The sequence below is a fragment of the Bubalus bubalis genome, chromosome 20, assembly GCF_019923935.1.
Source record: "Bubalus bubalis isolate 160015118507 breed Murrah chromosome 20, NDDB_SH_1, whole genome shotgun sequence".
Lineage (NCBI taxonomy): Eukaryota > Metazoa > Chordata > Mammalia > Artiodactyla > Bovidae > Bubalus > Bubalus bubalis.
In genome coordinates, this window is record NC_059176.1 from 467,406 (window position 1) to 538,826 (window position 71,421).

The 71,421-nt window shown below is 51.9% G+C and overlaps 1 long non-coding RNA gene across 1 annotated transcript; it reads right to left on the reverse strand.

The window, feature by feature from the left end:
• Positions 1-15,340: 15,340 nt before the first annotated feature.
• On the reverse strand, positions 15,341-32,443 carry LOC123465208. The gene is made up of 3 exons (XR_006640353.1): positions 28,937-32,443; positions 27,012-27,203; positions 15,341-20,972 (listed from the first exon to the last, which is right to left on the reverse strand). It is a non-coding gene; the product is annotated as an uncharacterized LOC123465208 (long non-coding RNA).
• Positions 32,444-71,421: the final 38,978 nt, after the last annotated feature.

A 71,421-nucleotide genomic window follows, 5' to 3' on the forward strand; every position in this document is an offset into this window, starting at 1 on the left:
CCTTCTTTCAGTGAAACTGCAAAAACAGGTGGAATTCTGCAGTGTCGAGTGTTATAGGTGCTAGCACAGAGAGCCCCAATACTGCGTATACAGACATCTTCGTTATTCAGATTCCGCATTTGCAAGTTCACCTACTTTTCGCTATTATTAGCATCATAAAACATATACCATCGTTTCACAGTCATTAATGGACATTTACAATGTGGACTGCCTTTAAATCATCCAACACACGCATGTTTCTACTTGAGGGCAGTCAAGCCCATTCCCTCATGTTTCATCCAATCATGCAAATCAGTCTCCTTCATGTTCAGTTTACTGAAATATTGTCACATTTTGGGCTCCTTAGTTGACAGTTTCCCTCTTAAAATGACCCCATGTGTAGTCAGTCCTCATACACAGGCTAGTGTCTCTAAGCACCCATTGCTGCAAGCTAACTTTAAATAGAAAATATCTCTCTCAGAAAAGTTCATTCAGGCAAGATGGTACTTCTGGGCATGTGAGCTTGACATTGATGTCTCAAATATAAATATTATCTTTTAATATGGGATTCAGATATCAGTTTTTGTTATTTGAGGTAGCCTTGGAAACTTGGTTCAGTTCCAAATACAGATGGTAAAAATGAAGATTTATTGACAAGAAGGAGATGGACTGGATGGAAAATGACCATGAGGAGATCAAGTTCAGGGGGTCCTGGCTAGACTGTCTCCCAAGGATTCTTGGTCAATAGACATCAGGGAGATCAGAATCACCTGGGAGACAGCAGGTTTAATGAAATGACTCCAACATTGAGAGTGATCAGAGGTCAAGGGTAAGCGTGCTCACTAATCTGACTTAGGTGTCTTGATAAAACTAGGAAAGGATAGACACAGAAACCCACAGGTCAAGACTTAATTGAGAAACAAATTTCAGGAAGCCAGAGTAAAATGTGGTCAGAGGGTCCTTGTCATCTTGGGAGTCAACGTTCTTATCTTCATTGACCTGGTTCTCTGAAAGTCAGCTTTAATCCAAAGGAAGATGATCTGTCTGGTCCTTCCCCATCCTGCTGGCATCTCTGAGCTGTGAGCATCCCCCGGGTCTGAGGAAGGTGGAGTGATGTAGTGACCTCTGTGAAGAGGTCTCATGCTTACTCCTTCCCAGGTGTCCTGTCCCAGGTGCTGGGGCGGGAGTCGAACCAGGACTATTGGAGGCCCTCTCCTCACCTGGTCTGTCTGTGGATTCTGCATCACACAGAATGCTGACTGCTGGGACTGGAGCCCTCAGTATTAAGAGTCAGAGCTGCAGTGATGGGGTGCTTTGGTCGTGGGAACAGCGCAGCATAGAGCATGTCTCTCCAGAAACCACTCTCCATCCAGAGACATGTCCATCTAGCTCCACGAGGACCTAGGACACAACCCTGTGTTGCTGTCCCAGGAGGTCCAGGGAGAAGTCAGACCCAACCCACGTAACACTGCCTTCAGGGCTGCTCCAAGCACCAGGGGACACCCGCGTTCATCAGGAAACAAGAGGACACTTTTCAAGGCAGGAGAGAAAATGTCATGATGGGGTTTTCTCTCAGAAGCTGGAGTCTCTCCACTGGAACATTCCCTCCCCTGCAAGCTCCTTCCACTTTCACCCCAGAGAGCTTTCCTGTTTCTAAACCTGGGACATGATTTCATGGAGTCAGGCTGGTCTGTCCTTCCACATCTGTCTTAGGACAGGCTGCACAGAAATATTTCCTCAGGGGACATATTAGGTCACTACGTTCTGTGACTTGCTGTCAACTTTTTAATCATTAATTCTTGTATTTAACTTCGAGTCTGCTTTCACCTTCCGATGGATTTCCAAATCCTCTCAGGCTGAAATTCTCCCCAGCTCTGTTAGATTCTGTGTCATTCATTTGAATGGTGAGTAGTATTTGAAGTTGGTAATTGATGTCATAGACAACTGGAGTGACTTTTTCCCCCAGAGGACACTTGAAAATGTCTGGACACCAGATAGGCTGTATCCTAAGGGGTGTGTTGTAGGTGGCTAGTTATGCATTTGGTAGACAGATAAATGATAGATGAAATAGAAATGAAGATAAAAGGAAACAACACAATCAATTGTATCCTAACAATATGGTAAATAATCATAAAAATTTAGTCTACACATTCAGCCAGTAGTAAAAGCTCAGAAGTGCCAAGGTAATACATGCATGTATATGAAGATATTTGTAAGAACATAAATATTCAAATAATCGGTAAATACTTTTCTAGCCCACTCCTCAGTCATGCGGTGATTCTCTCTTTTCTCTTTATAAAATCATCACATACATTACCAGTTATCTGCAATTTCCATTCCTTCCAAGTAGGGGATGAGTGACCTTAAATTTACATCATCCCCAGCATTTGATCGCTTTAGTATTTTGTACTTTAGCTCCTCTAAAGGTGTGTAACAGTATCTCATCCTCCTGTTACTTCATGTTTCCTAAGTGGTCAAACATGAGATGACGAGAGTGAACATCGACATTCTAGGAATTGGCGAACTAAGATGGACTGGAATGGGTGGATTTAATTCAGATGGCCATTATATCTACTACTGCAGGCAAGAATCCCTTAGAAGAAATGAAGAAGCCATCATAGTCAACAAAAGAGTCCATAATGCAGTACTTGGATGCAGTGTCAAAAACGACAGAATGATTTCTGTCATTTCCAAGGCAAACCATTCAATATCATGGTAATCCTAGTGTATGCCCCGACCAGAAATGCTGAAGAAGCTAAAGTTCAACGGTTGTATGAAGACCTAGAGGACCTTCTAGAATTCAAACCCAAAACAGATGTCCTTTTCATTACAGGGGACTGGAATGCAAAAGTCGGAAGTCAAGAAACACCTGGAGAAATAGGCAAATTTGGCCTTGGAGTACAAAATGAAGAAGGGCAAAGGCTAATAGAGTTCTGCCAAGAGAATGCACTAGTCATAGCAAACACCCTCTTCCAACAACACAAGAGAAGACTCTACACATGGACATCACCTGATGGCCAACACCGAAATCAGATTGATTATATTCTTTGCAGCTAAAGATGGAGAAGCTCTATAGAGTCAGCAAAAACAAAACCAGGAGCTGACTGTGGCTCTGATCATGAACTCCTTATTGCCTAATTCAGACTTAAATTGAGGAAACTAGGGGAAAACACTAGACCATTCAGGCATGACCTAAATCAAATCCCTTACGATTATACAGTGGAAGTGAGAAATAGGTTTAAGGGGCTGGATCTGATAGATAGAGTGCCTGATGAGCTTTGGAATGAAGTTCGTGACATTGTACAGGAGACAGGCAGCAACACCATCCTCAAGAAAAATAAATGCAAAAAAGCAAATGGCTGCCTGAGGAGGCCTTACAGATAACTGTTAAAAGAAGAGACCGGAAAAGCAAAGGAGAAAAGGAAAGATATACCCATTTGAATGCAGACTTTCAAAGAATAGCAAGGAGAGATAAAGCCTTCCTCATCGATCAAGGCAAAGAATTAGAGGAAAACATCAGAATGGGAAAGACTAGAGATCTGTTCAAGAAAATTAGAGATACCAAGGTAACATTTCATGCAAAGATGGGCTCAAAAAAGGACAGAAATGGTATGGACCTAACAGAAGCAGAAGGTATTAAGAAGACGTGGCAAGAATACACAGAAGAATTGTACAAAAAAAATCTTCACGACCCAGATAATCATGATGGTGTGATCACTCACCCAGAGGCAGACATTCTCGAATGTGAAGTCAGTGGGCCTTAGGAGGCATCACTATGAACAAAGCCAGTGGAGGTGATGGAATTCCAGTTGAGCTAATTCAAATCCTAAAAGATGATGCTGTGAAAGTTTGCACTCAATATGACAGCAAATTTGGAAAATTCAGCAGGGCCTACATGACTGGAAAAGTCAATTTTCATTCCAATCCCTAAGAAAGGCAATGCCAAAGAATGCTCAAACAACCACACAAATGCATTCATCTCAGGCGCTAGCAAAGCAACGCTCAAAATTCTCCAAGTAGGCTTGAACAATATGTGAACTCAGAAATTTCAGATCTTCAAGTTGGCTTTAGAAAAGGCAGAGGAACCAGAGATCAAATTGCCAACATCTGCTGGATCATCAAAAGCAAGAGAGTTCCAGAAAAATGTCTATTTCTGCTTTATTGACTATGCCAAAGCCTTTAACTGTGGAAAATTCTTAAAGAGATGGCAATACCAGACCCCCTGACCTGCCTCTTGAGAAATCTGTATGCAGGTCAAAAAGCAACAGTTAGAACTGGACATGGAACAGACTGGTTCCAAATAGGAAAAGGAGTACGTCAAGGCTGTATATTGTCACCCTGCTTATGTAACTTATATACAGAGGACATCATGAGAAATGCTGGGCTGGATGAAGCACAAGCTGGAATCAAATTGCCGGGAGGAATATCGATAACCTCAGATATGCAGATGACACCACCCTTATGCAGAAAGTGAAGAAGAACTAAAAAGCCTCTTGATGAAAGTGAAAGAGGAGAGTGAAAAAGTTGGCTCAATACTCAACATTCAGAAAACTAAGGTCATGGCATCCAGTCCCATCACTTCATGGCAAATAGATGGGGAAACAGTGGAAGAAGTGAGAGACTTTATTTTGGCGAGCTCCAAAATTACTGCAGATGGTGACTGCATCCGTTAAATAAAAAGACACTTACTCCTTGGAAGAAAAGTTATGACCAATCTACACAGCATATAAAAAAGCAGAGAGATTACTTTGTCAACAAAGGTTCGTCTAGTAAAGGCTATGATGTTTCCAGTAGTCATGTCTGGTTGTGAGAGTTGGATTGCAAAGAAATCTGAGCCCCGAAGAAATGATGCTTTTGAACTGTGGTGCTGGAGAAGACTCTTGAGAGTCTCTTGAACTGCAAGCGTATCCACGCAGTCCATCCTAAAGGTAATCGATCCTGAATATTCATTGGAAGGACTGAAGTTCAAGCTGAAACTCCAATACTTTGGCCACCTGATGCTAAGAGCTGACTCATTTGAAGAGACGCTCAGGCTGGGAAAGATGGCAGGCGAGAGGAGAAGTGAACAACAGAGGATGAGACAGTTGGATGGCATCACTGACTCCATGCACTTGAGTTTGGTAAACTCCAGGAGTTGGTGATGTGACGTTGGTGATGACAGGGAGGCCTGGCATGCTGTGGTCCATGGGGTCGCAAAGAGTCAGACACGACTGAGTGAACAGATAGTCACATGATAAAATAATATCTATATGAAAATACAGGGCCATCCTATATTGTGTCTTCAGTCCTCTTCCTAGACGCAGTGATTTCAATGTAGCTCATAAACCACGCGTTCCCCTAACCAATTCAAATACTTAGTGAGCTGAAGGGAAGAGACCTCACAGGGACCCAGAAAGACCCCAGGGATGGTGATCACACTCCATCCCCACTTACAAGGACAGGGCTGGTCCACGTGAAAACTCCTCCTCATGCTCCAGGATACAATCCACCCCTGGGTTGAGGGAGCTCACATCCCTCCTCCCACAAGGCTGAGGTGTCAGGGAAGGCAAGGTTGTGGTGTAGAAGATGGGGGTGTGGGGTCTTCTCCTCTGCCTGGTGACAGCTCCCCAAGGTGAGGGTCTCAGGTGCAGACATGGGTCTGTAGGATGGTTGTGACTGCAGGTCGCTGACAGGGACTGATTCTCCTTCCCAGGTGTCCAGTCCCAGATGAGCTGCAGCAGTCGGGCCCAGAACTGGTGAGCCCTCACTGACCCTCTCCTCATGTGCACTGTCTCTGCTTACTCCATCAAGTGGTTATTGTGGGAACTGGATTCCCCAGGCCCCAGGGAAGGGGCTAGAGCAGATGGCATGCATAAACTATGATGGTCACACTTACTACAGCCCCTCCATCAAGAGCCACACCTCCATCTACAGAGACATCCAAGAATCAGTTCTCCCTGCAGCTGAGCTCTGTGACCACTGAAGACACAGCCGTGTGTCGCTGGGCAAGAGACACAGTGAGGGGAAGGCAGTGTGAGCCCAGACACCAGCCACACTCTGGGGGCTCCATGAGCACCAGCGGGTGCTGGGCACACACAATTGTGTGTTGCAGGAGCAGGTGCAGATTATGATTGACAGCTGGTCTCCTGTCAGGAGGCTTCTTCTCCTTGTAGCAGTTTTCTGGGGAACTTCTCTGCATTCATGACTCTTAGGTACCTCCTCAGTCTCTGAAGCAGAATGGTGGTTGGGATAGCAGACGATACTCTCACTGCACGAAAGGCACAGTCTCTTAGGGTTGCTCCCTCTTGTCACTTAGGCCCGTGTTCTGGACATTTGGTGTAAGCTTACTACGTCCACAGGAGAGGCTCTGTGTGACTCAGCAGTGCTGCTCAGCATGGCATGGCCAGTGAATGAGCTAGCCAGTGGTCAGCAGTGTAAGTGCAGCTGGACTCAGACAACAGAGGTGTATAAACCCAGAGCCAGGGAATAACCGCCCCCCCTTGGTGGTGATAACTGAACTGACACCTCACTCACAGCATCAGCCATAGTTCTCTCCATGGAGACCCAGCGGGACCTCCACGCCACCTGAGATAGAAGCTGAGTCTACTGACACTACGCACAGATGCAGGAAGATGAAAAGATTGTGTCATCTATATTCCTGCATCTATGTTTGTGGTGTCCTCAGACTCACCTTCTACATCATCCTGGGGTGGGGGTCCCCCTGGATTTCCATGGAGAAAACTATGAATAATGCTCTGAGTGTGGTGTCAGCTCTTTGAGCACCACCGAGGGGCATTCCTCCCTTCACTAATTCACAGGCTTTAGTAGCTTCAGTAGCTTCTGTGCTTTGAGTGGTTTTACGGCAGATAGAGGACACATACTAAAGGGAAGCTTGTACTTTAAAAACAATTACTACTTGATATCCTCAGCTCTCTTGTCAAGCTATGAGCCACCAGAAGTTTATATGAGGACAAGTCTTTCAAGGAGAGAGCACAATACATCTAAGGAATATACAGAATATTCCCTGATGAATAAAGAAGCCATTGTGAGCACCATCTTCGTGTTCAGCCATCCCTCCTGACTGTCTCATGGAACAAACACTACCTTTAGTTGATGGAATTGACTGATTTTAAATCACTTTTGTCCTAATATATGCATGCTGGTCACTCCAGTCATGTCAGACTCTTTACCACCCAATGGACTGTAGCCCATTAGGCTCCTCAGTCCATCAAATTTTCCAAGTAAGAATACTTGAGCAAGTTGCCATGTCCTCCTCCAGAGTATCTTCCTGACCCAGGGATCAATCCTGTGTCTCTTACATCTGCTTATTGGTAGGTGGGTTCTTTATCACTACCACCATCTTTCGATAATTATGTGAGTCTCGTTCAGCAGAAATCACACAAAGAGAAGTGAACAGAGTAAACAGTGAGAAAGTCAAAGTTGCTCAGTTGTATCCAACTCTTTGCGACCCCACAGACTATACAGTCCATGGAATTCTCCAAGGAAGAATACCGGAGTGAGTAGCATTTCCCTTCTCCAGGGCATCTTCCCACCCAGGGATCAAACCCAGGTCTCCCAAACTGCAGGCAGATTCTTCACCAGCTGAGCCACAAGGGAAGCCCAAGTATACTGGAGTGGGTAGCCTATCCCTTCTCCAGCAGATCTTCCAGTCCCAGGAATCGAACCCTATATTGCAGGATGATTCTTTACCACTGAGCTATCAGTTCAGTTGCTTGGTAATGACTGATTTTTCACAACCCCATGGACTGCAGCATGCCAGACTTCCCTGTCCATCTCCAACTCCCAGAACTTGCTCAAGCTTATGTCCATCCAGTCGGTGATGCCATCCAACCATCTCATCCTGTCTTCCCCTTTTCCTCCTGTCTTCAATCTTTCCGAGCATCAGGGTCTTTTCAAATGAGTCAGTTCTTCAAATCAAGTGGCCAAAGTATTGGGGCTTCAGGTTCAGCATCAGTCCTTCCAATGAATATTCAGCACTGATTTCCTTTAGGATAGACTGGTTGGATCTCCTTGCAGTAAAGGACTCTCAACAGTCTTCTGCAACACAGCAGTTGAAAAACATCAATACTTCAGTGCTCAGCTTTCTTTATGGCCCAATTCTCGTATCCATACATGAGTACTGAAAAATCCATAGCTTTACTAGACGGAATTTGGCCAGCAAAGTAAAGTCTCTGCTTTTTAATGCATTGTCTAGGATGGTCAAAGCTTTTCTTCCAAGGAGCATGCTATCAGGCAAGCTTGAACTGATCTATCGGGGAAGCCCAAACAATGAGAAAAATCACAAGCCAATGAAACAAGGAGCCCAGATGTGGGTGGTCCAAGGTTTGGTGAAGTCAGAAGTTCATGTACCTGGAGAGAATGAACAACCTTCCACATGGCACACCCACATGTCAGCCCCTCCCCCAGGAGACCCCCTCATGTACGGACGTGATGACTGCATTCCCTGGTCACACGGGGACATGGAAAGGGGCTGGGAGAAGAGAGACAGCTCCTCTGAAATTACCTCAGGAACCCGGAATCACCGAGAGGCGCTTTGTCCTGCCTGCTGACTAGAACTGGGCCACCAGGACGTGACAATCTCCGCACCATGGTGCTTTCTGAATTCCAGCCTCTTGGAAGAGCTTTGGAATCTGAGCCTAAAATAAATGCCCTGCTGAGTCCTTCATCCCTTTCTCTCTATGTTGGTCAAGTCTGTCCAGGCTCCTCTGACTCTTAGTGACATTGGATTTCTCCTTCGACTCCCAGGTCAAGGACAACCTCAGCTGGTACCTGCTGGTTCCTGCATCAAGAGGTACTGTGTGAGGAAACCGTGATTTCCACCATTAAAGCAAGGAAATTCTCAACACCAAAAGTTTCCCTGGACCTAACAAAGTCCTAACATTAAAGGGCAATCCCCCAGCACAATACAAGAGAGGTGGGCAATCCACAGTCCAGGGGAGATCTGTCCAGGAATGCAAAGCTTCAGGAGGAGCACCTTCAGGGTAATTACTACCAATTCCTGCAGGACCAGCAATAACCACTGTAAGGATGAGAGATCCTGGAGGCCACAGCCCATGGTTTGTGGGATATAACTCCACAAACATCCAGGTCTTCAAGGTGAGTGTGCATATTTATCCCTTCAGGACACCTGACGGACAAAGGGAAGGCCAATGCTGAGAAATGTTAACACCTATCCAGAAGGTTCATCAGGCAGACCCTCCATAAAAGAGCTCTTCCCCCAGCTTCTCCTAGGAGGTGAACAGAAAGTCTTATCCACTGCAGACCTACAGAGGGGGCATATCTCAAGGCTAAGAGAAGGGACTGGACCAGGGCACTGCAGCCCAGGAAGGAGTAGAACGAGGATGGGCCAATACTAAAAACCCTGGCGACGCTCAGAGCCCAGACCCAGATCCCCTGAGTCATGGGTGTTCAACCTCAACAATGCAGGTAACCCCTACCCACATGTGACCCCCAGGGACCTGGCAGAGCTACGATATGCAGCCTCCTTGAGGAGGGGAGCTAGTGTGCAGACACCACAGCCAGACAACCATCAGGAGCCAGGGCGCTGAGGCTCTGGTACCCATGGCTGGAGACCAGGATTGGAGCACCTCACTACTGGCCTCAGACCCACTCTCTCCTGCCTGATCGACATGGCTCGTATCCCTCTCCTCTCTTGGGTATCTGACATGCTCAGGAATATTTATGAAGGTTCCATCAGAGACTCAGAACAGGGGGAAGCAGGCTTGTCACAGGGTCCTGCTGGAGGACACGTGGCTGACTCCGCAGTGGGTCTATCTCCCCACTGACACCAGGTCCTGAGGTCCTCAGGCAGGTGGTCAGGAGGGATGGAGAGAAGCAGGATGGAGTCTGAGGATGGATGCACCCCGAGACCATTCTGCTGAAGCAATGTCCTGCCAGGGGACACGCACATGGCTGGCCTAGCTTCTCTGCAGGGTGCTGTTGTGGCAACCCTCTCCAGTGTTCCTGCCCGGAGAATCCCATGGACGGAGGAGTCTGGTGGGCTACAGTCTGTGGTGTCTCAAAGGGTCAGACACGACTGAGGTGACTGAGCATGCTCACCGCCCCATTCCCTGGGTGAGCACTCCCTCAGGGCAGCCTCACCTGAGTCAGCTGACAAGGGCTGTGCCTCGTCCTCCTCCAGCATCTCAGGTGTCTCCTCCCACAGGTGTGGGCACTAGGAGCCCCTCAAGTGTTTGTGCTGTGAATTCTCAGGGGCGATTGCGCTGTTTCCAACAAGGGGGCTCGTCTAGACCTTCTTGTGGGGCCCCTGCAGGGTCCAGGTGCTGTAAGAACAGGTGAGCCCAGAGTGAACGGTAGGTGCAGTGGGCATCGAGCCCCGTGCTTCTGCATGCAGCTATCCTGTGACATGATGTTAGCCCACGGGGGTTCCAGGAGGCCAAGGGACCCCAAGTCCTCGAGAGCCTCTGGACTCACTGTGAGTGTCAACTGCATCAGTGCCCCTGCAGCCCCAGGGTGGCGACGTCCAGGTGTTCTCACAAACTCCTTCCTTGGGGTCTCTCTACAGAGTGCGTGCGTTTATTGAGGCTATTTCTAGAGATGATTAAAAGAACATGCTGTCTCTAGAAGAATACTCTGAAGATGGAACACAGCCACTTAATACCAGACTAGAAACACTGCTAGGACTGCCCTGTGAGCCCAGGCAGGGGGTGCCCAGGACCCCAGTGCAGGGCTGCTGCCCAGGAGCATGTGGGGAGGGGCCAGGAGTCTCAGAGAGGGAGTCTTCTATTTTCACTGAAAACAATAACTAGCAGAACAAGGACTGGTGACATTGAATATTGGGGCCTGTTGGGAATACACAGCTCGGTGAGGCCATGAGAAGTACATGTGTATATGTCTGTGAGTGTGTGTGTGAGTGTGTATGTGAGCATGCAAGTCTGGATGTGTTGCATGTTTGTGTGTGAGTGTGTGCATGAGTATGTATATGTATTAGTATATGTATGTGTGCATCTTTGAATGTGAATGTGTGCATGTGTGTGCCTGTGTTTGTGTGTATGTGTGTGTGTCAGTGTGTGAGTGAGCATGTCTCTGTTTGATTGTGTGTGTGTTTGTGTGTTTGACAGATGTGTGTGTGTGTGAGACAGGTGTGTGTGTGACAAGTGTGTGTGTGACAGGTTTGTCTGTGTGTGTGACAGGTGCGTGTGTGTTTGACGGGTGGGTGTGTGAGTAACAGGTGTGTCTGTGTAACACGTGTTTGTGACAGGTATGTGTGTGTAACAGGTGTTTGTGTGTCTGTATGACTGTGTGACAGGTCTGTGTGAGACAGCTGTGTGTGTGACATGTATGTGTGAGTCACAGGTTTGTGTGTATGTGTGACAGGTGTGTATGTGTAACAGGTGTGTGTGTGTGACAGGTATGTGTGTGTCTGTATGTCTGTATGACAGGCTTGTGTGTGACAGGTGTGTGTGTGAGACAGGTGTGTGTGTGACATGTATGTGTGTGTCACAGGTTTGTGTGTGTGTGTGACAGGTGAGTGTGTGTAACAGGTGTGTGTGTGTGACAGGTGTGTGTGTGTCTGTATGTCTGTGTGACAGGTCTGTGTGTGACAGGTGTGTGTGTGAGATGGGTGTGTGTGTGACATGTATGTGTGTGTCACAGGTGTGTGTGTGTGTGACAGGTGTGTGTGTGTGTGTGTCATGTGTCTGTGTGTGTGAGACAGGTAGGTGTGTGTGTCTATGCAAATACCCAGTGGTGGCTGACTTTGGCGAAACACACTGATTAGAGCTGAAGATGTCTCTGTGGCACTAATGGCTGGTTCACAATGGGGACTGTGTCCTCTGGGGCGGGTCCTGCAGTGGAAGAGCTCTCTGTGCACAGGGGTCAGGGACCTGGCAGGACACATGCCCTCAAACAAGCATGAGGACACGGACACACACCCACTGAGCATGATCATGCATCAGAAGACTACTCCTTCCTAATATCGCCCGTGTATTGAGTGTAAAGTTTTCAGCCTCAGAACATGCAGGTGACCTGAGGTGTCCTAGGTTAAATACGGATATTCTGAGCCCTGAGAACATCACCCAGAGCAACACCGGCTCTGCACAGCAGTCCTGGGAGCACAGCCCTCACCAGGGACTGGAGCTGGACAGTCCTCCTCCTGGTGGCCTTGGCTCCAGGTCAGGGTCATCCCGGTGCTGCGGTGAAGGAAGGGACAGGGTCCAGTCAAGGGGGTTCATGCACTTCTGTCCCCTGTCCACAGGTGTGCACTCCCAGGTGCAGCTGGTGCAGTGGGGGCTGAGCTGAGGAAGCCTGGGGCCTCAGTGAAGGTGTCCTGCAAGGCTTCTGGATACACCTTCACCGACCACATGCACTGGGTGTGACAGGCCCCTGAGCAAGGGCTTGAACAGATGGACAGATTGACAGCAAAGATGGTGGAGCAAAGTATGTGCAGAAGTTCCAGGGCAGAGTCACCTTGGCTGCAGACACGTCCACCTGCACAGTCTATATTGAGCTGAGCAGTCTGAGGTCTGAGGACACGGCTGTTTATTACTGTGTGAGACACACAGTGTGAAAACCCACATCCTGAGGGTGTCAGAAACCCTGAGGGGCAGGGCAGCTGTGCTGGGGCTGATGATGACAGGGATGATTGGGTTGGGGTCCTGAGAAAAGTGGGTACAAGCATGTGTTCACTCTTACAGGAGTGTGTCCACTGTCAGAATTTGTGTTCATCATCAAAGGAGTTGGGTGTTCACTCTCAGAGGACTGTGTTCCATCAGAGAAGTGTGTTCGCTTGTACAGGAGTGTGTTCCCTATCTGTGGAGTGTGTTTGCTGTTACAGGACTGTGTTCACTGTTAGAAGAATATGTTCATTTTTAGAGTGTGTTCCCTGTCAGAGGTGTGTGTTCACTGTTACAGGAATGTTTTCCATACAATAGATACTCTGTCAGAGGAGTGTGTTCCATACACTAAGCACTCTGTTGGAGGACTGTGTTGTGTACAATACACACTCAGTCAGAGGAGTGTGTTACGTACAATACACGTTGTGTCAGAAGAGTGTGTTCCGTAAAATAAGCACTGTGTCAGAGGAGTGTGTTCCGTACAGTAAACATTCTGTAAGCAAAATATCAGCACTGTGGGGGGAAGCGTCAGTGCACTGTACAGACATGAGCCCCTGTGAGGTCTCTGTGTGGACCCGAGTCTTTGCCTCAGAGCCACGGCTCCATCCCACGTGAAGTCCAGCTTCATCTCCATGCAGATGTGTTAAGTCGTCTGCAGGTGGTTGAGCCTTTTGCAGCCCCGCCCAGGAGTGAACACCCCTTTTGCTCTATGTCATGTCCAGGACCTGGTATGTTGGGATCTGGGTTCCAGCCATTCTAACCGTGCAGTGGTACCTCACGATCCTTTAAGCATGCAATCCCTGATGGCTTGTGATGTGAAAGGACTTTCCAAGTGCTCACATGTCAGCTGTCCATCTTTGGAGGCAAGTTCAGACTTCACCCATTTTTCACTGGGTTGCTTACCTTCTGTTGTTCAGTTATGAGTGTCCATGTGCATTCATAGCACAAAGTTCTTACCAAATATGCTATTTATAAGTTATCTTTCCAGCCTGTGGCTTGCCGTTAGAGTCCCTTAACAGTGAGTTCAGAAAACAAGTGTTTTTCATTGTGATGCTCTCCAATTTATCAGTTTTCCCCCATGGATCATGCTATTGGTCTTACGTCTAAAAATTGTTGGCAAATTTAAGGGCACCCAGAAGTTTTCCAAGTGCAGCCCCGCCCCTCCCTCAACAGATGGAGCTGAAGAGGTGGGAAAATCAGGAATATGGAAGAATCCTAGATCCATTGACAGCTTTGTCCTGTGTGTGTGTGTATGGGTGTTCAGTTGAGTCTGACTCGTTCAGACCCCATGGACTGCAGCCCACCAGGCTTCTGTGTCCGTGGGACTTTTCCAGGCAAGAGTACTGGAGGAGGTTGCCATTTCCTCCCTCAGAGGATCTTCCCCACCCAGGGATTGAACCCGTGTTTCCCACGTCTCTTGTGTCTCCTACATTAGCAAGCAGATTCTTTACCACTGCACAACCTGGAAAGCCCTGTCCTAACTATAGTTTTCCCCTTTCCAGAACAGCCTATAAATGAAGTCACACAATATGTAGGCCTTTAAGACTGCTTTCTTTCACTTCTCCATATGCATTTAAGGTTCATTCACACCACCCATGGACAGTCAAGAAAGGAAATTAAGAAAGTATTCCATTTAAAATTGCATCTAAAAGAATTAAATGCCTAGCAATAAATTTAACCAAGGAGAGGAGAGACATGTGCACTGAAAACCACAAAACCTAAGACAAAACATAAAACACGGAAAGAAATGAGACTCCATGCGTGTTCAGTTGTAGCTGACTCTTTGAGATGCCCTGGACTGTAGCCCTCCAGGCTTCTCTATCCATGGGATTTTTCAGGCAAGAACACTGGAGTGGGTTGCCATTTCCTCAGGCGGGGCATCTTCCTGACCCAGGGACCCTATTTCTCCTGACAGTCTTGACTGCAGCCGAGGCCCCATGGAGCCTCCCCTCCTGCGTCTCCTGCACTGACGGGCGGGGTCTTTGCCGTGCACGTCACCTGGTGCGCACACATCTGAGCTCACAGATGGAACAGCTTCTCCACATTGTAGGACAGCAAGGCTTCCCCGAGTCACTAACATGACCAGTGAGGAGCAGAAAGCTACTGAGTAAGAGGGCAGGGTTTCCCTTAGGGCTGATGGGAGCCCTCAGGACCCGGAGTGAGGAGGTGGCTGCTCAACTGTTTGGTGTCAAATGGCTAGTTTCATGACAAGTGACGTTTCCATCCACTAAAAAGAAAAGATTCCTAGATGATCCTTCAGGGTTCCATAGCTCGTTCTTCTATTCTTCCCATGCACGTGTGGACCACGGGCGGCCCACTCTTCCTCTGGGGAAGGACACCGTGCTTGCCTCCAATTCCAGCAGTCATGGATGAGGCTGCTCCAGCCGTTCGTGTGCAGTCCTGTGTGGACGTGTTTTGGTTCACTCAGAGGCACTAGAAGCATGCTTGCCAATCTCAGGAGAAACGTGCTGATATTGCTCAGTTGCTAAGTCGGCTCCGTGAACTGCAGCACACAGGGCCGCTTGTCCTCCACTACCTCCTGGAGTTTGCTCAAACTCACGTCCATTGAGTTGGTAATGCTATCTAACCACCTCATTCTCTGCCGACCCCTTCTCCTTCTGGCCTCAATCTTTCTCAGGATCCTGGTCTTTTCCCATGAGTCAGCTCTTCACATCAGGTGGCTAAAGTATCGGAGCTTCAGCATCATTCCTTCCAGTGAATACCAGGGTTGATTTCCTTTAGGATTGACTGGTTTGATATCCCTGCTGTCCAAGACACTGTCAAGAGTCTTCTCCAGCAGCACAGGTTGAAAGCATCAATCCTTTGGTGCTCAGCCTTCTTTATGGAAAATGGTAACCCACTCCAGGGTTCTTCCACAACAACCTTACAAATAGTATGAAAAGGGTAAAACTGTGTTACCTTTCTTCGAAACTGCCACACTGCCTGCCGATGTGACTGGATCAACCTTCTTTCCACCAACAATGATGAGCTTTTCCATTGTCCTTCTCACTGGTCAACAGTGGGCATTGCAAGACTGGTGGGTTTTAGCCATTCTAACAGTATGGCTAAACAGTGGCCCTGCATGTGAGGAGAGCTCTTAGGGAGGGTCTGGATTTTCTCTGGTCCTGATGCTCTCAGACATCTCCCCTCCATACCTGTGGGGATGGACCCTCACTCTCCTGAAAATCCACTGCACTGTGACCTTCACAGAAGGGGAGTGGTCCCACAGAGAGCACAGGTCTCGTTACAAGCACGGGGTTCCAGACCCCCGGCCCACCACAGAAGCTCTGTCTCACACACACCAGAATGGGCCGAGAGGCCCTCCCAGCCCCAAGGCCCCTCCGCGATGCTCACAGGTCAAGCTGTCACCTCAGTAGCAGCCCGGGTGGTGGGACGATGGAAGGATGATGAAGCCCCCTCTGCCTTCAGAAATGCATCTGGTGCAACATGCAAGTGTCCCTGTTCCCAGTATGCTGTCCTGTGGAAGCTGGAGGGGCCAGCTCGGGGTGAGTGTGTGAGCCGTGCCCCGATAGACCCCCATCCTCCTCCACTCCTGCTCTGGCCATGTCCAGAGAAAGGGCTGGAGGTCAGTGGGTGGCAGAACCACAAGGCCAACCCTGGCTGGCAGAGGCGGTGGCCACAGGAGTCCTGGAACAACATCCACCTCTTGGAAATGTCCCATTACACTCTCCCCTTTTCCATCAGGCAGCGGGCAGGCCGCTCTGTGGGCGCCCCCACGGCCCTGCCTCAATGGGCCAGGCCAGGATCCCCACGAGGCCACCCCAGCACCTGTGCACTCCCCACACTGCATCTACTCCCAGATGATGCCTCACACACAGCGTCTCTGCTCAGGGAGCAGGTGACCGGGGGCAAGCCCTCTGGGCCAGCACTTTGGTCCTTGTAGGTCAGGAGCACCCTCTCGATCACCCCCTCTGGGGACAGGGACCAGCTCCCTTGTACAGGATTCCCTCCAGCCCAAGAAAAGATCTACAGGACTATTCCCCTACCCGACCTCACCCCAGCACCCCCAACTTCTGAATAACAACAGCTTCTGTAAACCACGTGTGCAGGGAACATAGGAGCTGGTGATGCCCCTGGTGGCCACATGCGTGTGCTCCACGTGTTCTCCACACCAAGCCCTGATGTCCCCACCATTACTGCGGGGACCACACTGCCAGAGGGAAGGGGACCCTGTGTATGGCAACTGCAGGTCTGGCTTAGGCGCTGCCCTGCTGTGGCCCCCTCAGAAATCCCAGGGGTCCCTGGCCTTTACTGGCTCTCCTGCCACCTGTGGGCATGTGATGTTTGCCTCCTTCTAAGGTTGTGCCTGTTTCCTCCCCAGCCCACACTCAGGAGGCTGACACGACCTCAGGAGACCCATGGAGCCAACTGGGCTGCTACATACAGCCAGAATGAATACCGATCCTTTTCACACCCAACTCGAGAGCTGCCCTTATCCCTGGTGGAGCCTATTGGTCAGCAGGTGTCCTCCCACACTCTGAAGAAGACAGGGTGTAGGTACAGAAGGGTGGAAATAGTGGCCGGGTACATCACATCTAAGCCAAGTGAACTTCCTGAGACTCCTGTCTTCTGTTGTTGTCTCTGGGGCTGATGCTCCGCACGGAGGACCATCCAGATGGGGAAGATGGAGACCCTGTGGACAGTAGGAGCCAGGCTCCACGGCATCGGCAGCCTCTTTCGGATTGACAGCTCATCTCCAATTGCACGTCTCAGGGACTCGGAATACCACAGGGCTGCCAAAGCACTGTTGACCCAGTTATCACCACAGAACTTCCCAGGAGCACGCTGGCTGCCAGAGCCCGTACAATGCACACCCTGTGTTCCTGCAACCAAAAACACTATGCCCAGAAATCAGAGACGCACCTTCCTGGGACATCGTCCCTGGCACGCGCCTCCCCAGTGACAGCCGCTGCTGCGCAGGGCTGAAGGCACATGCAGTGCTCTGTCCTCTACAGTATCCAGCAGGTAAAAGCAAACACCTTCCCCACCTGCAGGAAGTACTCCCTCTGACCGTTTCTGCAAATGGTGAAGAGGACCTGAAGGAGTCTGTGACTCCCCCAGGATGACAGCAGGCACTGACACTGAATACAGAGCCAAGAGGAAGGGGGCAGGGCTCCCGAGCATCAGGGCCCAGAGACATCCCAGAGCCCACCCTCCTTCTGCTCTGCTCGCCTCATCACAGGCCGATGCGCTGAGGGCCAGGAGTCAGGGCCACGAGTAGCGGCCTTACTGGCAGAGCCAAGAGACAGAGCAGAGGGCCGATGAGAGTCCTCCTGAACCATGTGGCCTGGAGTTTGACTCCTGTTTCTCTTACAGTGCAGAGACCGGGAGGTGAGGAGGTCGAGTGCTAAAGTGCTAAGGGCCACAGGCTGCTGCAGACACTTCATGCTTCCAGCCAGATTCTGAATGGAGGGCTCAGGTTCTCATCCCCTGCAGCCATGCCCAGCGGGGCTTGGCCAAGGATTTCCTGTGAGCTGACTCTCGGGCAAGGGGGCAGGGTTCAGGAGACAGCCACTGCGTGGGCCACCTCCCTGTAGCGAGCAGCTTGCAGTCAAGGCAACAGAACACACACATGAAAGGGAAGGAGCCAGATCCGACCTGAGTCAGATTGTTCTCTCCCAAGACAAGAAGGGAAAAAGAAAACAGACCAACGAGCAAAATGCAGCAGAGGGCACCCTCTGTTGATACAGAATTCTCATATTACAGATGAAAGTGAAATCTTGCTTTTGATTCTGCCCTGTGAGTGAGTTTCTGTCCTCTGTGGATGGCTACAAAGTGGTGTAAAACTGCCTGAAATACTTCCTCGCTCCCCGTGGGTATCATGCGGCCCCTGGGTCCACAGAGGCACAGGTGAGAACCATCCCCTGCCGGGAAAGAGCCACACAGAAGGACACAAAGGTCACCCGGGGGCTCGCAGTCAGGCCTGGTTTCTGGTCTCACCAGCCAGGGTCAGCAAGAATCACAGAGAGCGTCCCAGAGGAGAGTGGGGAGCCTGCTCCTCAGGGGGCCTAAACGAAGCTTCCAATGAAAACCAAGAGGAACACGCGGTTTGCAAGTGACCTACCTGCTAATCGGAATGAGACACACCCAATTATGAACTTTTAAAACACTTTCAACACCTACAAATGTTAAGTGATGTGAGCAATGTCTGGTTCCAATCGCCAAAGTAGAAGGAAGTGGTGCTCGCAGGAGGGAAAAGAGGCCTGTGCAGGAGGGGGCCTGGCAGCTCCAGGGGGCACAGCGGGGGCCCGTGAGCCGTGTTGCAGATGTATGTGGGGCGTGCAGACCGCTGGAAGAAGGGCTGGACGTATGGAGTGGAGACAGGCCTCTGCTCCCCTCCCCTGCCCCTCCCATGCTGCACTCGTGGACACAGCCTCCCCCCTGCCCAGGTCAGCCCCACTGAACTGATGACCAGGCTTGCCCAGGGCCTCGCCCTGTGACTGTGACTCAGTCTCTGCAGATGACCCGCCCAGGGCTGGACGCTGGCAGCCCCGGCACCCTTTGTTCTCTGTCAGTGTCTCCTCTGACGGCAGTGGCCTCAGCACGTGGCTCAGACCTGGCTTCTCTGCGGGGCCTCGCCTTCTCTGTCCTCGCTGGCAGACATCCCTGAGCAGCGCCCCCATGCCGGCAGAGGGCTGGGTCTCCCTGAGGGCAGCCCTCTGGCTGCTCGGGCTCTGTGCAGTGCTGGCCCCTGTCCAGTGCTCTCCAGACCGTCCCTCATGGCACTACATCTCCACGGAGGTGGTCATTCCCAGGAAGGAGCTGCACCAAGGCAAGGGCGCCCAGGTGTTGGGCTGGCTCTCCTACAGCCTGCATTTTGGGGGACAGAGGCACGTAATCCACAGGCGGCGCAAGAGGCTCCTTTGGCCTGGATACCTGATGATGACTCCGGATGACCAAGGAGTCCTGCAGACAGACCACCCCTTTGTCCCTGAAGACTGCTACTATTTTGGCTACATGGAGGAGATCCCTTTCTCCACGGTCACCATGAACACATGCTATGCGGGTCTCCAGGGTTATATGACGTTGGATGACCTCACCTACGAAATCAGCCCCCCAAGCATTCTCGAAAGTTTGAGCACACTCTTTCTCAGATGGTGGCAGATGCCAGCGCAATGGAACCGATGCACAGACCGGGGTATGAGGAGGAAAGGGACCCTCTGCTCTCTCCAGCAAACATCACTGCAGCCCCCAGGATGTCTAGTAAGCTGTATATGTTTCATGAAGCACTTATGAAAGCACTTATGTCAGTCTACTAATGCATTTTACAGAACCATAAACAATGTGTCAAAAACTGTTCAGTACATGGTGGATGTGGGCAATATCATTGATGCAGTGTATCGTGGTCTTGAGACGAGGTTTTATATTAGCGTCATGCATGTTTACGATGTTAGGGACCCAGTCAGCACTGCGTCTCTCAGACCACAGAGTGCATACTTCCAGTTCTATTCAAGAACCTTATATCCTGCTTTTAAACCACATACAGCTGTAGTCTTTAGCACAGCTGAACCGCCTGACGGTGTCTATGTTCCAGGCCTGTATAGTTTCTGCCTTTCAGGTAGTTTGGTGCCAATTGCTACATCGGGGAAAAATACCCTAACGGTGGCTCTCTATGTGTGCTTTCTAATTGGCAGAAGTATTGGTCTGTATTATGACTACCCAGACTGTGTTTGCCAGAGAAGGACCACCTGCATTATGAATGGCTACCAGTCTCTGACAGATGCTTTCAGTAACTGCTCCTATGGGCATTTACAACATATAGTTGGCCGTGATATAAGCTCTTGTATGTTCCACCTTGAGCCGGTATATTACAATAGATCGATGACACACGAACGTTGTGGAAACAAAGAAGTGGAAAATGAGGAGCAATGCGACTGCGGCTCCTTCAAGGACTGCTACAGCAACCCATGCTGTGACAACCTCTGTTCTTTCACTGAGGCAAGTATTTGTGACGCAGACACATGCTGCACAAACTGCACATTCTCCAAGCCCGGGACGCTCTGCAGACCCATCCGGAGTATGTGTGACCTTCCTGAGTACTGCCGTGGGATAAGCAAGACCTGCCCTAGAGATGTTTTTATGCAAGATGGAACGCCATGTGGTGAAGAAGGGTACTGCTTTAAAGGAAGCTGCACTGACCGCAGTGTGCACTGCAGAGAAATCTTTGGTCGAGGGGCTTTGAATGCTCCGGATCAATGCTATAGTTTAAACAGAAAAGCTTACCGATTTGGATTCTGTAGAAGAACATCTTGGTCTGTCCGCTTTATAGCTTGTTCACAGCGGGATCAGCTTTGTGGAAGGCTGCAGTGCACCAATGTCAGTTTCCTGCCTCCGCTGCAGGAACACGTTGGATTTCATCAAACGCATACGTTAGAAGCCTTGTGTTTTGGGCTGGACCTACACCGTGGGCAAGGAGCAGTTGATTATGGCCAAGTGAAAAACGGTGCCCTCTGTGCTCCTGGAACGAACTGTTTAAACACCTTCTGCAACGGTTCTGTTAGTCAAATGGAGTATACGTGTTTCCCTCAGAAATGCAACTCCAGAGGAGTTTGCAACAGTGAAGACAACTGCCATTGCCACCTGGGCTGGGCACCTCCTCTTTGCCAAAACACGGGTGACAGAGGGAGTGCAGACAGCAGACCCCCTACAAGACTGTTTCGATCGGTACCATATGACGAAACAATTTTAGTCTATGCGAGACTGGTGTTCGGTCGCCTGTATGCCCTTATAGCTGCTGTCCTCTTTGGTGTGGCCACAAATGTAAAAACTATCCATACCAGCAAAATTAAGGAAGAGACAGTGCATCCTGTGTAAACCAGCCTCCTGACCCCTGCACAACTGCAGGGGAGGTAGGAGGAACTTCTGAGAAGGAATCAGTGATAGACAGCAAAGCTGAAGTCTGCAGCAGACAGGGGTGGGGGCAGGTATCAGGAGGGTCAGCATTCTCACACCAGGTCTCTTCGATAGGCTGCTGACCAGCACTCTGAAATAAATCTTAAAAACCATACACAGGTGTCCTCTAATATTTTGTATCCTAAGAGCCCAAACTGAGACTGGTCAGGAGAGACCTGAGTCAGCAACTGGGTCTTGACCCAAAGTTGCTGGTCCCGGTGTTAACAACCCCTTTAGGGGCAACTTTATTGGGGGTTTCTCCAAATCAGTGCTCTTGAACACTGAGGTTTTTTCCTCATCTCCTAGGTACCTTCTCTTTTGCCAAACCCAAACTGGATTCAGGGTAGTCAAGGACTACTCCCAGTCGAGGACTACTCACACAGGGCTGGGGGCTAATGGGGTGGTCTGCCACATGTGGCAGCCCCACTGTCCTCTGGCAGCTGGGCAGGGTGGGAGCCTTCCATGTCCAGCCTCAGGACAGAGCAGAGACCCAGACAGCCATTTCTCACCCTTGGGTGACCTCTGGCTTTTTCTGAGGTGAACATCATGCGCGTGTGTGCAAGAGTGAGTGTGCTCAAGTGCTGGGTGTGTCTGACCCCCGTGAGGACGCTCCCTAGGAGGCCAGCCTAGTGCCCACGGCATCCATACTCTGCAGACCCAGCACTAGAATCTAGGTGGGCTCTCCTCTTTTTCCACAATTCTTAGGTAAAGGCTTTAAAGTCCTCAAACTCAAACTGGGTTCTAAAACTCAGAGATGGAAGGTTCTGGAAACACTCTCCAGGCCCCACAATGGCTCCAGTACGTGGGAGCCCAGGGACCACTGGGTCTGCTTGGGAGACGCACTGCCAGCACTCTTGTTTAAGACCTTCCCAACCTACCAGGGTCCTCCTCCCTCCCACCGACCCCTGCCTGCAGAGTTCAGTGCAGGCGGAAGAGGTGCCCCCTACCCTGTCCAAGGGCAGGACTGTTCCCCCTTCTCCTGGTCAGGGCTAGCAGAGAGCCTGGGTTTAGGTGCTTTCAACACTGGGGCACCCGGTAATGACCTTGACAAAGCCTCCTTTGGCCCACCTGCTCCCTCCCGTACCTGAGGAAGCAAGTGGACCAGAGACAGCACCCCATGGTGAAAGGCCTCTCTTCCCCCAAGCCCTTGAGAGACAAGGTTCTTCTCCTTCCAGTGGTTCTTCCCCCATGTCGGAGAAGAAGCTGGGGAAAGCGGGCTGCTGTGGGTTAGCCATTGCAAAGGCCCACTGAGCACAGTCAGTGGCTCCAGGTCCATCCAGGGCTTTGGGAGGAGGGAGAGGACGCAGAGGCAGTCTCGCCATGTTTCTTGACCTGAAGCAGCCCAGGGGGAAAACACGCATTTGGTATTAGTCCATTCTGAAACTGAAAGCAGAAATAGAATCTAAAATAGAAGATACCTTCCCCTGTCTCTGGGGAAGAACCAAGGAAACCTGGACCAAGCAGCAGGTATCAAAGAGTGGGGCTGATGACGGTGACTGGTGAGTGAGCTCCAGGAACCCTGGACGGGCTGGGAGGAGTTCGTCGGCGGAAGGTTGGGCCCACCCGGGAGGAGATGCTCCCTAGGCCTCCCACCACCCCCCAGAGCCACACGTTCCTGACCAGCCCTGCCTCAGTGCCTCCCTGTTGGAGGAGACTCTGGAGAGTCTCTTGGACAGCAAGGATATCTTAACAGTCCATCCTAAAAGAAATCAGTCCTGAATATTCATTGGAAGGACTGATGCCCAAGCTGAAGCTCCAATACTTTGACCACCTGATGTGAAGAACTGACTCCTTGGAAAAGACCCTGATGCTGGGAAAGATCAAAGGCAGGAGGATCAAGGACGACAGAGGATGAGATGGTTTTATGGCATCACCGACTTGATGGACATGAGTTTGAGCAAGCTCCAGGAGATGGTGATGGACAAGGAAGCCTGGGGTGGCAGAGTCAGACACGACTGAGCACGTGAACTGACTGAACTGAGGCCTCCCACCACTCCCCAGAGCCACGCCTTCCTGCCTCAGCACCGCCTCCTGCTCTCAGCTGTTCTTGCTCATAGACGCCAGCTGGCCCCCCTACGGGGGACAGCACTGCAGTCCCTGTGGGCCGGGGGCTGCTAGCAGCCTCAGAAGGAAAACCCACCTGCATGGAGCCCCCAGGACAGGCTGCAACACCCAGCCCAGGCCTAGCTGGGAGGCCTGGACACTGGTGAGGGCCTCAGCAAGCAGCCACAGCTGCCCAGCACAGCTGCAGCCCCACGAGGGCACATGCCGGGGGCGCTCGGCTCCAGGGACCCTGCGGCCACCTGGGGCTCCAGAGGTGACCTGGAGGGGATGAGGGAAGACGTGCCCTGTGCCTGGAGCCCCGTGCAGGTGCCCACAGGAAGCCCGGAGCAGTGGCCAGGAGCTCCTGTTGTCCTCAAAGGCGCAATATCAGCCCCAGAATGCAGGGCCTGGTGAGTCTTCTGTCCAGACCCAGCAGAGTGCATGTCATCCACTCAGCCTGAGCTCACTGCAGATCTGCCCTGGACTCCGTGCCTCTGCGTCATCCTCCCCAGAAGCCAGAGCCCTTCTCCACGCCAGAACCAACCCTGCCCACCCACCCCCAGCGCCGTCTTCTCATCACAGCCTCCGTTCTTGCATGGAGATCTGGCCCCACCAGCAGCTGGCAGGAGACGGTGTGCTGGGTCCTTTGCGGCCCATGCCAAGCCTGTGGAGTAATTAATCATCACAGTCACCACGGGTCCCCTGGGGATTCATGGTGAGGATCCAGCGAGTGACATGTGGGCACCAGGCTTGCTGCCCAGGCCACACCAAGCACTCAGTCTGCCAGGGTCTTCACAAGCTCCTGCCACTCTGTTCCTGCAGCCTGAGCCCCTCCCTCCACCTGCAGCAGCTGACACACCTGCCTCACCCGCAGCTCCGGAGACTGTGCGCCCACCCCCAGCATGGCCATGCCTGTGGAACCAAAGCCTAGCCATGGGATTCACCCCAGCGGCCCTGCCCCTCGGGCAGGGCATGACACACCCTCAAGCTGGAGGCCACCGCCCCAGCAGGCAGTGCCCACAGACAGCCCAGCCGTCCAGATGTGTTTGCAGCAGTGTTCCCTGTCTCTGCCCCACCTCAGGGGCTCTCCCTGCCCTGCACCACCTGCTCCCCCTGCAGGCTCTGCTCTGCTGGGAGCCGGCATATTGCATATTGAGTGCATATTGCATATTGAGTGCAGCACTTTCCACAGCATCATCTTTCAGGATCTGGAGTAGCTCAACTGGAATTCTATCACAGCCGGGAGCCAGCGTGAGGAGCTCCACCCATGACAAAGGTCATGAGGAAGGAGGCTCGGCATACGCAAAGGCGGGATCGAGCCTCAGGAGTCCCCCTGGAAATTCTCGAGCATCTACCCCCCAAAACCAGAGTCTGCCTACTTTCTGCTTTGTGCTTTCACCCACACCTCTGACTTTATGGGGGGCTGTCCCCCACTACCTCTCTCTGAAAAAAGAGTTAGCTTACAGCTCCAGTTAATAATTCCTGGGTGTGACAGTGTTTAACCTACAAACTCCTTTGGAAATCCTCTAGCCTGCCTGAATAGGTTTTTCCGGCCACATGTGATTGTTCAGAGCCTCCCAACTGTGAGAGGCAGGAGATGTTCTAAACTGCCTAAACACAGATTCCTTTGAGTAGTTAAAAGATTGATTAGAAATTGTATTGGTGAAGGGTTTTTCACTTGTTGGGCCAATGTTTGCTGCTAAGTCTCCATACTCCTGTGTCCTTGGCAGTGTATTGATTGATATAATGGGTGTATAGAAATGTAAAATGCAGCTTTGTCCAATGCTTTTTTGGAGGCTGGTGCCTGACTTTGGAATAATCACCTTTAGAGAAAAATAAGTTTCTTAAAATGTTAACAGGCCTCCAGGCCAGAAGATGATGTCAATCACCTGAACTTTTGCATATGATAAGTTTGAAAGCCTGGCTTCGATTAGAACCAGGAACTGCTGTCCTTGCATGACTCCACCCCTTCCCCCATTATCCTCTATGCATAACTTAAGGTATAAAAACTACTTTGGAAAATAAAGTGCGGGCCTTGTTCACTGAAACTTGGTCTCCCCATGTCACTCTCTCTCCCAAATTCTAGCTGAGTCTCCATCTGGAGCGCGGAACCCACCATGCTTGCTAATTATGCCTGGGCTTCTAAGATCCGACCGGGGAGGCCTCAGTGTCTCCTCTCCTTCGGGAGAACGGAAGGACGCCTGCGGCCTACGTAAGTGGTGCAAACTTCTTGTCTTGAAGTTTTATTGGTCTCCCGCGTAAACCAAGCTACTCAGCCTCTTTTCTCCACTGAATTTTCCTACTGAGCTATCCTCATTCTATTACTCTTTGTATCCTTAATTAACGTGTAATTAAGCAGTTGTTTCCTGACCCTCGCCTATGCCGTCTCTCCTTCGAATACCCTGGATCAGCTGGGGCTGGACCCCGGCACTGCTCCTCTGCCCTGGACACACTGCAGACTGGGAGGACCGAGCAGGTCCAGAGCACAAGGGTTAGCAGAGCATGCCAACAAAGTCAATGCCAGCAGCCAGAACGTTCCTTTTCTAGCCACAAAACTGACTGAGAAAGAAGTAGGAATCTAATTAGAATGCGAATCCTCAAGAAAGCGCTGAGGTTACCGAGTTGTAATCATCTGCACAGGCTAATCCAGGCCCTGGTGGATCTGGGGCAAGCTTTCGGACATCTGCAAAACTGGTCATGCCCGCGTGTAGGAATCCTGCCCCAATGCCCAATGGCCGTGTGTGGGGATCCTGCCCTGATGCCTTCAAAAGGAGAAGCTCGGGCTGGATGACGCGTCAGCAAACAGCCAGACGTCATCAATGAAACTATTACTCTTGTTTGTTGTGGTTTAGACACTAAGTTGTGTCCAACTCTTCACAACCCCATGACTGTATCGCCTGCCAGGTTCCACTGGCCATGGGCTTTCCCAGGCAAGAATAATGGAGTCTCTTGCCATTTCCTTCTCCAGGGGAGCTTCCTGACCCAGGATCAAACCAGCATCTCCTGCATTGGCAGAAGACTTCTTTACCAGTGAGCCACCAGGGAAGTCCAGATGAAACTCTAGGAAGCCAAATTCTGTCCAGTTCACTGCACAGACTCGAACCAGACACTCAGAACTCTGTACAGCTCACCCAGTGATCTCCCCACATGCGAAGCAAAGACTCACTCTATGAAGTCACTGCAAGCCCATGTGGACGCCAAGGGGACACCCCCCTCCCCTCCACACCTGAAGTGACCCTGAAAACTGATGAGATGGCTTTTGTATCTAAGGCAGGACAGGCCCTCCGTGTAGTGTGCACCCTCCCCGTGCTGGGCCTTCCTGGCACCTGTGGTTCTGTGGCACAGCTCAGCCTGTGCTCCTCAGATGTCAGAGGGCCTGCCCCAAGGGAAAGGGCAAGTTTCCTCTCTTCCGACACCGGCCGCCTAACTTCCTAAAGATCAGCACTCTCTCCCAGCTCTGGAGGGGTCTCGGCGAACCTCTGCCCACTTTGTACGACTTACCTGGCTGGACACCCTTGGTGACCTTTCTGTAAAATACCCTCACGTCTTTCCGATGGACGATGCTTTGTCTCAAAAATGTGCATGACTATGCCTTCGACTCCTGGTAGGCAGAGTGACTTCTGAGAATCCACTTCCCTTCTGGGGCTAGAATCCTCAGTTTGGCTTGAATATAATCTCTCTTTTTCTTCTTACCTTTGAGAAATGGAGCACTTCCTGTCATATCAGTAAACAAGGATGCCACAGTCACCCGGGATGCCAGCCCCCCAAAGGTGAATTCCTGAGCCCTGAGGGTGCCCAGGGAGGTGAACAATACCTGCCGTCCAGCAGCCCATGGGCTGCAGCCACTCCCCTCAGTGAGCCCTGAGGAAACTCAGGATGTGAAAATGCAGGACACTGGCCCAGACAGCTGAGGTGTTATGAAATGCAATGCTTTCAGGGAGCCCAGACTCTTGCATGTTCCCACACACAGAAAAGCACTAAATTCCTGAACTTGGGTTATCTGGCTTTCTTTAATTAGCAATACCCTTTTGACATTCAAACTACCTTCCCTTTGTTGCAAAACTTCTGTATCACCTGGCTCCCCCACTGCCCTCTATCCCAGACATGAGGCCCCAGCTCCCTGGCAGTCTCACAGCACGCCTAACGCACTACCAGCAACCGCCTCCCAGGCCGGCCTGTCTGTTCCCGTTCCCGGGGCTTTACTGTGCAGGGCTGTGTCTCATCCTCTGACGCTCCGGCTCACCATGGCCCTGCCCATGGATGTCCGGCTGCTTTCCAGCATGGAGCTCCCAGGCTGCCCTGCAGGAGGGCAGAGGCCCCGCTCCTCCCCATCCTGGTGGCCACTCCATAAGCACAGGTTGTGGGAGGTCCTGGCTCCTAACAGGGTGTCCCCACCCCCGAGGATGTAGATAGGCGTGGCCCCCACAACAGTGCCAGAGACCCTGGTGTCAGACTCCTCCACCAAGCTTCCGCTGCTCTGCACACCCAGGGGAGCTGTCGGCTGTCCTGGTGAAGAGGAAACGTTAAAATTTTACATCACCTCCTGCTCCTTTTGCCTCTGTAACTCAGCTTGCTCCTTGCAAAGTCTGGATCACATAGGTCACATCGTCTCAGAAAGTGGGGACTTGCAATACTGGGAACTGGAGCTTACCTCACTCAGCCTTGTCCTGCTCTTTGCAACTGCCCAGCCCCTGCAAACCTGCTTAATCATGTCTGTCCAGGTCAGGCATTCCCCTCCCCATCTTGACTGCTGTTCCCACACACGGAAAACCCCTTAGTGTAAACCAGTGTATTAGCAGCTCGTGTTGCCCACAGTAGCCTGTCTATAAAACCCCTGTCACCCCTTTGTTCAGGGCGAAGAGCTTGGAGCATTAACTCCTCTGGGCTCACCAGAATAACAAACCTGAGTTCTCCAACCCTCCGAGTGTGGTGCTTGGCTTCTCGAGTACTGGTTTCTGCCACACTGGTGACAGTTTTGGCCGGAAGTGCTAGAGGGTTAGCCTCACCAGCCCGCAGCCCCCCAAGCCCCTCAGCTGCCAGACTCCAGAGACACGGAGCCTTCAGTGAGGACAGAGTCCCGACCCAGTCCGTGCTCCCTTGTGGCTGGTGGACACAGCAGCCTCGTCACTCACGCATGGCCACACTTCCTGGTCCCTCTTAAACCAGAGTCCCAGGCACCCCGCTCCTGCTTCTCCCGTGACACAGCTGTTGCCTCTGTGCAGGGCTGCACTCAGCTCTGCCCTGATGTTACAGTGACTGAATAAACCTATTTCCACCACTTCCGCAGGAAAGGCCCTGGACAGTAACTGCATGAACAGCTAACCTGGAGAGTGAACACGGAGCCCAGGGCCATCTGCCCCTCGCAGGCTGGCCCTCAGGTCAAGCCCAGCTGGGGCTGGAAGGCGTCAGGCCAGGCCCTGACTCACCTGGACGTCCAGGCTAATTGGGCAGCAGGTGGCTCCTGGCAGGTTCCGTGAGGGTCCTTAGAAGGATGTGCACTGAGCCAGGGAAAAGGGTAGGGAAGGTTGGTCACCAGAGACTTCCCAACCAACCACGGACACAGCACGTCACAGCCAGGGAGGGCCATCTACACCCGGTGCTGGGAGGGGGAGGGCCCCCCGCAGCCATAGACGGGAGCCGGTCTCGCATCAAGGCGGCCATCCCCCAGCTCCAGGAGGCTGACACATGTGCCAGGTGTGAACCCAGCCAGCATCAGCAACTTCCAGCAGATGTGAGCTGAGGGCCAGGGGTGCTAGCCCTCACTGGTCAGGCCCGGGACAGGGAAACTCTGCAAGGGGCCCAGAGGGCAGCAAGGACACAACCAGAACCCTGGAGCTGGGCAGACTGCCCGTGGGACCCATGGGCAGATCTCAGTGGGCCCCAGGCCCAGAGAGGGCTGCCTCGTCACCCAGGAGGTTTGGGTCAGACTCACCCTGCACCCTGCTCACCCCAGGGTTCAAAGCAAAAACCCATTGGAAACACAGCGTCTCCACCTCAGAGACAGCTGGAGCCCACGAGGGCGGCCACACACACACAGCCGGGTAGGGAGGATTGTGAGGGTGTGCGTGTCACCGTGAGAATACCGTGATGATGGTTCCTGCTATACCCACAGTGACTCAGGCCCTGACACAAAGCCCGACCCGCACACAGGTGTGGAGCTGGGCAACGCGTCCCCAGGGGCACTGGGCTCCCAAGCAAGGTGCCTCCCCCACCAACTCGGGACAGTGAGCCAGAAGGGATGTGTGGGCATGGGCCCTGGGCTCAGCGCATGGCCAGGGGACAGGGAAGGGCCTGGGGCTCCAGGCCACCTAGTGAGAGTATTGAGCAAAGGTGGCCGAGGCCCACTGAGGCAGCCATACCAGGGAGCTCCTGACCCCTCCCCAGGACCAAGACTCCACAGAACGAAGACTTGCCAGCAGGGCAGGGGTCCCGGCAAAGGGCCAGCACTCCAGCCCTGCCCGCGCACACCCCCATGCAGGTGAAGGGGGCACCTCTTGATGCCCCAGGGTGCTAGGGGGAGACCAGATCCAGAGGACTGTCCACATTCCAGCAGGGACTCTGCTGGACAAGCCAGGGCTTCCAAGCCTGATCGCAATCCATCACCCAAAATCAGCATGGAGTGGGTGCCCAGGGGCTGCTGAGGGCCTCAAGAGGGTGGGTCTCAACCATGCTCCAAGGCCTGGAGCCAGGAGGGCACAGAGAGCATGAACCGACTGTGGAGGAGAGCCCTGCCCCTCAGCGAATGCCTCGTTCTGGGCCTCTGGGCCCCCGGGGTCAGGGCGGGGACAGGTGCAGGGTTGGGGGACGCAGCTCCCTGCGCCTGCTCCCAGTCCCGCTGGAGCCACGAGGATGAGCAGCTCAGCACTGCCCTCAGGACTGGGCCAGCACAACTGGGCCCAGACTCCCAGGACGGGCAGCAGCAGGAATGACTCTGCTCTGCTCCTGGGTTTCCTGGTGGGAGGTGCCCACAGGCCCCAGAGCACAACCGGCCTCAAGGTGACCGATACACAGTTTGCGAGCAATTTGGGTACAATCTGTCAACCCAGGAGGCTGTCACTTGGCCGAGCCCAGCTCGGGGCCTCAGGAGAGCCAGCCTGGTCATCGTCCACCTGGCAGGGGACGCCGCCCACGTGCTCCAGCAGGTCTCCTGTGGCACCATGCCCTCCCCAAGCCCTGAGCCCGGCACCAACCCACCCACAGCCAGCCCAGGCCGCCCAGCCCCCTGACTGTGCAGCCCTCTGAACGCCCCACATCCAGGGTCCCCACGCAGACGGCCTACAGCGCAAACAGGGCTTTTTGCCAAGGGCTCCACTGCGGTGTTACTATAGTGACCACCACAGTGAGACATGGGGCAGCAAACCCTGCCAACCGCACGGCCACCCAGCCCCACGGCCAGGCCTCACGGCCTGAGCTTCAGAGACCAGACCTTCGGCCTTCTGGGCCACTCTGGGCGGATGCGGCCCGCGGGCCCGTGTCCAGACTCTGAGATGACTGACTGACCCTGCAGCCACACGTCCTAGCCCAGCAAGCTGGCCATGACCCCCAGCGCTCAGTGCACCCCCAAACGGGGTCAGGAAGGACAGAGCCCACACTGGGCAAACCGTCAGATCAAGTTTCCCAGGGGCAGGACCCGAGACACCTCCAACCCTGCTGGGAGCTCAGGGAAGCTGACAGCAGTGGACGCTGGAGCTGGGCCTGTGCTCAACTGCATAGGAGCTCGCCAGGGAGCAGGCTGGGAGGGGTTCATGCAGAGGCAGCAGCTCCCAGCATGCTGCCAGACCCGAGGTAGGGGAGTCCAGATCCAGGCCCGGCCTGAAGGGGCTCGAGGGGCCTCTCACATGTAGCAGGGGTGTGCAGGTTCCTTGTGCAGTGTCCAGAGATCATGGCCGGGGCAGGCACTGCACCAGAGCCAAGCCAGTGACCAGCCTCTGCAGGAAGCGTCCATAGGAGCCATTACACCTAAGTCTCCCTCCCAGCCCTGCAGCATGGCCACCTGCCACCCCACAGGTCAGCCTGAGGAGCTCAAGATGGACTGGCGTCCCTACCTGCCAGGTTCCTGTGCAGGACGCTGTCCACGGCCGCAATGCTCGGGCCTCTGCTCAGCTTCTTAGTTTCCCTGGCCCACCACCACCGACCTGAAGGGACTCGGAGTGCAGGCCCAGCAGGACATCAGACCTGGGCTCAGAGAGCCACTGGGTCCAGGGTGCACTCAGCCCTGCACCTGGAGGTGGGTCGTCCATGGCCGCAGGGTTGGCTGGGCAAGGAGGCATCACAGGCCACCCTGCCATTGGGCCGTCCAGACCTGGACCAGGACTAGGTTTTCAGAATCCTCCCCACCACGGGACCTGTCCATACCTGGACCAGCTGACAGCTCCCGAGGGCTCCAACCCAGCAGACAAGACCAAGGGGGCGCTGAAAGCCAGCAGCTGGGGTTTCTGATGCCAGCTTGTCATGGTGGTATTGGGGTAGTTATTGTGGTAGTTATTATGGTACCACGGTGACACCGTCCAGGACAGAAACGCCCGTCCTGAGGTCCAGTCCAGGGAGCTTGTCCTCCAAGACCGGGGTACCGCCCTGCCCTCCTGACCATCAGACTGCATCCTGCACGCCCTCACCCTGCTGTCTCAAGGCTGCAACAGCCTGAGGAAGGGTCCTGGGCCAGGAGCTGGGCTGCAGAGACCCAGACAGGAGACCCTCAGCAGCTTCCCACCCCTGACCCTGGAGGAACTTCCTCAAGCCTATGGCAGGCTGGGGACAGACCCTAAGAACCCTCCTCTCACAGGGCCCGTCCAGACCTGGACCAGCTGACAGCTCTCGAGGACTCCACGTCCACCAGACGAGACCAAGGGGGCGCTGAAGGCCAGCAGCTGGGGTTTCTGATGCCGGCTGTGTCACAGTGATAGTTTAGTGGTTATGGTTATGGTTATAGTTATGGTTGTACCACAGTGGTACTCTCTGGGACAAAAACCCCTGCCCCTGAGGGTCCACGACCAGGGATCCTGTAGGCTGTGTTTGGGGCACCGCCCTGCCCTCCTGACCATCGGACTGCACCCTGCACGCCCTCACCCTGCTGTCTCAGGGCAGCAACAGCCTGAGGAAGGGTCCTGGGCCAGGAGCTGGGCTGCGGAGACCCAGACAGGAGACCCCCACCCCCAGCAGCTTCCCGCCCCCTGACCCCGGAGGAAGTCGTGCAGGCCGGAGGCAGGCTGGGCCTCTGCTGGGACGCCATGGTCTCAGCCACTCATAGCACCTGTCATGGGTGGGCAATGGGCCAGGATCAGACTCAAAGACCCACACTCCTGGGTCCTTTCCTGCCCGGCAGCCCAAGCTCATCACAGAGGCCCTGGGCCTGGGGCCCAATGGGGATTGGGCAGCCCTGGGTCATTGCAGAGCTGAGGGGAGTGACACCACAAGAGGAGATGTAGCCGAACCAGCCCCTGGGTACCCAACCCCGGGCCAGAGAGCAGAGTGCTGCCCGGCCCCCAGGTCCCCGACCCCGGTACGCGACCCCTGGACAGCCGAGTGCTGCCCGGCCGGCACCGCCTCAGACCTGGGGTGAGCCAGCAGTGCCCAGCGGTGCCTCGTCTCCAGGCCCTGGCGCTGGGCGAGTCATGGGTCCCGACTGTCCCCACCCTCCTCCATGTCTCCAGAGTCACCAGCCAGAACTGCCCCCAGTGTCCTGAGCTGCCCAGGGTAGGTCTCAGCCCCGGCGGACCCCACATAGACACCCAGAGGCTCAGAGCCACACTGTCCACAAGTGTCCACCAGGACCACAGTGCCCCACGCCCTGCCTGTGGCCCGGGGCTGTCTGCAATGCTGGCTCACAGGGAGCGGACCGGGAGGACCCACAGGGGGCAGGATCGAGGCAGCACTCAGGCCCCGTTTCAGGAGGGGGCCCTGGGAAGCCCACCCCAAAAGAGGCCCTCGGGCCCTCCTCCCAGCCACGGGGGAGCCCCAGGGCCATCTCCTCCTGGGGGACAGTCTCTCACGCAGGTCCTCCTCAGGAGCCCCGCAGCATGGCCCCTCCGGGTGTTCACACCTCTGCCCCAGCTCTGGGGTCTTGGCCACCCCAGGCAGCCGTGGTACCCCGGCCCACAGCAGGGCCCCCAGAAGCCCGTGGGCCCCGTGGGCTCTACGTTCTGGTGTGTCCACAGCCTGCCCCTGCCCGCCGTCACCCTGAGCCTGTCTGCAAGAGGAACTGGACCCCGCTTGGGGCAGAGGTTCAGGGCGGCACTCACCAAGCTCCTTTCCTGGGAGCAGGCTGCGTGCCAGATCTCAGGGCCAGCGCTGGTTTGACACGGCCGAGCACCCCGGCAGCCTCTTTTCTGTGTGGCAATGCCTCCCCCCGCCACCGCCCCCAGACAGGAAAGCCCTTAAGCCCCAGGCGAGCTCCATGACAGTTGCTCACTGAGTCTGACTGCAAAGCCCCTTCCTGCCCAGCTTCCTGCCCGCCCCACCCCACACACAGGCCTGGAGGTCCACAGAGAGTTCTAGCAGAGAGCCGGACTGCCCTGCCCAGAGACAGGCTGCCCTCCACTCCTTCCCTCGCTCACCATCCCGGGACCCTGCACGGGGCCTGGGCGGGGGCCGCAGTCAGCTGCAGGCCTCGCTGCAGTCCATGAGCGAAGACACAGAGCATGACAGGGAGGCCAGGTCTCCCTGCTCAGGATCGTCTGGAGTCGGTCAGGGTGACTTCCTGGAGGAGGTGGCACTTTCAACTACAGTTGGAGGGAGGAGCATCTAGGACTCGGTCACAGGACACAGGGGTGCACAGGGCACCCCAGGGCTCTGCCTGCACCAGCCGGGGGAGGGCAGGGAAACAGCTCAAGGACTGGAGGCTCAGGGCTCTGACACCCTGCGCTCAGCCAGGAAGGGCTCCAGCAGGCAGGGGCTCCTTGGCCCCAAAGCTCTCAGTGCTCCTGACCCTGCGCAGTGGGGACGGCCCGAGGTCACGCAAAGGCCCCCACACCTGCTCCAGGTCCCTAAGATCCACGCAAAGCTCTAATCCCCAGGGTCACCCAGAGTCTCACTGAAATGCAGAAAGTGGTGCAGCAGTCGGAGCAGGGGGCACCCAGGAGACCCCCTGGTCCACAATGCCGGGGACCCTAGAGGGCCCTGACAGCTCCCTCCCTGGTCACACTGCCATCCACCTGGAGCTCAACATGGACCACTGGGAATGCCCTCCCTGGACCCTGAGAGCCGCTGTTGCCCTCGCTGTCAGTCACCAGCGTGCACACCCTCAGGTCCTGGCTGGTCACAGGCCCCGGCCTCCTCTCCCTCCAGCCTGGCCCAGGCCAAGCGCTGGACACTGCCACACCCACGGCCCCACCTCCAGGAGCACACTCTGCCCACCCACTCCGCTCTCCAGTTCCGTCCCTACAGTCCCCCTGAACCCCAACCCTGCACCTTACCCTCCCCCCCCACCCCCTCACTTTTCCCTCCATGAACCCCCTGCACTGCTACTCCCCTCTCTGCCATGGCCCTGGGGTCTCCTCACCCAACTAGGTCAACCCGACACCACACCCGAGCCCCAAGCCCCCTTCTGCCCAGCACGCCCACGCAGGACCCCTCCACCCACAGCTCCTGTCCTCCGTCTCTGGACCGATCTTCCTCACGCCTGCCCAACACCCATCCTCCCCTTGTCCTTCCCAGTGCCGCCCGGGCCCATCTGCCCCCAGGGGCATCCACGTGAGCCTGGTATTCACCGTGAGATGCACCGCGGTCCAAGGGCAGGGCTTCCAGAGTGCGGCTCACTCTCTGCCCATCCTGGGACGCAGATGCAGTGTCTGGGATGAGCCGCCCCTTTGCCCACCAACTAAGGACAGCAGAGGAGAATTCAGACACATCCTTGGTCCCAGTGGTGAAGAATTGATGCTTTTGAACTGTGGTGTTGGAGAAGACTCTTGAGAGAGTCCCTTGGACTGCAAGGAGATCCAACCAGTCCATCCTAAAGGAGATCAGTCTTGAGTATTCATTGGAAGGACTGATGCTGAAGCTGAAGCTCAATACTTTGGCCACCTGATGCGAACAGCTGACGACTCATTGGAAAAGACCCTGATGCTGGGAAAGACTGAAGGCAGGAGAAGAAGGGACAATAGAGGATGTGATGGTTTAATGGCATCACTGACTCAATGGACATGAGTTTAGCAAGCTCCAGGAGATGGTGATGGACAGGGAAGCCTGGCATGCTGCAGTCCATTGGGGTCACAAAGAGTCAGACACGACTGAGTGACTGAAGAACCTGAACATGACTTCACAATAAGCAAAGCAGCACCTACACATGATCAGACCAAACATAAGAGGCGAGGAACCTGGCCCATTTCCTTATAAAAAAATTTCTGTCAGTGCCCATAAAACTGTGTTGAAGAGAAAATGTGATCCAAGAATTTTATGCCCGCCAAAAAAGCAACTAGTATGAAAATATATTTTACACAGGCAACAACTTGGGAGAGTGTCTCCTTGAGGTCCTTCACAATTGAATGAATTTTATATTTATGTGTATATATATTGCTGGGAGCCAACACGGGAGTCCCCACCCATAACAAGGTTATGTGGGAGAGTTCTGGTGGGCAAGGCGAGCCAGAACTCAAGGGGTGCCCCTCTGGGCCTGCCTGACCGTATACCCCAAAACCAGAGTCTGCCTACTTTACTGCTTTGTGCTCTCACTCTGACTTTACGGGGGGCTGTCCCCCACCACCATCTCACTCTCTCTGATAAGGAGTTAACTTACAGCTCCAGTTAATAAAGTTCCTGGGCATAATAGGAGTGTTTAAATCCAAACCTCAGATGGCTCTCTAACTTGCCTGACAAGTTTACCTGGACTCCTACAGCTATGCATACGATTGTTTACAGACTCCCAGCCGCGAGAGGCATGGGAAGCTTAAGATATTCAAATAGCTTAGAGCCTCTCGGAGAGTTAGAAGCTGTCAGAATAAAACTAGTAGAAGATTTCATTGATGAGCCAATGCTTGCTGCCAAGTTTCCACATCCCCTGTATTGTATCCTTGGAAGTGTATTAATTAATATAGTTGGTATGTAGAAAAAATAAGTAGTGGCCTTGGTGTTAGCAACTTTAGACCCTTAAGGTAATAAATTCTTTCCTTTGTTGTAAACCCACTGCACCTCTGCCCTATAGGAATGCAACTTTATCTAACACCTTCGGAGGATGGCGCCAAACTTTAAAATCATTACTCTTAGAGAAAATAAGTCTTATGGTTGACAAACCTTTGTCAGAGTCATAAAATGTTAACAGGCCTTCTAGCCAGAAGATGATGTAAATCACCTAAGCCATTTGTATATGATAAGTTTGCAGAAAAGAAATCCTGGTTTCGATAAGGATCAAAGACTGCTGACTTTGCATGATTTCACACCCCCTATTATCCTCTATGTGCAACTTATAGTATAAAAGCCCCTGTTGAAAATAAAGCTACGGGCCTTGCTCACCGAAGCTTGGTCTCCCCGTGTCATTCTTTCTTTCACATTCTGGCTGAATACCCATCTGGAGCGTGGAGGTCCTCTGCGACTACTTATTTGCCTGGGCTTCTAAGACCCCCTCAAGAAGGTGCCTAAGGTGGGGCACCTTCCGCTATTCAAGAGGGCGCCTGCAGCCTCCATGGTCACAGCTAACCTGATATCACAGGTTATATTGATTTTCCACGTAAACCAAGTTATTCAGCCTCTTTTCTCTACTGAATTTTCCTACTGAGCTATCCTCATTCTATTACTCTTTATATATTTGATTAATATTTAATTAAATCACCGATGCCATCTCCCCTCGAAGTCCCTGGATCAGCCAGGGCTGGACCTCGGCAGGTGGCGCCCGAGACAGGTGATTCCAAGGTAGGTCCCCCAGCCCCATTGTTCTCCCAGTGTTGAGTTTTCAGGACGCCTAGGACCCCACCTAGGGTGCTGCAGAGCACCGTGTAGGATAGACAGGGTGAGTAGGAGTGGAAAGTGTTGAAAATGTTAAAGAGTTAGAGAGAAAAAATGGTTTCTGAAGTTAAAAGGCTGAAGAAAAGCCTGATCTTTTGAAAGCTAAATCTTCTATTATACTTAATTTTCCAACATGGGTAACACTGAATCAAATGAAAGACAGCTCTTTATAGGAGTAATTTTATAGTTGTTAAGTAAAAGAGGAATTAAGGTTAATAAAACTAATATTCAATCCTTTTTTACATTTGTACAAGAGCACTGCCCTTGGTTTCTACAACAGGGCACTGTTAACCTAGATATCTGGGGAAACGTAGGAAAACAGCTAAGAGCTTATTGTGCTCAGCATGGCTTGGAGAAAATCCCTACTTACACCTTTCCTCTGTGGAATATGATTAGAGATGCTTTAGATCCAGCTCATGAATTTGAAAAGGTACCTGTTAAAGAGGAAATAGAAGTTGGAAAAGTACCTGTTAAACAGGAAAGAGAATCTGAAAAGGTACCTGTTATAAAGGAAAGTGAAAATGAAGAGGCTATACCTAGCTATTGGCAGCTAAACGAATGGCTAGCTGCTATGACTGCCAATGAGCATGTAGAAGATAGGGATGAGAAGAAAGCTCAGCTCTCCCCTCAGGATGAGGAAGATTTAGAGGAAACAGCAGCTCGATACCATTCTGATGAGGATTGGTCTTTTTTAGCTAAAGATGCTCCTAAAAATTTAAGAGAAACATCCCTAATCAGACCATCTTCTCCTAGGAGCTTAAAGAAAACATCCCCGATCAGACCGTATGTAAGATTTAGTCACCAAACAGTTAAAGGATCTCCAGAACAGGAGAGGAGAAATACGGGACACTCCCATCCCCCGGTGCCTCCTCCTCCATGTGGGGGTAAAGGGCCTCCGCTAGGAGTTTCCCGGAGAGGGTTTTCTCTAGTCCCAAGGATGAATTTGATCCTCGCCTTGAGGCTTGTTTTCTAGTCCCCTCTGCAGTTTAGACGGGGTAAAGAGGGTACAAAATAAAGAAAAATTTCTCTTAAAAAAATGTGTTTCTCTGCATCTAACAATAGACAAATGTTTATTGACTGTGGAATATGATTAGACATGTCCTGGACCCCCGTCATGAGGCTGCTAGATAGCCTATGGGGGAGGCTATAGCGGTGGATGGTGATGAGTCTCCACTTTCTGCACAGATCATAATTTCTGCCATTGACAAAAAAAAAAAAGGAGGGAGAAAGTCCTCTACCTCCCGAGGAAGGAGAGGGCTTACAGGACGCTGTGGCCGAGCACCCTGGCGAGCTCCCTCCCGCTCTGTGCAAACCTTTAAAAAACTTATCCACCACTTTCTGATTTAAGGCGATCGCCACTGCCTCCATTTGTGCCTCCCAGAACCCAGGAGTTCCCCCACTTTGCCCCCAAAGCCTCTCAAAGCGTTGCCTAAGCCTAAGGAAGATAGAACGTTTTTTGAACAAACGAGCTTTTAAAACAGACGCGTGTACACAACATGCAGAGTGTGCTCCTTGGAGAAAACCCCCTCAGGTGGGTCTCACCCAGGCTAGAAGAAAAGCGGAACCGGTCAGGGGATTTAGCAACAATATTAACCCCTGACGTGCCGGTTACTCCAGGCTGGCACCCTACCCGAGGACAGTGTACGATTTGTCCTGGGGCGTAACTCGCTTTCTTTCAAAGAAATTTTGGTGGTGCATGGTGTAGTAGATTCTGATTATTGGGAAAATTAAAGTTTTGATCTCTCCACCTACCAAAACTGTACAAATTAATAAAGGTCAAAGAGTAACACAGCTTTTGCTTTTACCTTATTATCAGACAAGAAAAAACTTGACTTCTCAAGCTAGGGGCCGCAGAACATTTGGATCTAGTGATCTAGCCTTTTGGGTGCAGGAAATTACAGCTCCAAAGCCTTTAAAAGATCTTTTAATTCAAGGGAATAAAATGTCAGGGCTGAGTTATGAGCAGTTATTTAGTCTCTTCAATATTTAAGAGACCACACCTTTAATCTTTTGACTGACTCCCGATATATTGTTGGGTTGTTTCCTCATATAGAGACTGCTAATATTCCAGAAAATAAAACTACTATTTTCTCCTTGTTATCTGATTTACAGAAAGAGATTAAACACAGAGATAAAAAATATTTTGTGGGACATAGAGCCCATTCTGGCTTGTCTGGCCCTTTACATGAAGGAAATGCTTTGGCAGATGCATTGACTAAAGTCATTGCTTTAAACTTACATAAAAAAGATTGATAAGGCCAAAATTCTCGCAAAATTCACCATCAAAATGCAGCTGGTTTAAGGTATAAATTTCATATCCCTAGGGAAACAGCTAGACAAATAGTTATGTCCAAATTGTAATTAATCACTTAAACGTAAACACACAGGGGCACACTACAATGATGAGACACTAGATGCCTGAATGACAGGCTACAACTCGGCCCCTGGTCAAGTGAAAAGACCTCCTTACTGGAGAGTGAAAAAGGCCAGATGTGTTGCTAACTTGTGGGAGAGGCTATGATTGTATATTTCTACAGAATGCAGATTTTCGGATTTGGATCTCAGACAAATTCATCATGTAACATTCCCCAAAGACCAGGTTCACGGCGTGCACTCGCTCGCTCCCCACTCCCCAGCCAGCTCTCGCCTCTGTGCCACCAGCCACGCCCCGCACCCTCCTCGCTGCACCCCGCGACCTAGAGCAAAGAAGTTTGTGCGGCAAGTGAGGGCCAGAGAGGAAAGCGCGCCCGCAGAGTGCCATCCAGACCAGCGCGGCCCTGCCGCCGAGATGGGAATGCCCGGAGCCCAAGCGGCGGCTAGCCCGAGTCCACGAACCCCGCCCCTCCACCCACCGTAGGTGCCACGGCCCACAGCCTGCCGCTTGCGTTCTGCTTTCTGATGCTGGAGACACTGTGCCCCCAGGCCGACGTCTACAGCTGCTCCCTGGTTCATCTTGTTTAAACCCTCAATGTAATGTTTGCTCCTTTGTGGTGGTGTTGTGAACAATGTATGCTCTCATCTTGTTTGAACCCTCAATATAATGTTTGATCCTCTGTAGTGTTACAACGTCCACCTTATCTTATGATGTAACCACTTATTGAATTATGGTCTTGCTATATTACAACAACTGCAGGATTTAATGTGAACATGACGGTTTGTGGGCTTACTTATCTTGGGAATAGCTTTGATAACTGCAATTACTTCTGTTACTGTGGCAGCAATATCATTGACTCAACAAGTACATACTGCTCAATATGTTGATACTATATCCAAAAATGTTTCTTTAACATTGGCAACACAGGAAGCTATAGAGAGGAAATTAGAAATGAGGGTAGACGCCCTGCTGCTGCTACTGCTAAGTCGCTTCAGTCGTGTCTGACTCTGTGCGACCCCGTTGACGGAAGCCCACCAGGCTCCCCCGTCCCTGGGATTCTCTAGGCAAGAACACTGGAGTGGGTTGCCATTTCCTTCTCCAATGATGAAAGTGAAAAGTGAAAGGGAAGTCGCTCAGTTGTGTCCGACTCTTAGCAACCCCCTAGACGAGGCAATAATACATATTGGGACTGAATTGCAGGCTTTAAAAGTGAAAATGGCATTGTCCTGTCATACTGACTACCGGTGGATATGTGTAACACCCCTGAAAGTAAATGAGACAGATTTTGACTGGGAAAAGAATAAAAACCGTATTTCAGGTGCCTAGAACAGCTCTGACATTGGTTTAGATTTAGGGAAACTTCATGATCAAATAGCAACCACGGAACACTCCTGATTAGATTTTACTGCCGCTGGAGTAGCAAATGACTTCTTCCGCACTTTCTCTAACTTCATTTCAGGAAAGAATATTCTGTCTACTGTTTTTAGCTATGTTGCTGTGGCTGCTTTAATTCTGCTTCTCATAATCATTCTTCCTTGTATTGTCAGAATTCTTCTACAGAGCACTCAGAAGCTCGCAACTGAACTGCATCTGGCTGTTTTAAGAAATAAAAAAGGGGGAGATGCTGGGAGCCAGCACGGGAGTACCCACCCATAACAAGGTTATGTGGGAGAGTTCTGGTGGGCAAGGCGAGCCAGAACTCAAGGGGTGCCCCTCTGGGCCTGCCTGACCGTATACCCCAAAACTAGAGTCTGCCTACTTTACTGCTTTGTGCTCTCACCTCTGACTTTACAGGGGGCTGTCCCCCACCACCATCTCACTCTCTCTGATAAGGAGTTAACTTACAGCTCCAGTTAATAAAGTTCCTGGGCATAATAGGAGTGTTTAAATCCAAACCTCAGATGGCTCTCTAACTTGCCTGACAGGTTTACCTGGACTCCTACAGCTATGCATACGATTGTTTACAGACTCCCAGCCGCGAGAGGCATGGGAAGCTTAAGATATTCAAATAGCTTAGAGCCTCTCGGAGAGTTAGAAGCTGTCAGAATAAAACTAGTAGAAGATTTCATTGATGAGCCAATGCTTGCTGCCAAGTTTCCACATCCCCTGTATTGTATCCTTGGAAGTGTATTAATTAATATAGTTGGTATGTAGAAAAAATAAGTAGTGGCCTTGGTGTTAGCAACTTTAGACCCTTAAGGTAATAAATTATTTCCTTTGTTGTAAACCCACTGCACCTCTGCCCTATAGGAATGCAACTTTATCTAACACCTTCGGAGGATGGCGCCAAACTTTAAAATCATTACTCTTAGAGAAAATAAGTCTTATGGTTGACAAACCTTTGTCAGAGTCATAAAATGTTAACAGGCCTTCTAGCCAGAAGATGATGTAAATCACCTAAGCCATTTGTATATGATAAGTTTGCAGAAAAGAAATCCTGGTTTCGATAAGGATCAAAGACTGCTGACTTTGCATGATTTCACACCCCCTATTATCCTCTATGTGCAACTTATAGTATAAAAGCCCCTGTTGAAAATAAAGCTATGGGCCTTGCTCACCGAAGCTTGGTCTCCCCGTGTCATTCTTTCTTGTTTCCTTTTCCTCCTTTTCTCTTCTGTTCTTCCTTCATGCCAAAATAATTTGGAGTGCGGGGGTCCTCTGTGACCACTTATTTGCCTGGGCTTCTAAGACCCCCTCGAGAAGGTGCCTAAGGTGGGGCACCTTCCACTATTCGAGAGGGCACCTGCGGCCTCCATGGTCAGAGCAAGTTTGGTGTCATGAACTTTATTGATTTCCCACGTAAACCAGTTATTATTGAGTATCTAATAAATCTCTCAGCCTTTGCTATCCCTTAATCGCCAACGCCGTCATCCTGAGGGAATCCCTGGATCCAACCAGGGCTGGGTTCTGGCAATATATACATAGAAAGAGAGTTATAAGAAAATATAATATTATCCCCAATAGTCTATACTGTTCCTATTGAATACATATATGCATATGTGCATGTATACACATATATTTCACATTCAATATGTATAATATTGTTCACTTGCTAAGTTGTGTCCGACTCTTTGTGACCCCCATGGACTGTAGCCCCCCCAAGCTCCCCTGTCCTTCACTATCTCCCAGACCTAACTCAAATTCATGTCCACTGAGTCAGTGATGCTCTCTAACTGTCTCATCCTCTTACGCCCCTATTTCTTTTTGCCTTCTATCTTTCCCAGCACCTGAGTCTTTCATATATGCCGACTCTTGGCATTAGGGTTACAAAGTAGTGGAGCTTCAGCATCAGTCCTTCCAATGAATAATCTGGGTTGATTTCCTTTAGGAAGACTGGTTGGCTCTCCTTGCAGTCCAAGGGACTCTCAAGAGTCTTCTCCAACACCGCAGTTCAAAAGTATCAATTCTTCAAAACTCAGCCTTTTTGTGGTGCAACGCTCACTTCTGTACATGACTACTGAAAATCATAGCTTTGACTACATGGAACTTTTGGCAAAGTGGTGTCTCCTTTTAATATGCTAAGTTTGTCATAGCTTTCCTTCCAAGGAACAAGTGTCTTTAATTTCATGGCTGTAGTCACTGTCTGCAGTGATTTTGGAGCCCAGGAAAATAAAATCTGTCACTGTTTCTACTTTTTCCCTTCTATTTGCCATGAATTGATCCTACCAAATGCCATGATCTTAGCTTTTTGAATGTTGAGTTTCAAGCAGCTTTTTCACACTCCTTTTTCAGCATCATGAAGAGACTAGTTCTGCCTCGAGTTTCTACCATTAAAGTGGGATCATCTGCGTATCTGAGGTTGATATTTCCCCAGAAATCTTGATTCCAGCTTGTGATTCATCCAGTTCAGCATTTCACATGATGTACTCTGCATAGAATTTAAATAAGCAGGGTGACAATATACAACCCTGTTGTACTCCTTTCCCAATTTGGAATCAGTCTGTTTTTCCAAGTCATGTTCTAACTGTGGCTTCTTGACATGCATATACATTTCCCAGAAGATAGGTAAGGAGATCTGGTTCTCCTATCTCTTTAAGAATTTTCCATGTTTGTTGTGATCCACACAGTCAAAAGTTTAGCATCATCAATAAAGCAGAAGTAGACGTTTTTCTGGAATTCTCTTGCTTCCTCCATAAACGATCAAATGTTGGCAATTTAATCTGTGGTTCCTCTGCCTTTTCTAAATCCAGCTTTGACATCTGGAAGTTCTCAGTTCACATTCTGTTGAAGTCTAGCTTGAAGGGTTTTGAGTGTTACCTTGCTAGCATGTGAAATGAGCGCACTTGTACAGTGACTGGAACATTCTTTGGCATTGCCCTCCTTAGGGACTGGAATGGAAACACCAGTTCCAGTCCTGTGATCACTGCTGAGTTTTCCAAATTGGCCGACATATTGAATGCAGTGCCTTAACAGCATCATTCTTTACGATCTTAAATAGCTGGGCTGGAATTCTGTCACCTCTACTAGATTTGCTCCTCATAATTCTTCCTAAAGCCCATTTGATTTCACATTCCAGAATACCTGGCTCTAGGTGAGTGACCACACCATCTTGGTTATCCAGGTCACTAAGGCATTTTTATATAGTTCTGTGTATTCTTACCACTTCTCCTTAATGTCTTCTGCTGCTGTTAGGTCTTATTTGAGATTTTTCTTGTTTTTCTATGAAGGCTTATATCACTATGAACTCCCCTCTAAAAACTGCCTTTGCTGTATCCCATAGACTTTGTATGTGTTTTCGTTGTCTTTTGTCTCAAGGTATTTTCCATTTCCTCTTTGATTTCCTCGTTGACTCGTTGGTCTTATAGTAGCATGTTATCCAGTCTCCACGTAGTGGTTTTTTCTCATTTCCTTTTCTATGGTTGGTTAGTAGTTCATGCTGTGTGGTCAGAAAAGGTGCTCGAGATAATTTCTACACTCTTAAGTGTGCTGAGGCTTGTTTTGTGCCCCAGTTTGTGCTCTAGAGAATGTTCCTTGTGTGCTTGAAGAGAATGCATGTTCCGGTGTTTTGGATGCAATATCATGAACACCTCAGTCAAGTCTTACTGGTCTATTTTGTATCATTTAGTATCTCTGCTGTCTTATTGATTCTCTGGAAGATCTGTCCATTGGTGTCAGTGGAGTGTTAAAGTCTCCTTTTGTTGTATTACCATCAATTTCTCCTTTATGTCTGCTAGTATTTGTTTTATGTATTGGGTGCTCCTGTATTAGGCATATATATGTTGATGAGTGTGAAATCCTCCTGTGGTGATTCTTTTATCACCATATTTACTGTCCTCTTTATCTTTCTGTATGGTCTAAGTCCTTCTTTATGTTTCTGTATGGTCTAACTTTTAAAGTCCGTTTTGTCTGATATGAATATTGTGATTTGTGCTTTCTGGTCATGTACATTTGAGTGGAATATCTTTTCCATTCCCTCAGTTTGAATCTATGTATGCCCTTTGTCCTAAGGTCAGTCTCTTATAGGCAGCACATTTGCAGCTCTTCTTTTTTAATCTAGTATGCATTCTAATACATCTGGTAGGAGCATTTAGACCATTGCTATTTAAGATAATTATGAAAGATATGTATTTATTGCCATTTTAAACCTCATTTTCTAATTGGTTTTATATATTTCCTTTGGTCTTTTTTTTTTTTCCTCTTGTGGTGGTCTGTCTAATCAAGGCTATGCTTTTTCCAGTAGTCATGTATGGATGTGAGAGTTGGACTGTGAAGAAAGCTGAGCATCAAAGAATTGATGCTTTTAACTGCAGTGTTGGAGAAGATTCTTGAGAGTCCCATGGACTGCAAGGAGATCCAACCAGTCCATTCTCAAGGAGATCAGTCCTGGGATTTCTTCAGAAGGAATGATGCTAAAGCTGAAACTCCAGTACTTTGGCCACCTCATTCAAAGAGTTGACTCATTGGAAAAGACTCCTGATGCTGGGAGGGATTGGGGGCAGGAGGAGAAGGGGACGACAGAGGATGAGATGGCTGGCTGGCATCACTGACTTGATGGACGTGGGTTTAGGTGAACTCCGGGAGTTGGTGATGGACAGGGAGGCCTGGCGTACTGTAGTTCATGGGGTCACAGAGTTGGACATGACTGAGCGACTAAACTGAACTGAACTGAAATATGGTTTGAAAATGTCCTTTTATTTTATGCTATTGTTGTATTATCTTTTGGGGTTTTGTAAATCTATTGTATTTTTTTGATTTGTGGCTGCCCCATTTTTAAGTATTAGTTAGTGAGTGAAGTGAAGTCACTCCGTCATGTCCAGCTCTTTGTGACCCCATTGACTGCAGCCTTCCAGGCTCCTCCGCCCATGGAATTTTCCAGGAAGAGTACTGGAGTGGGTTGCCATTTCCTTCTCCAGGGGGTCTTCCTGACCCAGGGATCAAACCCAGGTCTCCCACATTGTAGGCAGATGCTTTACCTTCTGAGCCACCAGGAAGCCCTTCCTATATTAAGTATGCTCAGTTCAGTTCAGTTCAGTCACTCAGTCGTGTCCAACTCTTTGCGACCCCATGAATCGCAGCACGCCAGGCCTCCCTGTGCATCACCAACTCCAGGAGTTCACTCAGATTCATGTCCATCGAGTCAGTAATCCCATCCAGCCATCTCATCCTCTGTCATCCGCTTCTCCTCCTGCCCCCAATCCCTCCCACCATCAGAGTCTTTTCCAATGAGTCAACACTTCACATGAGGTGGCCAAAGTACTGGAGTTTGCTTTACCATCAGTCCTTCCAAAGAAATCCCAGGGCTGATCTCCTTTAGGATGGACTGGTTGGATTTCCTTGCAGTCCAAGGGACTCTCAAGAGTCTTCTCCAACACCACAGTTCAAAAGCATCAATTCTTCGGCACTCAGCTTTGTTCACAGTCCAACTGTCACATCCATACATGACCACAGGAAAAACCATAGCCTTGACTAGACGGACCTTTTCTGGCAAAGTAATGTCTCTGCTTTTCAATATGCTATCTAGGTTGGTCATAACTTTCCTTCCAAGGAGTAAGCGTCTTTTAATTTCATGGCTGCAGTCACCATCTGCAGTGATTTGGGAGCCCAAAAAAATTAAGTATGTTAACCCTTCCTACATCTACTCACTTTAGACTGATAGTTATTTTGGCTCAATCACATACTAAAAAGTATTTATATTTTCTTACTCTCCTTTTCCATATTTGATGGCTTTCATGTCCTTTTTTACATCTTCATTTTTATCCTTTTTCTGATCATTGTGGTTATTATTACTTTTCACAATCTTTTTTTAATTTTTTAAATATGTATACTGGTTTATTTAAGTGATTTACTTTCCAGTTGTGATTTTCTCATTCTTATAGCCTCTTCCTTATTTTCTATTTAGAGAAGACCTTTAATATTTCCTTGGGACTTCCCTCGTGGCTCAGACAGTAAAGCGTCTGTCTGCAATGCAGGAGACCTGGGCTGGATCCCTGGGTTGGGAAGGTCCCCTGGAGAAGGAAATGGCAGCCCACTCCAGTATTCTTGTCTGGAAAACCCCATGGACCACAGAGCCTGGTAGGCTACTGTCCATGGGGTCGCAAAGAGTCGGACATGACTGAGCAACTTCACTTTCACTTTAATATTTCCTTAAGGATAGGTTTAGTATTGCTGTATTCTTTAAGTCTTTGCTTGTATGAGAGATTCTTTATCTCTCCTTTCTGAATGATAATCTTTCTGGGTAAAGTATCCCAGGCCATAGGGTTTTTAATTTCAGGACTTTGACTATATCTTGCCTTCTGGCCTACAGAGTTTCTGTAGAGAAATGGGCTGATGGCATTGCAGACGTCCTTTGTTTTCATTTTGCTGCCTTAGAATCCTCTCTGAATCTTTAAATTTTGCCCCTTTTACTATAATATGTCTTGGTGTAGATCTGTTCAAGTTCATCTTGTTTGGAACCCTCTGTGCTCCTGTATCTGGATCGCTGTTTCCTTCTTTAGGTTTGAGAAATTTTCAGCCATACTTCTTCAAATACTTTTCAATCCCTTTTTCTCTTTCTTCTCCTTGTGGATTCTCTATTATGCATAGATTTGCACACTTTATATTATCCCACGGGTCCCTTACTCTTTTCTTTTTAATTTATTTTAATTGGAGGCTAATTGCTTTATAGTATTGCGGTGGATTTTGCCATAGATTCACATGCACCAGCCAAGGGTATACATGTGTTCCCCATCCTGACCCTCCCTCCCACCTCCCTCCCCATACCATCCCTCAGGGTCATCCCAGTGCACCAGCCCTGAGCACCCTGTCTCATGCATCAAACCTGGACTGGCAATCTATTTCACATATGATAATATACATGTTTCAATGCTATTCTCTGAAATCATCCCACCTCACCTTCTCTCACAGAGTCCAAAAGTCTGTTCTTTACATCTGTGTCTCTTGCTGTCTAGCATATAGGGTCATCATTACCATCTTTCTAAATTCCATATATATGCGTTAATATACTGTATTGGTGTTTTTCTTTCTGACTTATTTTGCTCTGTATAATAGGCTCCAGTTTCATCCACCTCATTAGAACTGATTCAAATGTATTCTTTTTAATGGCTGAGTAATACTCCATTGTGTATATGTACCACAGCTTTCTTATCCATTCGTCTGCTGATGGACATCTAGGTTGTTTCCATGTCCTGGCTATTATAAACAGTGCTGTGATGAACATTGGGGTACACATGTCTCTTTCAATTCTGGTTTCCTCAGTGTGTATGCCCAGCAGTGGGATTGCTGGATCATAAGGCAGGTCTATTTCCAGTTTTTTAAGGAATCTCCACACTGTTCTCCATCGTGGCTGTACTAGTTTGCATTCCCACCAACACTGTAAGAGGGCTCCTTTTTCTCTGCACCCTCTCCAGCATTTACTCTTTGTAGACTTTTGGATAGCAGCCATTCTGACTGGTGTGAGATGGTACCTCACTGTGGTTTTGAGTTGCATTTCTCTGATAATGAGTGATGTTGAGCATCTTTTCATGTGTTTGTTAGCCATCTATATGTCTTCTTCGGAGAAATATCTGGTTTGTTCTTTGGCCCATTTTTTGATTGGGTCACTTATTTTTCTGGAATTGAGCTGCAGGAGTTGTTGTATATTTCTTAGATTAGTTGTTTGTCAGTTGCTTCATTTGCTATTATTTTCTCCCATTCTGAAGGCTGTCTTTTTACCTTGCTCATAGTTTCCTTCGTTGTGCAAAAGCTTTTAATTTTAATTAGGTCCCATTTGTTTATTCTTGCTTTAATTTCCATTACTCTGGGAGGTGGGTCATAGAGGATTCTGCTATGATTTACGTCAGAGCGTGTTTTGCCTATGTTTTCCTCTAGGAGTTTTATAGATTCTGGTCTTCATTTAGATCTTGAATCCGTTTTGAGTTTATTTTTGTGTATGGAGTGAGAAAGTGTTCTAGTTTCATTCTTTTACAAGTGGTTGACCAGTTTTCCCCAGCACCACTTGTTAAAGAGATTGCCTTTTCTCCATTGTATATTCTTGCCTCCTTTGTCAAAGATAAGATATCGATAGGTGTGTGGATTTATCTCTGGGCTTTCTGTTTTGTTCCACTGATCTATGTTTCTGTCTTTGTGGCAGTACCATACTGTCTTGATGACTGTTGTTTTGTAGTATAGCCTGAAGTCAGGCATGTTGATTCCTCCAGTTCCACTCTTCTTTCTCAAGATTGCTTTGGCTCCTTGAGGTTTTTTGTATTTCCATGCAAATTGTGAAATTATTTGTTCTAGTTCTTTGAAAAATACAATTGGTAGCTGGATAAGGATTGCATTGAATCTATAGATTGCTTTGGATAGTTTACTCATTTTCACTATATTGATTCTTCCAATCCATGAATATGGCATATTTCCCCATCTATCTGTGTCATCTTTGATCTCTTTCATCAGAGTTTTATAGTTTTCTATACATAGGTCCTTTGTTTCTTTAGGTAGCCTTGAGAACCCCATGAACAGTATGAAAAGGCAAAATGATAGGATACTGAAAGAGGAACTCCCCAGGTCAGTAGGTACCCAATATGCTACTGGAGATCAGTGGAGAATAACTCCAGAAAGAATGAGGGGATGGAGCCAAAGCAAAAGCAATACCCAGCTATGGATGTGACTGGTGATAGAAGCAAGGTCCGATGCTGTAAAGAGCAATATTGCATAGGAACCCAGAATGTCGGGTCCATGAATCAAGGCAAATTGGAAGTGGTCAAACAGGAGATGGCAAGAGTGAATGTCGACATTCTAGGAATCAGCAAACTAAAATGGACTGGAATGGGTGAATTTAACTCAGATGACCATTATATCTACTACTGCGGGCAGGAATCCCTCAGAAGAAATGGAGTGGCCATCATGGTCAACAAAAGAGTCTGAAATGCAGTACTTGGATGCAATCTCAAAAATGACAGAATGATCTCTGTTCGTTTCCAAGGCAAACCATTCAATATCACAGTCATCCAAGTCTATGCCCCAACCAGGAATGCTGAAGAAGCTGAAGTTGAACGGTTCTATGAAGACCTACAAGACCTTTTAGAACTAATACCCAAAAAAGATGTCCTTTTCATTATAGGGGACTGGAATGCAAAAGTAGGAAGTCAAGAAACACCTGAAGTAACAGGCAAATTTGGCCTTGGAATACAGAATGAAGCAGGGCAAAGGCTAATAGAGTTCTGCCAAGAGAATGCACTGGTCATAGCAAACACCCTCTTCCAACAACACAAGAGAAGACTCTACACATGGACATCACCAGATGATCAACACCGAAATCAGACTGATTATATTCTTTGCAGCCAAAGATGGAGAAGCTCTATACAGTCAACAAAATCAAGACCAGGAGCTGACTGTGGCTCATATAATGAATTCCTTATTGCCAAATTCAGACTTAAATTGGAGAAAATAGGGAAAACCACTAGACCATTCAGGTATGACCTAAATCAAATCCCTTATGCTTATACAGTGGAAGTGAGAAATAGATTTAAGGGCCTAGATCTGATAGATAGAGTGCCTGATGAACTGTGGAATGAGGTTCATGACATTGTAGAGGAGACAGGGATCAAGACCATCCCCATGGAAAAGAAATGCAAAAAAGCAAAATGGCTGTCTGGGGAGGCCTTACAAATAGCTGTGAAAAGAAGAGAAGACAAAAGCAAAGGAGAAAAGGAAAGATATAAACATCTGAATGCAGAGTTCCAAAGAATAGCAAGAAGAGATAAGAAAGCCTTCCTCAGTGATCAGTGCAAAGAAATAGAGGAAAACAGCAAAATGGGAAAGACTAGAGATCTCTTCAAGAAAATTAGAGATACCAAGGGAACATTTCATGCAAAGATGGGCTCAATAAAGGACAGAAATGGCATGGACCTAACAGAAGCAGAAGATATTAAGAAGAGGTGGCAAGAATACACAGAAGAATTGTACAAAAAATATCTTCACGACCCAGATAATCACGATGGTGTGATCACTGACCTGGAGCCAGACATCCTGGAATGTGAAGTCAAGTGGGCTTTAGAAAGCATCACTACGAACAACGCAAGTGGAGGTGATGGAATTCCAGTTGAGCTATTCCAAATCCTGAAAGATGATTCTGTAAAAGTGCTACACTCAATATGCCAGCAAATTTGGAAAACTCAGGAGTGGCCACAGGACTGGAAAAGGTCAGTTTTCAGTCCAATCCCCAAGAAAGGCAATGCCAAAGAATGCTCAAACTACCGCACAATTTCACTCATTACACACGCTAGTAAAGTCATGCTCAAAATTCTCCAAGCCAAGCTTCAGCAATACGTGAACTGTGAACTTCCTGAATTCAAGCTGGTTTTAGAAAAGGCAGAGGAACCAGAGATCAAATTGCCAACCTCTGCTAGATCATGGAAAAAGCAAGAGAGTTCCAGAAAAACATCTATTTCTGCTTTATTGACTATGACAAAGCCTTTGACTGTGTGGATCACAATAAACTGTGGGAAATTCTGAAAGAGATGGGAATACCAGACCACCTGACCTGCCTCTTGAGAAACCTGTATGCAGGTCAGGAAGCAACAGTTAGAACTGGACATGGAACAACAGACTGATTCCAAATATGAAAAGGAGTATGTCAAGGCTGTATATTGTCACCCTGCTTATTTAACTTCTATGCAGAGTACATGATGAGAAATTCTGGAAGAAACACAAGCTGGAATCAAGATTTCCAGGAGAAATATCAGTAACCTCAGATATGCAGATGACACCACCCTTATGGCAGAAAGTGAAGAGGAACTAAAAAGCCTCTTGATGAAAGTGAAAGTGGAGAGTGAAAAAGTTGGCTTAAAGCTCAACATTCAGAAAATGAAGATCATGGCATCCGGTCCCATCACTTCATGGAAAATAGATGGGGAAACAGTGGAAACAGTGTCAGATTTATTTTGGGGGGCTTCAAAATCACTGCAGATGGTGACTGCAGCCATGAAATTAAAAGACGCTTACTCCTTGAAAGGAAAGTTATGACCAACCTAGATTGCGTATTCAAAAGCAGAGACAATACTTTGCCAACAAAGGTCCATCTAGTCAAGGCTATGGTTTTTCTTGTGGTCTTGTATGGATGTGAGAGTTGGACTATGAAGAAGGGTGAGTGCCGAAGAATTGATGCTTTTGAACTGTGTTGGAGAAGACTCTTGAGAGTCCCTTGGACTGCAGGGAGATCCAACCAGTCCATTCTGAAGGAGATCAGCCCTGGGATTTCTTTGGAAGGGATGACGCTAAAGCTGAAACTCCAGTACTTTGGCCACCTCATGCGAAGAGTTGACTCATTGGAAAAGACCCTGATGCTGGGAAGGATTGAGGGCAGGAGGAGAAGGGGACGACAGAGGATGAGATGGTTGGATGGCATCACCGACTCAATGGACACGGGTTTGTGTAGACTCCAGCAGTTGGTCATGAACAGGGAGGACTGGCGTGCTGTGGTTCATGGGGTCACAAAAATTTGGACACAACTGAGCAACTGAACTGAACTGAACTGATTCCTAAGTATTTTATTCTTTTTGTTGCAATGGTGAATGGAATTGTTTCCTTAATTTCTCTTTCTGTTTTCTCATTGTTAGTGTATAAGGATGTAAGGGATTTCTGTGTGTTACATTTATATCCTGCAAATTTACTACATTCATTGATTAGCTCTGGTAATTTTCTGGTGGAGTCTTTAGGGTTTTCTATGTAGAGGATCATGTCATTGCAAACAGTGAGAGTTTTACTTCTGCTTGTCCAATCTGGATTCCTTGCATTTCTTTTTCTTCTCTGATTGCTGTGGCTAAAATTTCCAAAACTACGTTGAATAGTAGTGGTGAGAGTGGGCACCTTTGACTTGTTCCTGACTTTAGAGGAAATGCTTTCAAATTTCACCATTGAGGTTAATGAGTGCTGTGATCATTATCTGCTTAATATGCTGATATATATCTGATCAATATGCTGCTTATCATATGCGACTCTTATTATGCTGAGGCATGTTCCTACTATGCCTGCTTTATGGAGGGTTTTTTATCATAAAGGGATGTTGAATTTTGTCAAGGGCTTTCTCTGCATCTATTGAGATAACCCTATGGTTTTTATCCTTGAATTTGTTAATGTGGTGGTATCACATTGATGGATTTGCGACTATTGAGGAATCCTCACATCCCTGGGATAAAGCCCACTTGGTCATGGTGTATGAACTTTTTAATATGATGTTGGATTCTGTTTGCTAGAATTTGTTAAGGATTTTGGCATCTATGCTCATCAGTGACATCGGCCTGTAGTTTTGTGGCATCTTTGTCTGGTTTTGGAATTAGGGTGATGGTGGCCTCATAGAATGAGTTTGGAAGTGTCCCTTCCTCTTCAATTTTCTGGAAGAGTTTGAGTAGGGTAGGTGTTAGCTCTTCTCTAAATTTTCGGTAGAATTCAGCCGTGAAGCCGTCTGGTCCTGGGCTTTTGTTTGCTGGAAGATTTCTGATTACAGTTTCAATTTCTGTGCTTGTGATGGATTTGCTAAGATTTTCTATTTCTTTAGAACCACTTTTACTGAATCCCATAGGTTTTGGGTTGTTGTGTTTTCATTTTGACTCTTTTTATGCACATTTTTATTTCTTTTTTTATTTCTTCTGTGATTTGTTGATTATTCAGAAGTGTGTTGTTTAGCCTCCATATATTTGTATTTTTGATAGTTTTTTTCCTGTAGTTGACATCTAATCTTACTGCATTATGATCAGAAAAGATGCTTGAGATTATTTCAAGTTTTTTGAATTTACCAAGGCTAGATTTATGGCCCAGGATGTGATCTATCCTGGAGAAGGTTCCATGTGCACTTGAGAAAAAGGTGAAATTCATTGTTTTAGGGTGAAATGTCCTATAGATATCAATTAGGTCCAACTGGTCCATTGTATCATTTAAAGTTTGTGTTTCCTTGTTAATTTTCTGTTTAGTTGATCTGTCCACAGGTGTGAGTGGGGTATTAAAATCTCCCACTATTATTATGTTAATTTCCCCTTTTATACTTGTTAGCATTTGCCTTACATATTGAGGTGCACCTATGTTGGGTGCATATCTATTTATAATTGTTATATCTTCTTCTTGGATTGATCCTTTGATCATTATGTAGTGTCCTTCTTTGTCTCTTTTCACGGCCTTTGTTTCAAAGTCTATTTTATCTGATATGATTATTGCTACTCCTGCTTTCTTTTGGTCTCCTTTTGTGTGAAATATCTGTTTCCAGCCCTTCACTTTCAGTCCGTATGTGTCCCTTGTTTTGAGGTGGGTCTCTTGTAGACAGCATATATAGGGGTCTTGTTTTGTATCCATTCAGCCAGTCTTTGCCTTTTGGTTGGGGAATTCAATCCATTTACATTTAAGGTAATTATTGATAAGTATGATCTCGTTGCCATTTACTTTGTTGTTTTGGATTCAAGTTTATAAACCTTTTCTGTGTTTCCTGTCTGGAGAAGATCCTTTAGCATTTGTTGGAGAGCTGGTTTGGTGGTGCTGAATTCTCTCAGGTTTTGCTCGTCTGTAAAGCTTTTGATTTCTCCATATTTGAATGAGATCCTTGCTGGGTACAGTAATATGGGTTGTAGGTTATTTTATTTCATCACTTTAAGTATGTCCTGCCATTCTCTTCTGGCTTACTCATGGAAATGCTTTTCTGAGGCTCTATGTTAATGCTTATTGAGTCTTGCCTGGGGACGTATTTCTCAAGACTTGTATCCCTGATTACACAGCAACGGGATATATCTCACCCAGAGACGTTGGCCAGAACTCCCTGGCTAACCTTGTACTGAAGTTATCTCAGGACGTATGCCTTGGGAAAGGGTCTGGTCTGGTGGAACTCTTACAACCTGGAGCCATGATTCTTACCTGTTCTCAGCAGCCAGTTGAGAACTATTTAAGACTTAACTAGGCCGGTACTCTCCTACCCTCTTCTGATGTCTGTCAGACGCTTTTTCTGTCACTTTCACTTCAAGTAAAATTCTACACAAAGCTCTAGTGACTGAGACTGTCTTTGGTCCCAGAGTTAAATCTTCCCCTTCGGAGACTACAAAGGAGACCAGCGGCACTGTTCACCAAGCACTTTAAGCTATCACAGGTCACCTTTAAACCCAACCACAAAAACTACCAGCCATTCTCCTCTGGGCACAAGGCCCAGCCTCTAGTCGTGGCCTCAGCTGGACTCAGACACAGAGAGACTTCCCAACATGCTGTCCACTCACCCCATCTCTCAGCAAGCCTCCAGGGCATGGTCACTCCCCCTAGTCCAAGCCATATATGTGCCCTTCTGTCCCACCCCCAACAGTGGTCCAAGGGCGAGCACACCCACCACACTCACAACCGCCCCCCCCCCCGAGGGCCCATATGTGGCACACCCGTGGGTTCCTGCACCCCAGCCCCAGCTTTGATGCTGTTGAGGGCAGGCCCCCTCCCCTCCAGCCCCCAGGGTGCGTGCAGGTCTGGAGGGGGAGTGATCCTCTCCTTGAAACCATCATGCCCCTCCCCTCGCACCTGCCCACCTGCCGCGGGCATTTAGAGCTGAACCTCCTCCCCGAGGACAGCAGCCAGTGGACACAGCAGGCCCCAGCCGTGGGGGCACCCCATGGTCCAGCATGCAGTGCAGCCGCAGCCCCTGGACGCCACTCCCATGGAGGCCAGTGAGAGGTGGAGTTAATAAGGGACTTCTGCCAGCTTCACAGCCACAGCCAGAGAGAGCCCCTGACAGATGCCCAGGGCCAGCCACCCAGAGGGCCAGCAACAGCCCAGGCCCGCCCCCCACCCACTGCCCCCACGGGCCTTTCCCCAGCTGAGAACACAGCTCCAGTGCGGGTGGACGCAAAACAGCTTGAATTTGCCCTCATTTCCAGAAGGGAAGGGACCCAGTGCAGGCCACCTTCAGCACCGTGAGGATCACTAACAGTAACAGACTCTGTGTGTCCAGCCCAGGAATGACCATGAGGATCTGTGGGCAGGGCTCTCCAAGGGGCTCCGTGGCTGACCCCCCCGGCTCCAGCTCGCCTGTGGCCAGCCCTCAGGGTTTTGGCCAAGCCAGGAACCACAGTGGAACTCGGTGGGGCCACAGAGATTGACAACTTTACAAAAACCCCTGAGCAGAGTGGGCCCAGGGAAGCAGGGGGTCTCCTCTGAGGGTTCCCTGTCAGGGCACACGGGGTCAGGTCAGCCAGGAGCCTAAAGGCACTGGAGAAGAGCCACCTGGGCTGACGGTGGAGGGGCCTCCCAGGCAGGCACGGAGCAGGGCCCAGCCCAAGCGAAGGGCCAGGTCCCCAAGGCCTGGGGTGCAGGGAGTCCAGGGAATCGGGGGTTGAAGTGGCAAGCCTCAGAAGGGGTAGGGAGCACGTGACCTCACGAGAACAAAGCAGGTCAGGAGACAGCAGACACTCAAATCCCAGACCAGGGGCCTGAGGCGGGCAGGTGCTTGTGGGGTGGAGGGCAAGTGTCTTCAGGAAGACAGACTTGCAGCTCCTGGGGGCTCCCTGGGGACCCTGGGTGGGTTTCCGTGCCCCCCACCATGGGGCCAGCCCACTGTGACTATGTGACTTCCATCTCTGGGGCCAGGCTGCCCTGGGCACCATTTCCTCAGGTGAATCTGGTGTCTAGTGTCCAAGTCAGGGGACAGCAGGACTTGGGTGGACTTGGGATGGGAGTCATGGCCAGCAAGGAGGGAGGGTGTGTTTTTGTGGAAAAGAAGCAGAAGCATGGAAGCTATGCTGCTGGGACGTAGATCTCTGGGGCCAGAGCACCCCGGTCACCGTGTCCTTGGGGAGTGTCTCCCTTGCAGCACTGCCTGGGCCTCAGGCAGTTCCTTGGGGTCCATGCAGCCCCACTGAGCTCTGAGCAAGGCAGGGTCCTGGTCCAATGGGGTCCCGCCCTTGGATCTGCCAGAGCCCCTGGAGGTGAGCCAGCTGAGGCCTGAGGGGAGGACAGGAGCTGGCTGGGCGGGAGGAAACATGGGCAGAGCCTGATGGGGCAGGGTCTGTGCAGTGAGGACAGGGGAGGCCCCCGGGCTTGGCCTTCCCAGGATTCATGTCTAGGGGACAGCCGGGACTGCACCCCTCAGCAATGCTTTTGACTCCTGGGGCCAGCGCACCCCGGTCACCGTCTCCTCAGGTGAGACGGCTCTCTGCCCACTCCATCCTGGGCCGGGGAAGACGTCTCCAGGGGCCCCTTGGTCTGGGGCAGACCCTCCGTGGTCCCTGGGGGATCTGCGTCTGAGGCCGTTTGCCTCTCTGCCCTGTTGAGGTGGCGCCTCTGCCTGTGGAACACGGCCAGGCAGAGTGCGCTCTGTGACCTGAGGGCCTGACTTTGTGTGGGGGAAGAGGCCTCGAAGCCCTGGGTTTTTGCACAGCCCCTAGCGGGGCCCACGGCACTGTGACTATTTTGACAACTGGGGCCCAGGAATCCTGGTCACCGTCTCCTCAGGTGAGTCCTCAACAGCCCTCTCTCCTCACTCTCTCTCAGGGTTTTGGTGCACTTTGGGGGAAATCAAGGGTGTCGGGTCTGGAGGGCCTGGGGCGGCCGGGGTCTGAGACACAGAGGGCCCAGGGGCCCAGGCTTACAGCAGCGAGGAGCAGAGGCTGCAGACACCCTCTCCTCCTGGGTCTGTAGCCAGGGCTTTCTCTGGGGCCCTCAGCCACCCCTGGGCTCTGACTCCCATGAGGCCATAGGTGAGGTGGTCCGGAGGCCTCGGCCACCCCTGGGCTCTGACTCCCATGCGGCCACAGGTGAGGTGGTCCGGAGGCCTCGGCCGGCCACGAGCTCTCGCCTGGGGTCCCAGCATCATTGTCACTGTGTCACAACTGGCTCGAGCACTGGGGTCGGGAAGCCTGGGCGCTGTCTGCTCGGCTGAGCCCTCACCACCCCACTTCACTGCACCTGGGGAGACCCGGGTGTCAGAGATCCAGGGGCATTCTGGAGGTCAAGAAAGGGAGCTGGGGAGAGGGCTCTGGTGACAGGCAGAGCCAGACCTCCCTGCCCCAAGGACACCACGATGTGGGGACAAGGCGGCTCCTCTGGTGGGTCTGGCTGTCTGACTTGAGCAGCACCGGGGGGCTTCCGTTGCTTTCTGGGGCAGGCGGCTGCTCGAGGCTGGACTTAGGAGTCTGTGGTTCATGGTCCGCCAGCCCAGGCAGGCAGTGGTCTGGCCTCTGGGGACCAGAATGGGACATAGTGTCTCTGGCACAGCCAGGTGGGGCGGGGCCAGCCGAGGGTCACAGACAAGTGACTTTGACCGACGGCTTCCCTGTGGCACCTGGAGATGGGGTGGGGGCCCGGGTGCTTCGAGCCTTGCCAGGCTCCCGAGGTTTTTGTTGGGCGAGGTTGGAGATATCACCACTGTGTTTACTATGGTCTAGACGCCTGGGGCCGAGGGCTCAGGGTCGCCGTCTCCTCAGGTAAGAGCAGCCCATCCAGGGCCTTTGCTTTGACTCATTTCGTGGGATTTTTCTGAGCATCACTGTCTGGTCCTCTGATGTGTCCTTGTCCCCTCCTCCCCGGGGGGACTCAGCAGACTGGCCAGGAGGGGACCAGCTGCCTTATGCATTTCCGAGTCTCTTATTTTCTGATGCCTTTAAAAAATCAGAAACTCACTGGCATTCAGAGGGGGCTTGGGCGGGAAGGGCCACCAGTGGGGGAGTCCCAGGCCCCCCTTGGCAGCAGGGCAGCTTGGGATGCGGTGGAAGGCAACTTGCCGCGGTCCTAGCATCTGCAGAGGAGCGTGTCTGGATAATTAGGGCCTCAGGAACGCTGCCTGTGGCAGGCGCACAGAACGTCCTCCTCGGGTGAGGTGTGTTCTGCACTAGACTGTGTTTAAAATTCTTTATCGGGTAGGAAGAGAATTGTCTAGGTGAGGATGGACACGCAGTGTCCCGATCGTGGCGAGAGAGGGGAGCCCGAAGAGGTGACGGGCACTGGGCTTTGTGAGGCCACTCTAAGAGAAAGAAAGGCCGTTCATCAGAGGAGGTGTGCTTGCGAATACCAAGACAGGGCATCTTTGAAGCGACTCCTGATAGTCTGGAAAATTGAAACTTTAAAAAGAGATGTTTAAAGTATTTTAAATTTTTATCATTTAATTAACAACCGCAAATCATGGCTTTGGAGAGTTGAGACGGGTACAAGTTTGGCCAAAAAGTACTTACTAGGTTCCATAAACCCTGGCCCCAATTCAGGGCTGTTTTGAGAATAATAAATTCAGCTTATTTTTTTAATGTATTTGGTGGTACCGAGTTAGTCAAGATGGCCACGGGCAGGACTGACCACCTGCAGCAGGTGGCAGGAAGCTGAGAGTCTGTTTTTGGAAGCAAGAAAACACAGTTGGTAAATTTACAGCTTCTGGTTCCCAAAAGGTGGTTTGCGGCTGGTTTTGCCCAGCCCCACAGAACTGAAAGTGTTCCCCTGAGCAGAGCAACACCTGGCTGATTTGCATTTCTAAAACAAGGCCAGATGCTGACCAAAACTGGAAGGTTCCTCTTTTAACTATTTGAATTTACTTCAGCTTTAGCTTATCAACTGCTCACTTATATTCATTTTCAAAGTCGATGTTTAAGAAATTAATTTGTCTCAGGTGCATTTTATCAATGCATTCGTACACTCTTTAATGAGTTACTCCTTCAAGGTAGTTAAGCTGAGACTGTGCGCACGCCATGTGCACTGAGTGTGCTCACAATCGTAGCTGGCCGGCTCCTGCCTGGCAATGATGCAGCTTTCTCAGTGCGGCTCCCTCACTGCAGAATGTTCAGGGCCGCCTTTCGGGTACCCTTCTCAGGACAGACTTGGGTGAAACGGGGGCATTCGTTGTGAGTTACTCTGCTACACCACTAGCTGGGGGACTGAGAGGATGCCCGGTGGGGTGGCAGTCAGCGGGGCCTGGGAGCGCCCGCACCTGGGGACGTGTGGGCCTGGCCTCTGCCGCCAGGCCAGCGGGCAGGTCACGAGTTAGCGCAGCGAAGGGATTCGGAGGAATCCGCCCAGGTCAGAGAGCCCACGGGACGTGCCAGGGACCAGGCGCCGAGCTGTGAGGGGCAGGAGCCGGTGCAGCCAGACTCGCTGCCCCGGGATGTTTCTATGAGTTGTTTTTGTTTCTACTTGAAAGGGAATCTGCCTTTACCTACTGCCTTCAATGCCAGGGTGCTTCACACACACAGGGACCACTTGCCATTTCCACACTTAGGTATTCAACACAGCTTTGGGGTTCAGATGGTCGCTGTGTGCTAGAGAGTATCCTCTTTCTCAGCAGAACTTTGTGATAAAGACAGAATTGGGAGCAGGTTCAGATAAGATGCATTTCCCATGGTTTTTAATGAGGACATTGGCCAGAGAACAGTTAGTCACCAGGACTGTTTTAGACTTGGGGCAGGATCTCAGGCCCACAGCACGTGCCCAGGAGGCCAGGCCCCAGGGACGTGTGCCCAGGCTCTCCTCTCCCAGAGAAGCAGCGCTGCCCACTCAGCAGAGACAGGGCCTCTGTCTGAGAGTGGCAAGCATGCCTCGGCCTGTGAGATGCTCTAGGGAAGCTAAAGTCGCCAACAAGCTTTTCACCCAGAGTGGAGGGTGGTGGTGACTGACAGCTGGGAGGAGGGCCAGCTGGGCCTGGTGTCGGGATGGAGGTGTCAGGCACCCAGGGGAGGGGGCGAGCGGGCTCCCAGGAGGAGAAGCGGGAAGAGGCTGGGAGGGGTGAGCCCAGCTGGGCAACGTCCACAGACCAGGGCCTTTAGCCGAGGCCGTGGTCCAGGATCTGACCCTTTCTCGTCAGAACCACTGGGCTTTCACGTCTGTGACGACGGTCCAGGCCACCTACAGCAGGTGAGCTGGGCTGAGCCAGGTTGAGCCAGGATGAGCTGGGCTGGGCTGACCTGAGCTGAGCTGGGTTGGGCCAACCAGGTGAGCTGGGCTAAGCTGGGCTGGGCTGGGCTGAGCTGGGTTAGGCTGAGTTGAGCTGGGCTCAGCTGGGCTGAGCTGGGCAGAGTGGGTGAGCTGGGCTGAGATGAGCTGGTCTGGGCTCAGCTGGGTGGAGTGGGTGAGCTGGGCTGGGCTAGGCTGGGCTGGGCTGGGCTGGGTGGAGTGGGTGAGCTGGGCTGGGCTGGGCTGAGCTGGGCTGGGCTGAGCTGAGCTGGGTTGAGCTGGGCAGAGTGGGTGAGCTGGGCTGAGCTGGGCGGAGTGGGTGAGCTTGGCTGAGCTAGGCTGAGCTGAGCTGAGCTGGGTTGAGCTGGGCTGAGCTGAATGGAGTGGTTGAGCTGGGCTGAGGGGGGCTGAGGGGGGCAGAGTGTGTGGGCTGGGCTGGGCTGAGCTGAGCTGGGCTGAGCTGGGCAGAGGGGTGAGCTGGGCTGAGCTGGCCTGAGCTGGGTCGAGCTGGCCTGAGCAGGGTGGAGGGGGTGAGCTGGGCTGAGCTGAGCTGGGCTGGGCTTGGCTTGGCTGAGCTCGGCTGGGCTGGGCTGGGCTGGGCTGGGCTGGGCTGAGCTGGGCTGAGCTTTTCTGGTCTGTGCTGGGCAGAGTGTGTGAGCTGGCCTGAGCTGGGTTGAGCTGGCCTGAGCAGGGTGGAGTGGGTGAGCTGGGCTGAGCTGGGCTGAGCTGGCCAGAGTGGGTGAGCTGGACTAGACTGGGTTGGGCTGTGCTGAGCTGGGCTGGGCTGGGCTGGGCTGAGCTGAGCTGAGCTGGGATGAGTTGGGTTGACCTGGGCTGAGCTGAGCTGGGCTTGGTTGAGCTGGGCTGAGCTTTGCTGGGCTGAGCTGGGCAGAGTGTGTGAGCTGGGCTGGGCTGGGTTGAGCTGGCCTGAGCTGGGTTGAGTTGGCCTGAGCTGGGCAGAGTGGGTGAGCTGGGCTGAGCTGGGCTGAGCTGGCCTGAGCTTTGCTGGGCTGAGCTGGGCTGAGCTTTGCTGGGCTGAGCTGGGCAGAGTGTGTGAGCTGGGCTGGGCTGGCCTGAGCTGGGTTGAGTTGGCCTGAGCCGGGCAGAGTGGGTGAGCTGGGCTGAGCTGGGCTGGGCTGGGCTGGGCAGAGTGGGTGAGCTGGACTGGGCTGAGCTGAGCTGAGCTTTTCTGGGCTGAGCTGGGCAGAGTGAGTGAGCTGGGCTGGGCTGGGTTGAGCTGGCCTGAGCTGGGTTGAGCTGGCCTGAGCTGGGCCAAGTGGGTGAGCTGGGCTGAAGTGGGCTGAGCTGGGCTCAACTGAGCTGAGCTGGGTTGAGCTGGGCTGTGTTGAGCTGGGCAGAGTGGGTGAGCTGGGCTGAGCTGGACTGAGCTGGGCTGGGCTGAGCTGGGCTGAACTGAACTGGGCTGGGTTGAGCTGGGCTGTGTTGATCTGGGCAGAGTGGGTGAGCTGGGCTGAGCTGGGCTGAGCGGGACTGAGCTGGGCTGGGCTGAGCTGGGCTGAACTGAGCTGAGCTGGGCTAAGCTGGGCTGTGTTAAGCTGGGCAGAGTGGGTGAGCTGGGCTGAGATGAGTTGGGCTGGGCTGGGCTGGGCTGGGCTGAGCTGGGCTGTGCTGGGCTGGGCAGAGTGGGTGAGCTGGGCTGAGCTGGGCTGAACTGAGCTAAGCTGGGCTGACCTGGGCTGTTTGAGCTGGGCAGAGTGGGTAAGCTGGGTTAAGCTGAGCTGGGCTGAACTGGGCTTAGCTGGCTGAGCAGGTGAGCTGGTCTGAGAGGGTTGAGCTGAGCTGAACTGAGCTGGGTTGAGCTGGCCCGGATTGGGCTGACCTGAATTGAGCTTGGCTGAACTGAGCTGAGCTGGGCTGAGCTGCTCTGGGCTAGCCTGGGCTTAACTGGGGTATGCTGGGTTAACCACGGTGGGCTGATACTGGGCCAACAGAAGTGAACTCACTGAGCTGGCTTGACTTGGGCAAATTGTTGAGATGCTTTGGGTCCATTTAACCTCCACTGAGGCTGGTGGGTCTAGATGGACTAAGCTGACCCCACTGGACTGTCCTGGTCAACAGTGGGCCTGCCTCAGTGATCTGGTTGTGCTGAGGACTGGGGGCCTGAGTGTGTATCAGTCTTATTGATGACCCCAGACCCCCGGGCCAGGCCCCAGGTGGCTGAGCCGCGGGCAGTGAGGGTGGGCTGGCAGGGCTGAGTGTGCCCTCCACTCCACTGTCCCAGAGAGAAGGTGAAGCTGCCCACACCCCTGACCAGCAGGACGCCTCTCAGCCCCCTCTTCTCCTGTGTCCTCTCTCGGGTCCCCAGAAGGTGAATCGCTCCCGAGAGTCTTCCCCCTGGTGTCCTGCGTGAGCTCCCCATCTGATGAGAGCATGGTGGCCCTGGGCTGCCTGGCCCAGGACTTTGCGCCCAATTCTGTCAGCTTCTCCTGGAAGTTCAACAACAGCACGGTCAGCAGCGAGAGATTCTGGACCTTCCCCGCAGTCCTGAGGGGTGGCTTGTGGTCGGCCTCCTCTCAGGTGGTCCTGCCCTCCTCAAGCGCCTTTCAAGGGCCAGATGACTACCTGGTGTGCGAAGTCCAGCACCCCAAGGGAGGAAAGACCGTCGGCACCGTGAGGGTGGTCGCTCCAAGTGAGTCGGGCCCATCCCCTGGTTGGGTGCAGGGGGGAGGGTCCAGGCCCCGCTGACCCCTTCTCCTTCTCTGCAGAGGCGGAAGTGCTGTCCCCCGTTGTGAGTGTCTTTGTCCCGCCTCGCAACAGCCTCTCTGGTGACGGCAATAGCAAGTCCAGCCTCATCTGCCAGGCCACTGACTTCAGCCCCAAACAGATCTCCTTGTCCTGGTTTCGTGATGGAAAGCGGATAGTGTCTGGCATTTCTGAAGGCCAGGTGGAGACTGTACAGTCCTCACCCATAACATTCAGGGCCTACAGTGTGCTGACCATCATGGAGAGAGACTGGCTCAGCCAGGACGTGTACACCTGCCAGGTGGAACACAACAAGGAAACCTTCCAGAAGAACGCGTCCTCCTCATGTAATGCTGGTGAGTGCAGCCCTGGGGGGCGGGCGCTCACCCTCAGGTCTGCAGACACCGCCCCAGATGTGCCAGCTGCTCCCTGAGCCTTGGCTTCCCAGAGCGGCCAAGGGCAGGAGGGGCTGTGCAGGGCGGCTGGGGGCCGGCGCCCCTCCAACAGGGCCCCAGGTTCACAGGGGACTCAGCCAAGTGGGCCCTGCTCTTTGGGCGGACCTTTCCCTTCACCTGATTTCACTCCAAGCAACTCTCTCCCACCTCCAGCACCACCATCGCCCATCGGGGTCTTCACCATCCCCCCATCCTTCGCCGACATCTTCCTCACGAAGTCAGTCAAGCTTTCCTGTCTGGTCACAAACCTGGCCTCCTATGATGGCCTGAACATCAGCTGGTCCCGTCAGAACGGCAAGGCCCTGGAGACCCACACTTATTTTGAGAGACACCTCAACGACACCTTCAGCGCCAGGGGTGAGGCCTCGGTCTGCTCGGAGGACTGGGAGTCCGGAGAGGAGTTCACGTGCACAGTGGCCCACTTGGACCTGCCCTTCCCAGAAACGAACACCATCTCCAAGCCCAAAGGTAGGCCCTGCCCTGCCCCTGCCCTCCACCCCAGACTCTCCCACGGCTTCCACGGTCTGAGGACAGCAGGCAGGGCCAGCAGAGGACCCAGGCTCCCCGATCTCACCACTGTGACCCCCTCCCCCACCCAGACGTTGCCATGAAACCGCCTTCCGTGTACGTGCTGCCTCCAACGCGGGAACAGCTGAGCCTGCGGGAGTCGGCCTCCGTCACCTGCCTGGTGAAGGGCTTCGCGCCCGCGGACGTGTTCGTGCAGTGGCTGCAGAAGGGTGAGCCCGTAACCAAGAGAAAGTACGTGACCAGCAGCCCAGCGCCCGAGCCCCAGGACCCCAGCGTGTACTTTGTGCACAGCATCCTGACGGTGGCCGAGGAGGACTGGAGCAAAGGGGAGACCTACACCTGCGTCGTGGGCCACGAGGCCCTGCCCCACATGGTCACCGAGCGGACCGTGGACAAGTCCACCGGTAAACCCACCCTGTACAACGTGTCCCTGGTCCTGTCTGACACAGCCAGCACCTGCTACTGATGCCTGGTCAGAGCCCCCGGGTGACCGTCGCTGTGTGTGTGCATGAGTGCAAACTAACCATGTCGATGCGTGAGATGCTGCATTTTATAAAAATTAGAAATAAAAAGATCCATTCAAAGATGCTGGTTGTGAGTGAGCAAAGCTCTCCCTGCTAGGCCCGTGGCTGTCTGCCCTCACCTTGCAGACCACCCTTCATCATCCGCACCCCCGCCTCCCCACTCGCTTCCAACCCACGCCCAGGAGCCCCGGTGCTCCTTGCGGGACGCTCACAGCAGGCCGAGCCCATGCTCACTGTGCCTCGAGTCGCTTCCATGGCCACACTGGGGGCACACGGGTGTGCAACACACACACATGCACACAGTCACATACATACATGCAGAGAGACGCGTGTGTGCACACACATGCACGGACACGCAGACATGCACGCACATGGACAGAGACCTGGGCACACGTGACACAGACATGTATGTGATGGACCTGGGTGAGCAGGCACACACAGACGTGGACACATGAACCTGTGGACACACAGACACACATGTACATGCGCACTCACACGCAAGTGCACACAGTCACTCATAGCACATGCACATGGGCACTCACAGACACACACGCATGATGAGGACAAGTCATAGACATGTAGACGTACACGCACAGATGTACACATGCTCATGCACACACATGAATGCACTGCACACACCCAGGCTCACACACTCGGATCCCAGCCCTTGCACACCCGTGGTCACTCAGTGCCCTGTCTGGCGGGGTCCCTCTTTACCACGCCTGTGCTCTGCTTGTCCCTCTGTCTCAGCTTGGAGGTACATCTGGAGGCCGGCCCAGCCTGGACTCCTCCACAGCCCCCAGCCCCAGCCCCAGAGCAGGGTGCACAGAGGGCCACTCTGGGCCTGGCCGGAGGCGGCTCCTCAGGAAACTCATGGCCCCTGTCCAGGCCCTTGTGAAGGTGGGAGGGCCCCAGCTCTCCCCTTTCCCTGTGAAGAGACAGAGTCAGGCATGTCCTGACAGAGCAGGCCATGCCTGGGAAGCCCCCTTGGAGTAGGCAATTGCAGGGCCACACGTGAACCTGGAGTGGTGGGCACGGAGCCGACGGGTGAGCGGGTCTCCTCTGACGTCCACACCAGTGCCCCTTCAGGCTGACTTCCGACCTCCCCTACACTCCTGGCTCTTTAGGGACAAAGGGCCCATCAGTGTAGCAGCTGCAGACCTAGGTGACTGTCCTCAGCGTTTGTCCCAGCGTCTCTCTCCCTGGGCCTCATACATCTATCTGACCTCCTGATCCCACAGCTGTGAGTCCTGCAGTCCAGGCCCCAGCCAGGGCCCCACATGGCCTCTCTTGTACGTGCCACGGCTCCAAGACAGAGAGAGATGGAGGCTAGAGGGATGGGCCCCTTGGCACAGGCAGCCATCTGCCCCCAGGGCTTGTCCTCACTGGCTGGGGAGCCCACCCCAAACCACCAGAGACAGGACGCCCCACCACCGCTGTCAGCCCCAAGTGGCCCCGTGTCCTCCAGAGGGGTCAAGGACACTGGCCCACTCCCCCACCTCCAGCCCAGCAAGACCCCCACCCTTGTGTGTATGTGTGTGCTCTGTCTCACTCTCTGCCACCCCAGTGCTCCTAGGGCCAGGCACTCAGGGCCACTGCTTGGCTCAGCCTCAGCCATGCTCTGCCCCTGCAGGCTGTGGAATTGGGCGGCCAGGGCCTACCACACCTAGCCAAGACGCTGCCTAACAAGGCCTGGAGCTCCCAGCTGCCCCGGGGGTGCCAGGGAAGCAGGCACATGCCTGCTCACCTGCCCGCTCACTTCTGCAGTCCCCCAGCCCTTCTGGCGGGTCAGGGCGGCCGAGGGGCCCAGGGCGGGCTCTGCAGGTAGCTTAGCCATGCTGACCACCGTGCTCTATCTCCCACAGAGGGGGAGGTGAGCGCCGAGGAGGAAGGCTTCGAGAACCTCAACACCATGGCCTCCACCTTCATCGTGCTCTTCCTCCTGAGCCTCTTCTACAGCACCACGGTCACCCTGTTCAAGGTAGGCTGCCTGGCCCCGGGGAGGGGGTGAGGCCACAGAGCCCCGGGGCCGCAGACCCCCAGCGCCCCTGCACCCACTCACACTGTCTCTGTCACCTGCAGGTGAAGTGATGGCCAGCCAAGAACATGGGGCACCAGAGACGGAACATGAGGGGCTGCCTTGGGGCCGGGTCCCTGGCCTATGTGGCTTGTCTGCTTGTACTGAAATTTTCCCTGTGTCCTCTCCAGCTTCAAGCTGTAAGAAACTGGCTTTTCTCGGAGCAGCTGAGTGCCATGGCCAAGCATGGAGCCCGCAGTTATAGGCTCCACCTGGCCCTGCTTTGCAATGTCGCATTTGTGGCCTTGAAATAAACAAGTATACTTAATCTTGTGAAACCGCTTCCTCGTGAAGGTTTTTTTCCCCCAAGCCACACTCCTGTGGGCTGCATATCCTGAGCGCTGAACCCACTGCTGACGGGAAAGGGACGTGTGTCTCCTCCCAGGCCAGTGGCGCCACGCCGGGGTGGTGTCTTGGGGCTGGTCCAGATGCAGGAACATGGCCGAGTTGCAGATCCCAGGACTGGTTTCCCAAGGTGGCCTGAGCTGGGGCCTCTGTGTGCATCCGGGAGGACCCTGCCACCAGCCCCAAGGACACCCTGTCCCTCTCTGCCGCCATTCCTGGAACCCCAACCACGGCAGGGCTTGTCAACCTCGGGTTCGCGTGGTGTGTGCAGGAGGGACTCGGGAGGAGGCCGGTGTGTGTGCAGCACACCATGCCCTGAGGGAGCACGAGACCTCACCTGCAGGCCAGAAGACGGTGCCTGGAGGGTGAAAGGAAGTGTCAGGTGAAGCTGCAGAGAGGTGCAGGACTGGAGAGGCACGGAGGAAAGGCCTGGAAAGAGGGGGCAGCTGGCAGCAGGACAGGGGACAGGGGAATTAGCCCTCAGAGATAAGCTGCGTGGGTCCAGGTGGGGGCCGACAGGGGCGCCGGCACGCTCGGGCCCCGGGGAGGTCCAGGGTAGGGTGGGCGGTGGGACGGGAGAGGACACCCCGGGGGCCAGGGCAGGGAGCTCGGTAAGGGTGATCTGGCTCTCCAGGGAGGCAATTTCAGGGGCAGGAAGGAGACTGGGGCTTCCCAGGACGCCTCTCATAGGGCCGTCAGGGGCCTGACAGTGACTGTCCAAGGGAGTGGGAGTGGACCTGGTCCCCAGAGAAGGCCGCCTCCCAGCAGGAGGCTCCTGGAAGGCATTTCTGGTTAAACGCTGTCCTTTGCGGCCCAACCCATCAGGCAGGGGAACGTTGGGTGAGGGGCTCCACGGCAGGCAGGGTGCCTCCAGCAGGGGAGGGGGGCGGCTGCACGGAGGCCGAGGGGCTGAGGTCAGGACCTGTGGGCTTGTCTGAGGGCCGTGACGACGAAGAAGCACAGGCCAGGTGTGAACAACAGGAGCTGGCTCTCTCCAGCGTGAGGGAGGGCCCAGGGCCGAGGTGTCAGCAGGGCTGGCTCCTTCTGGGGCTCCACGGGGAGTCCGTTCCCTGCTCCTGGGGGTTCTCAGCACCTGTTGGAATGTATTTCCTTCAGAGGCTATCAACTGCTCACTTATATTCATTTTCAAAGTTGATGTTTAAGAAATTAATTTGTCTCAGGTGCATTTTATCAATGCATTGGTACACTCTTTAATGAGTTACTCCTTCAAGGTAGTTAAGCTGAGACCGTGCGCATGCCGTGTGCACTGAGTGTGCTCACAATCGTAGCTGGCCGGCTCCCTCCTGGCGATGACGCAGCTTTCTCAGTGTGGCTCCCTCACTGCAGAATGTTCAGGGCCGCCTTTCGGGTACCCATCTCAGGACAGACTTGGGTGAAACGGGGGCATTCGTCGTGAGTTACTCTGCTACACCACTAGCTGGGAGACTGAGAGGATGCCTGGTGGGGTGGCAGTCAGCAGGGCCTGGGACCCTCTGGAGGGACAGTCTCTGCTCTGAATCCCCAGGCTCGCCGAGGCTGGGGGTCTCCTGGGACTGCCCGCACCTGGGGACGTGCAGGCCTGGCTTCTGCCGCCAGGCCAGTGGGCAGGTCACGAGTTAGTGCAGCGAAGGGATTCGGAGGAATCCGCCCAAGTCAGAGAGCCCACGGGACGTGCCAGGGACTAGGCGCTGGGCTGTGAGAGGCAGGAACCGGTGCAGCCAGACTCGCTGCCCCAGGACATCTGCACAACCCCCCTCAACTAAACATCTGGTTACGTCTTCATAAGCCCAACATAAGTTGAAAGTAGTTTTAAATTCCATTTAATGTGCTTCGCAGGCCAAACACCAGGGCTTATCTTCACCTGCCTTAAAAGGCTCAGAACACTTGCCGCATCTCCCGAAAGCCTGGGTCAGCCCGGCCCCCCAGACTGCAGCCCGGGCCCTCTGCCCTCTGTCATCACAGAAGCCAAGACACCCGCCCAAGTCCCGCGCCCCTCGAATCGGCCCCTTCTGTCGGAAGACCCCACCCCAGTCCTCCTGTCCCTGCCGGTCTCACGGCCCAGGGCTGTCCCCTCAGCCCACCTTCCTCTCAGCTGCCAAAGTGACCTTCAAACACCTATCAAAGTTCGGCTTTCCCTTAGGATATAGAGGCTAGTAGGTCAGCCACTCATGTGGTAACAAAAGGCCAATTCCAAATAAACCGTAAAAATCATGTTTATTTAAAGTGTCAGACGAGCTGAGGACTCAGTGTCCAACTGGCCCAAAACCCTAGGTCAGAAGAGGCTGCTGGCAGGTATCCTCATCCTCAACACAGGCGGACAGAAGCTTGGGTATCCATGGGACGAGAGGGACGTGAGGGACCAGCCAGGGTTTAGTTCCCACACAGGCTGGCCCAGGGTGTGGGTACAGGCGAGCCCCCCAAAATCCCCTGGGCCCATGACCCTCCACCCAGGGATTCTGCTGCAAGCAGCCCCTGAGAGCAGGCGGGGCCACAGCAGGAGAGGTCCAGGCTCAGAGCCTTTCCCGCCGGGAACAGGGGCCTCACCCCACTCCCACGCTGGAGGCCAGTAGCCAGGGAACCCGCCACCCAGCCCAACTCAACTCCTGGTGAAAACACAGCTCCTCACCCTCCCTGCCCGACAGAGGAGAGTGCGCTCACTCCACAGAAAGTATACACGCGTCACCGATGTCACGCTCACTTTCTGTCTGTGCACCATGGCCGGCGTGCAATCAGAATCCCCTCAGCGTGCAAAGAAGCAGAAAACTTCACCCGTAGTCAGTATGAAAACAGCAAATAAAGCCAGACCGCGGTGACCCAGACCTTCGAGCTGAAAACAATTGCGATCATGTTCTCGGCTTAAGCTCTGCGGGTGGCTCCTGTTGCCTTGAGAAAAACGTCGTGCCCCATGGTTTCATGGGCTCTTCCCAAAGGGCTGCCCCAGCAGAGATGGGTGAAGGGGCGTGACCTTTCTAGCCTGCAGTTCTTCTCAACGTGGCTTCTCCAACACGAGCTCTTTCCTGCCTTCTCATCCCGGCAGCTGCTGCCTGTCATTCACACAAGCTCTCCTGTGCATGAGAAGACCTCCCTGACCTCCATGGCTGGGCCATGGGGCAGCCGGGACCCCTGGCCTTTACCCGAATGGAGCGCATCCAGGGGGTCCTGTCATCGCATTTAGCCACCTCACCGACCCCCAGACCACTCACCCCCGCATTCCATGTGTCTAGGACAGGTTCCTTCAGGTTCTCCATGGCAAAGGGCTGCTGCCTTTGAAAACTTTTCCAATGAATCATGGATCCATAGCATTGTAGAACACAGTATGAACTCATTAGCGGAAAACTGAGACAAACAGAAAGCAAGATGCATCGCTATTTCATCATTAGATCCCACAGAGGGCGAGCACAGTCTCCATGCTTACTTCCCGTGCCGTGACCAGCGGTTCCTAGACGGCAGCCCTGCAGACCCCACCTCCTGCAGCTCTGGTCAGGCTCAAGGCGGACTCCCAGGGAATGAATGCTCATGGAAAGAGGGACTAGGAAGTCCGGGCCGGGTGATGGGTCCCAGGACTTAGCACTTCCTCCCTGCCCCGGGCCCTCCCACTGGACTGGAGCATGACTCCACACGAGGGTTCTGAGCTGGCCGGCCCATCCTGCCCCAGCCCCCACCCCAGGTC